General features: G+C 24.9%; 4 protein-coding genes and 1 pseudogene across 4 annotated transcripts; 3 read left to right on the top strand and 2 right to left on the bottom strand.

The window, feature by feature from the left end:
* Window positions 1-15,936: 15,936 nt before the first annotated feature.
* Window positions 15,937-19,275, top strand: LOC124924933 (flavonoid 3'-monooxygenase-like). Its single transcript, XM_047464915.1, has 4 exons — window positions 15,937-16,068; window positions 16,549-16,806; window positions 17,080-17,298; window positions 18,506-19,275. The coding sequence occupies exons 1-4, from the start codon at window positions 15,937-15,939 to the stop codon at window positions 19,163-19,165; spliced, it is 1,269 nt and encodes a 422-aa protein (XP_047320871.1). The 3' UTR covers window positions 19,166-19,275.
* Window positions 19,276-21,181: 1,906 nt separating this feature from the next.
* LOC124924932 (ankyrin repeat domain-containing protein EMB506, chloroplastic-like) lies at window positions 21,182-25,878 on the bottom strand. Its single transcript, XM_047464913.1, has 5 exons — window positions 25,686-25,878; window positions 25,307-25,398; window positions 25,059-25,232; window positions 24,855-24,970; window positions 21,182-21,380 (listed from the first exon to the last, which is right to left on the bottom strand). The coding sequence occupies exons 1-5, from the start codon at window positions 25,876-25,878 to the stop codon at window positions 21,182-21,184; spliced, it is 774 nt and encodes a 257-aa protein (XP_047320869.1).
* A 455-nt stretch (window positions 25,879-26,333) lies between these two features.
* On the top strand, window positions 26,334-36,371 carry LOC124924931 (annotated as a pseudogene).
* Window positions 36,372-63,578: 27,207 nt separating this feature from the next.
* On the bottom strand, window positions 63,579-65,237 carry LOC124924930. Its single transcript, XM_047464912.1, has 5 exons — window positions 65,202-65,237; window positions 64,702-64,803; window positions 64,459-64,650; window positions 64,071-64,376; window positions 63,579-63,749 (listed from the first exon to the last, which is right to left on the bottom strand). The coding sequence occupies exons 1-5, from the start codon at window positions 65,235-65,237 to the stop codon at window positions 63,579-63,581; spliced, it is 807 nt and encodes a 268-aa protein (XP_047320868.1).
* A 3,334-nt stretch (window positions 65,238-68,571) lies between these two features.
* On the top strand, window positions 68,572-70,871 carry LOC124924929 (probable inactive histone-lysine N-methyltransferase SUVR2). The gene is made up of 6 exons (XM_047464911.1): window positions 68,572-68,630; window positions 68,760-69,696; window positions 69,788-70,062; window positions 70,137-70,203; window positions 70,412-70,462; window positions 70,755-70,871. The coding sequence occupies exons 1-6, from the start codon at window positions 68,623-68,625 to the stop codon at window positions 70,869-70,871; spliced, it is 1,455 nt and encodes a 484-aa protein (XP_047320867.1). The 5' UTR covers window positions 68,572-68,622.
* The last annotated feature ends 1,218 nt before the right edge of the window (window positions 70,872-72,089 follow it).

Here is a 72,089-nt window from a genome sequence, read left to right as displayed (position 1 = left end):
ATATATATATATATATATATATATATATATATATATATATATATATATATATATATATATATATATATATATATATATATATATATATATATATATATATATATATATATATATATATATATATATATATATATATATATAGGTAGAGCATATAAGACCAGATCAGGGATCCAGATGGACTTTTTTATAATAAAATATTTGTATAGAATGAGTTATTGCATATATCATGAGTTTGACTATGACTAGCCACTTGGACTTTGAATTCTATTGAATTTTCAATTGTCATTGATGTTTACCCAACTCACTAGCTAAAATCTTTAATTCAATCATTTTACCTTCTTCTAGTTGAATTTTAAAACACACTCTTCAATTTAAAAATTCAAAATAAGAATAATGAATTAAGTTTAGTTTTCTAGATAATTATTATTTCCACCCAGACCAATATATCAACTTCATCAAATATCTCGTGTAAAAGCACACATTACCAGAGCTATTGTACATTAATTTCATTTGAATCGAATCACACCTTCGTGTCATCAAATATCTCGTGTAAAAGCGCGCATTACCAGAGCTATTGTACATTAATTTCATTTGAATCTAATCACACCTTCGTGTGGAGTGTTAGTTCGAAATTAGTTTTGGTCAAAAGACCAAGTCTTTTTGTACATCAGATCTTTTGTGAAGCGCGTTTCACAAGATAATGTTGTACAACAAATATAGTATAAAACACACTTTATTTTGATGATATAAACTAGGTACTAATATGTGAACAAAATTAATTTGGACTCATTTAAAAATAAATAATTTAAAGATGGATCATTATTATTTGATTTAGTAAAAATATAAACAAATTAATATATATATATATATATATTTTGTTGTAACCCTGGAAAATTCTTATCCCAAATAAGTTTAAAGTTCTATAAATTTCGGTTTGCGGTTTAATAATGTTTTTAAATAAAATATTATTTTAAAAAATTTATAAAGTTAGTCTTAACATTTTAAATTTAGTTATAATGATAATTAATTTAGGATTAATTTTCAAATAATCTTTTAAATTTGAAATAATCTAATTACAATTTAATTAAACAAATATTTATTTAAATTATTAAAATCAATTAATTAAACAAATATTTATTTGATAAAGAGTCGATTTTTTTAGTTTTTTTGTATTTTGTGTTGAATTTAAAATATAAAGTTTTATTAGCCTAGTTGGTTAAAAGGTTTACTTGTTGTAAGTTCGAAACCTACCCATAACATTTTTAATTTTATTTTTAATCATTTTAAGTTTATGAGCGAGTCAACCCACCATTCAACTAATTATCAATTTACTCTCACATATATATTTAAATTAACCGCAACTCTCGACCCGACAATCCAGACATTTTGAAAATTAAGCATCATCATATATAAATATATATATGTTAAATATAATAATTATAAGGGTACTTGAACAAACCAAGATTTATAATTTTTGTTTGAATTGCTTGCTAGCCAATAGCCATGATTTTATTTATTTAGGTTTTTTTTTTTTTTTATTTTTTTTATTTTTTTGTTTTTGTTGTTGTTGTTGTTGTTGTGTCATGTAACTTCTTTTATACATCTTTATTTTTTTTTCCCTTGGGTACATTCTTCATATTATCACGTTCAAATCTTCTAATTTAGAGAAATAATTTGTTTTTATAAAAAAAAAAAAACATATTTAAGATAAGATTATAAAAATCAAAGTTAGTCTAACAATTAAAATACCCACAAAAATTAGTATTTACTTAAGAAGAAAAATAATTTAATAGTTTGAACAAATTATTAAATATTAATGGCCTTAATATTTTTGGAAGCAAATTGATAACACAACATTTAATATTTTGTTAAAACTAGCGGTGGAGAGTAAAAACTTACCTTTTTTTTTCTTTCTAAATTACTGTAATATTGTAAATTTATAAGAATCCTTGTTTTAAAAAAATATGTAATACTGTAAAAATCTGTAAGGTATAGTATTAAACCGTATAAAAATATATAAATATATATATATATATATATATATATATATATATATATATATATATATAAATTGTTAAAAAAGATTAGTGTAATCTATATATATATAATGATGCTTAATTTTTAAAGTGTCCGGATTGCCGGGTCGAGAGCTGTGGTTAATTTGGATACTTGGGTCGGATTTTGGGTTTACCCGTTTTTAAATTTAAAACGGTTAAAAAGAAAATTAAAAATGCTAGAGGTATGTTTCGAACTTGCAACCTAACAAAAGCAAATACAACTCTTTAACCAACTAGGCTACAAAGACTTTATATTTTAAATTCAACACCAAATTTGATAAACGCGGGACGTTTTAACATTAATATAAGTTCAACTTTTTAACTAACTAATCTATATATATATAATGATGCTTAATTTTTAAAGTGTCCGGATTGCCGGGTCGAGAGCTGTGGTTAATTTGGATACTTGGGTCGGATTGTGGGTTTACCCGTTTTTAAATTTAAAACGGTTAAAAATAAAATTAAAAATGCTAGAGGTATGTCTCGAACTTGCAACCTAACAAAATAAGTACAACTCTTTAACCAACTAGGGTACAAAGACTTTATATATTAAATTCAAACACCAAATTTGATAAATGCGGAACATTTTAATATTAATATAAGTTCAACTTTTTAACTAACTAATATATAATAATGTTGAGTAAATGGATACTTGGGTCGGATTATGTGTTGACCCACCCATAAATTTAAAACGGTTACAAATAAAATTAAAAATGTTATCCGTAATTTTTTTCACGGTTTTTTATATAATTACTCGTGCAAATGCACGGGCTAAATGCTAGTATGATATAATAAATGGTAATTTATAACTAATCATACATCATTAAAAAAAACACCATTGTCTATCATGTCACAAAATATAACGAGATTAATCATTTGAGAATAATAATGAAAACATAAAAAAATGTTCACCAACGCAAATACATTTTTTTTATACTATATATAATTTTAAGAGCTATAAATATCCGAAAAAAAATTATACGCGCCACATACCGTTTATTAAACCGTATAAATATAAATATATATATATATATATATATATGAGATTATGCAAATAAACTAAATCTAATTTGATTAGTATTAGAATGAACAATTTCTTACCAATCAAACATTCATAGCTTATTTTTTTAATGTTTTGGATTGAATAGATGTTTACTTATTATACGAATTCATCTATTTTACCGCAAACACAACTTTAACCAATTTTATCGGATGAAAATCAAGTAATACAAAATTGATTCGATACAAATAAAAGGAGACATTAGAACATTAAGATAGATTCCACATCAGTAAAATAGAACATAATTTCTATATGTCTCCTAGCTCCTAGGTTGACTTAATTTGTTGACTCTCTCATGGATTTTCTTTTCTTGGGAGGCAGTAAACAGTCTAGGAGTGGGCGGCGGCTGGTGGTGGTGGTGGTAGGGTTGGTTGTCTGGTCGCAGGCGGCGCAGGTGAAGACGTCGGGCTCAGGTGTACGGAATTGGAGAGACCCGTTGGGAGATTCGCATTTGTTGATATTAAGGTTAAAACAACAATATTCACTTATGGGAGGACTTTTATTAACTTCTTCTTCTTCTTCGACCGGATTCTTCATCGATACTTTCGCAGCCATATCTCAATATTTATAACCCCATATCAATCGACAAATATTAAACCCTAATACAATATCATAAAACTATTTCCTTTTCCTTTCTTCTCTTTATTTTCTTCCTATTCGATCTGTTATTTTACCGTTAATCTATATATTACAAATTTTTTAATATTTTAATTTAATTTAAATGTATAATTAAGAAATTGAGAATATATATATGGAATAAGATCTTGTTTTGGGCGGCAGATTCAATTGTTCACATTTTACTTAAATATTTTGACAGTTTACCTGTGTCACTAATAATTGAGAGCTCTCGTGTATGAATGTTGATGAATTCTAAACATTGAATTCTCTTTCATCGTCAGTCATTTTCAACAATCATTCTCATAAAGAATGGATAACATTTAATCGAGAAATGGTCGAGCCTTTAAGACTTAGATGTTCTCGCTAGGATGAAACACATTTAGGTTCGTTAACCGTACTCTCAAAAAAAATGAGAAACCCTCCAATAAATTGGGGGAGAAATACTCTTAAAAAAATCACAAAATGGTAGGCATGGCATTTGTGTATAAAGATAGAAAATTTCACTTATAAGAGAACTTGTATAAAAACATTTACAAAAAAATGATGATGATACAACTAAAAGAGACAAAATGAGGTTACTGAAGCCCATGAGAAAAATAATTGAAGCCTTGAAAAATAATTGAAGATAACTAAATCAAAAAATTGAAGAAAATGAAGAGAAATCTCAACAATTAACAAAGTTTGGATAGAAAAAATAAAATATAATGATTTATTCTAAAAGAATCTTAAAAAATAAAAGAAAATCTGTCTTAAGTGAATATGGTACACTTTTGTAACTTTTACTTAAAACACTTAGATTTTTGTACATCACTACTAAATTTTTGAAGTCACAATTTTAATAATTTTAATGTTGAATAATTAGATTTTTGAACATCACACTTTTGTTAACTTTACCTTGGAACCGTTACATCTTTGACATTATACTTTTATTAACTTTTACGTGAACAATTAGATTTTTAAAAATCACATTTTTATTGAATTTCACTTGGAATAATTCAATTTTTGAATATCACTTAGATTTGTAGCCATCACGATTTTTTATTTAATTTTTTATGTTGAGAAACTAATTGATGGTAACTCTAGTTATGATTTAATTATATTGATTTTAATTATATCTTTATTAAATATGAAAAAAATGGTATTACAATTATTAATGAAAATACAACATTTGTGTATTATTATGATTAATGAAAACACACTCATTTTAAAAATGAAACAAATATTTATTTAAAGAAAACAAATATATATATATATATATATATAATGATTAAATCTAGATTGTGCACGTGATTAATATAGATCTTGGTGTGAGTTAAAAAAAAGGTACGACTAATTTGGGTTAAACTATTAATGTTAATCTATATGAATAAAAAATTGATATTTTTTTATTTTTTTCTCATTTATTTTATAATTAATAAATGAAATATATAATAACCTTATTAATGCAAGAATTAATAAATTTTATAAATAATAATTTAATTTAATTATACTAAAATAATAAATAATGTTTATTATATATTTAAAAAATACAAATATATATATATATATATATATATATTTAATAATATAAAATATATATAAAACTTAAATAAAATACATAATCAATCGTCACAATGTAATAATTAATAAATTTTAAAAATAAAAAATTAATTATATTAAAATAATAAGTGTTTATTATATATTTTAAAAATACAAATATATATATTTAAATAATTAATAATATAAAAATTGAACTTTTTTCTATAACTTATATTTATGAAAGAAGTGTTTAATTAACTAGGTAAAGAATTAAACTTTTTTTTATATTAACTTATTTTTTATTTTAATTTTAAATAAATAAAATTAATAAAATATTTTATTATTTTCTCTCATTTATTATAATTATATATATATATATATATATGATACCCTCCAACATTAATAAATTTGAAAATAAAAATTTAATTAAAATATATTAAAATAATACGTATTTATTAATATTTTAAAAACAAATACCATATATATATATATATATATATATATATATATATATATATATATATATTTGAATAGTTAAAGTCACATATATTTAAAACTAAATCAATATTAATAGTACAATAATAATTCATTTATATGTATAATTATATATTAAATTTTAAAAATATTTTATTCTAAATTTTTAAATAATTTATTAAAAATTAATTATATATTCTCTTTACATATCAATTATTTATATAATTATTATTTATTATTCAATTAAATAATTAAATATATATGTATAAAATTTTAAATTAAACCTAACCATCACAATTAAACTCAAGAATAGATTTCGAAATCTACAAAGAGAGGAGGTGATAGTAATGAATCCTTGAAATATAATATATAGTGAAATATGTAAATTAAATTTAAAGAAATGGTGGTTCAAATTTTATAACATAAATTATTGAAAGATAAAATATGAAGGAATATTTGAATTTGAATTATAGATGGATTGAGGAGAAAAGTTGAGGATGAAAGAATGGTGATTCAAATGTCATTATAAAATTCTTGAATGGTTTGAATTCCGTTAATAATGGACACCTTAAATGAATCTTTGAAATAGAATGTACGATGAAATATGTGAATTCGAATTAGAAGGGAAAATAGAATGTATGATGAAATATGTGAATTCGAATTAGAAGGGGATTGAAAGAATGGTGATTCAAATTCTATAATATAATAGAATTCTTAAAAGATAAAATATGAAGAAATATGTGGATTTGAATTATAAATGGACTTTGGGGGAAATTTGAGGATGAAAGAAGAGTGATTCAAATGTCATTCTAAAATTCTTTAAGTATAATATATGATGAAATAATTAACATTTCAAAGTGAGATATAGTAACTTTAAGTTTGTAACAAAAATAAAAGGTTGTGGTTTGCATCTAAAATAACAATAATAAAATAAATATATTAAAAATTTCAACATATATTACGACTAATATTTTGTAATTAAGAAGACTAAGTTGCACAATATATTGTAAATAAATTAGATACTAAAAATATTGGTATTGTACAACACATCTTTCAACCAATTATATTTCTATAAAATGAGTAACACTTGATTGAAACATAGTTGTAAAAAGTGTAAGCAATTTTTTATTTTATTTATTATTTTATATAACCTCAATACATTTTAGATATACAATTGCAAAGTTAGTTATAACAAATTAATATACAACTTATTATGCAATACTTTATTTTAAATGTTGAAAATTTAATTGTTATTATTTATTATTTATTTTTTTTGTTAAAATAATTTTATTTAAATGATAACAAATTGTATTGTAACATTTAATACGACATTAAAAATATTAAAATAACAGTGTTGTTGCTATAATTTTTGTTATTTGTTTGTGTTATGTAAAATTATGCCATATAAAAATTATTATATAAAAATTATTGTGTAACATATTATTCTATTTTTAAAATTTATATGTTATAATGCTTGTTGTTATTTATTTTATTATTTATTTTTAAAATTGCGCAACTTTGTAGCAAAACTTTATTCAATCATTAATATAATAAAAAAAATAAAATTTTTTATGTATTTTGACATAAATTTGTTTTGATAACTGAGTTAATTTTTGTTGAAAAAATCAAAATTATTATATATAAAATGTGAAAAAAAGTAATAATTAAATATCAATTACTCATGCAACATTATTTTATTATAACCAATAATATATATATATATATATATATATATATATATATATATATATATATATATATATATATATATAAATATATATATATATATATATATTGAAACTAATAATACAACCAATTAATTAATTTTTTTATCTATGGCTACTTAATTAATTAATATATAAAATCATTCTTATTATAATTCATTATAGAAAAAAATCACAAAATGGTAGACGTGACGTTTGTGTATAAAGAAAAAAAATTTCACTGACAAGAGTACTTATATAAAAACTTTAAAAAAAAATGATGATGATACAACTAAAAGAGGCAAAATGAGGCTACCGAAAGCCATTGAGAAAAAATAATTGAAAATAACTGAATCAAAATATTAGAGAAAATGAAGAGAAATCTCCACAAGTAACAAAGTTATGATAGAAAAAATGAAATATAATAATTTATTCTAGAGGAATCGAAGAAAATAAAAGGAAATCCGTTTAAGTAAATATGATGCACTTTTGTTAACTTTTACGTGGAACACTTAGAATTTTAGACATCACACTTTCATTCATTTTCAAGTCGAATAATTAATTCTTTGGATATAACACTTTTGTTAATTACGTGGAGATATCACACTTTCATTCACTTTCATGCGGAACAATTAAATTTTTAGACGTCACACTTTCGATAACTTTTACGTTGAACAATTAGATAGATTTTTGGACATCATACTTCCACGTTAACTTTAACGTGTAATAGCGAGATTTTTGGACATTATACATATGTTAACTTTTACCTGGAGCAATTAAATTTTTGGATATCACACTTTTATCAACTTTCACATGAAATAATTCAATTTTTTGATATCACACTTTTGTTAACTTGCATGTAAAACAATTGAAATTATTGGATATCACACTTTTGTTAACTTTCACTTAAAACCATTAGAATTTTTGGCCATCACAAGTTTTTAATTTTTTTATGTTGAGAAACTAATTTATGGTAACTTAAGTTACGATTTAATTTTATTGATTTTAATTCTATCTTTATTAAATATGCAAAAAAAAATTGTATTACAATTGTTAATGAAAATACAACATTTGTGTATCATTATTGTTAATAAAAACACACTTATTTTAAAGAGTAATGATAGGGGGAGCGAAAAAATTGTAACGAATGAGGTAGCCATGATGTGGCATTGTACATGTCACCTAATAAATAAGACGCGTATCAATTTCTCTTTTTCATTTTAAATTGTACATCTCACCAAACTGCATTTAATAATTTCCCTCTCTTAATTCTTTTTTTATTTAAATAAATTATTTAATATTTTCCTTATTTAATTTTAGAGAAATGATTAGGTGAGGGAATTTGGTGAGAGAATGACTTGGCATAATCTTATTCGCTGAAAAAACCAAATAATTTCTTTCTTTTCTCTCATTCCTCCCAGTGATGCCAAGTCATTCCCTTACCAAATTTCCTCTCTCTATCACTCCTTTTAATTTTATTATAAAATTATTATAAATATTCACTTAATTTGAAATTTTAAAAAAATAAATTTATAATTTTAACTCAAAATACAAATTTTTAATATTTATAATAAATAAAATTCAAATTACTAATCTTCAATATATATATATATATATATATATATATATATATATATATATATATATATATATATATATATATATATATATATATATATATATATATATATATGAGGAGTGATAGAGTGAGGGAATTTAATGAGGGAATTTGGTGAGGGAATGACGTGGCATCACCTTCATTGGTTGGAAAATGTAAAAGTGAGAGGAAAGAGAGTAAAGAGAGAAATTATTTGATTTTTTCAGCGAATAAGATTATGCCACGTCATTCTCTCACTATATATAAAGATTCGTTATATAAAAAATGAAAGTTATAATATTATTTACAAGATAAATTTTAATATATATCTTATAAGAAAATTAAATAAGAATAAAAAGAGACTTTTTAATTTTTAAGAGAAATAAGAATGATTTAAAGAAGAGAAATAATAATTTAATAAATTATGAATATATATATTTAATTTTTATTTTATATATATTTATATTTATAATTTCATATATATTTTTTAAAAAATATTTTCATTTATATATTTTATTAATTTTATTTATTCGTTCTCCTTATTATTATTTATATTAAAAATACATAAATAAATTAATTAACTATTCATCGCAAAAAATTAATAGATGAAATTTTTTTTTATTAAATTAAAAAAAATGATCATATTCATATTTAACTACTTATTCTTTTATATATATATGTTTATTATTTTTTTTACAGTCATTACTTTTATATATATATATATATTAATTAATTTAAATATAGAATTATAAATTAATAAATAAAAGGAGAAAAAAATATAAATGAAGAGAAGAGAGAAATTATTAATGAAGAGAGGAGAGATAAATAAAATATTAAAGAAGACTTAGTCATCAATCCTAATCACTTTGACAGTCATCCGCTACACTTTCGTTACAATATTTTCGCTCCCTCTATCGTTACTCTATTTTAAAAATGAAACAAATAATTATTTAAATAAAACAAATATAATATATATATATATATATATATATATATATATATATATATATATATATATATAATATTGCTTAAATCTAGTTTGTCGGATCAAGATAGGGGATTAATTTGGATTTTGGTGTGAGTTAAAATGGGAATGACTGTTATGGGTTAAACCGTTTATCGATTTGAAAAAAAACGGAATAATATATTTTTTTTCTTCTCTTATTTATTTTTATAATTAACAACAAATGAAATATATAATAACTTTAACAATGTAAGAATTAATAAATTATATATATAAAAATTTAATTATACTAAAATAATAAAATTTATTATATTTAAAAATACAAATATATATATATATATATATATATTATATAAATAATTAATAATATAAAAAGTTAAATATCTATAACTTAAATAAAATACATAATCAATAGTAACAATTTAATAATTAATAAATTTTAAAAATAAAAAAATAATTATATTAAATAATAAGTGTTTATTATATATTTTAAAAATACAAACTTACATATTTAAATAATTAATAATATAAAAAATTGAACTTTTTTCTATAACTTATATTAATGAAAAGAGAGTTTAATTAATTAGGTAAAGAATTAAACATTTTTTTATATTAATTTTTTATTTTAATTATAAATATAAATAAATAAAATTAATAAAATATTTATTATTTTCTCTCATTTAATTAATAAATGAAATATATAATAATTTTTAAAAAAGGTAAGAGTTAATAAATTTTAAAAATAAAATTTTAATTTAATTATATTAAAATAATAAATATTTATATATATTATAAAATTACAAATATATATATATATATATATTTATTTTAATAATAAATATAAATTATTTAATTAATTAATATTTCAAAATTTATTTTAAAATAATATTAAAATATCAACATTAATATTAAAATAATAAATAATTCATTATGTATATATATAATACCCTCCAAAATTAATAAATTTTAAAAATAAAATTTTAATTAAAATATATGAGAATAATAAGTATTATTAATATTGTAAAAAACAAATACCATATATATATTTGAATAGTTAAAGTCGTGATATATTTTAAACTAAATCAACATTAAGTACAATAATAATATATATATATATAATTATATATTAAATTAAAAAAATATTTATTCTTAATTTCTAAATAATTTATTAAAAGTTAATTATATATTCTCTACCTATCAATTACTATATAATTATTTTCATTAATTATTTATTATTCAATTAAATGATCAAATATATATATACATAAAATTTTAAATTAAACTCAATCAAAACCCATGGTTAACATTTCAAACTCAATACCAGGGTTCCAGTTTCACTAAAAGAAGATTGATGTTAGTAATAAATCTTTGAAATTATAGTGAAATATGTGAATTCAAATTTGATTGATTATAGAAATTATTGAATGATAAAATATGAAGGAATATGTGAATTTGAATTATAGATGAATTAAGAGGGAAATTTGAGGATGAAAGAATAATGATTTAAATGCCATTATAAAAGTCATTATAAAAGTTTTGATGGTTCGGATTTCGTTAAAGATGGACTCCTTAAATGAATCTTTGAAAGATTATAAAGGATGGAATGCGTGAATTCAAATTAAAGGGAAATGAAGAAATATTGATTCGAATTCTATAACGAATTCATGAAAGATAAAATATGAAGGAATATGTGAATTTGAATTATAGATAGAATGAGGTGTGAAATTTGAGAATGAAAAATTGGTGATTCAAATGCCATTATAAAAATTTTCAAACTAGATGGAAATTTTAGAGTTTAAATTATAAATATTAAAATAATAATGATGTTTAGTTGGGTGCATATTTTAGTTATGATCTCAACTTGATAATGATTATTTTTTCAAAGCGACAAAAATATGTCAACACCAACATCATCCTTGAATAGTTGTTGATCAGCTTTAATATGTATTTTAGTTATGCAATTAAAAACTAACAGTTCAGACACTTTTATTTTTTCTTATGAATTTTATTTAGACACACTTTTTTTTCTTATGAATTTTACTTAAACAATGTTGACGAATAATTTTAAGGATTTGAATTTTACTTTTAAAAAAATTAATTGTATTTAAATAAAATATATTTTAATTATTGAAATGTTGAATGGATGAATTTATAAAATGATATTTAATTGTGATTTGATTAAAAGTATAACTAAACAAAGCTTAATATTATAATTTTTTTAAAACTAAACCAAGCTAGTATTATAACATTTTTTTTTTATTCACAAGTTTTTTTTTAAGTATATTATTAAAAAGACATTTCTTTTAAAATATGAGGAGGGATATTGAGAAAATTCAGAGAAGGGTGGAAAAAATAAAAGATGCAAAGAAAATTAGTAACCTAACTTTCCTTGCTCAATAATTTCTTAAGTATGTAAAAAGAAAAAATAAGAAGAGAGGAAAGAGATAAATTATTTAAATATATCATTAACCCATATTGTTCATTTCTCATTATTTCCCAAATTTTTTCCCAGATTCTCTCATTTATATTTCATTTTATTCTAAGGGTTTTTAAAAAATTTATCCAAAATTAATTTTCCAATTAATTAATTTTAAATAATCAAATCACTCATTTCATTAACCAAAATACTAAAATACCTTCTATTTTAAATTATTATTTTTTTATTTTATTCATATATATCAATATTTTAAAGTTTTTTTTATCAAAAATAATCATCACTTTCTCAAAATTATCATTAATATCTCAAAATCATCATCCATTCTTACTTTTTTTCCTTTCCTAAATTTTTTCAAAACCACATTTCGAAACAAGGCCATAATTTTTAAATAAAGTACAAAACCAATACATTTCAGCACAAGTGTGGAGGGGGAATTTAAGCAAATGACCCTGCTAACAGGCCTAAATGCGTATGATGCGCGTGCATAATTTAAATAGCGCTTCATAGCGCTTCTGACCCTTTTTTTCAATGACTATTATACCCATGCGTCACGCATCCTCTAGTTGCGTGACGCATCCGAAACCCTATAAAATCATTTATTTATTTTTCATTTTTGATCAATTTTCTCTCTCATCTAGGTCTTCTCCGCCGTGAACCCTAATGGCGGAGAAGACTTTCACTTGGAGATGGCGTATTCATCGTCGATGAACAAATCGAAGAGGCACCGTAGACCATTCCACTATATTCAATGGCGTAGAGCAACGAAGAACTACTTCCAACGGCGAACTGCGGCTCCAACGGCGAACGACGATGGCCAAAAGATAAAATTTTCACTATATTTGTTGTATTCGTTTATATTTTGTGTTGATTTCGTTTACATATGATTGTTTGTGTTGATTTGTGAAGATTTTGTTTATAGAACGTCATCGATTCGTCCTGATTCGTTGAATGTAGGTTGGTTGGATGCGTCACGTAGCAACCTGCCTGCGCAGCAACGAACGGACCATAGAAAGAAAGCCGCAGTCAGCTATTTTTCACACATCTACAAAATCAATCCCTAAGTAATCTAAGTACCCTTCTTAAACGTTTCAAAACCTAGCTTTTCTTCTACTTAAATTGCAACTGCAAAAATCCCTCTTCAATCTTATTCGTTTGATCCGATTCCTTGCTCCTTTTCCAATCTCATTCCAGTACATTACAATCAGATTGTAATCCTCAAACAAGTAAGGTATCTTTTTTAGTTTCCCCTTCGATCTGGGCTGTCGTAGGAAGAATTGAGCCGCAGTAAACTAGAGTTTTCTTTGAGGTATGCACTTACTTTTCCCCTTTACTCGAATTGGTTGCTTAAGAAGACATAATTGACAAGATATTTGTTGGCCTGACATGACTTCTATAATGGCTTACAGGCTATTGGCTTGTTAATTGGGGTTGAAGATGTTTCACCGGACAAACAAGCTGATTTTCTTTCGGCATTGCTTAACCCCCTTTGCCAGCAGGTTAATAAAATATTAATTGTCCTTTTGTATAGGCCCGAGTTAATGTTACACACTTGTATCTAGTGCCTTTCTTTTTCTGCTATCTGTCAAATGATGTTGCTTGATAGGTGGAGGTGGTGCTGCAAAATGCCAAACTTCACGATTCTGAAGAATCTCCTGCAAAGATTGCTAACATTCAGCAAATCATCATGGCGATTAATGCCCTGAGCAAGGTGCACTTTTGTTCTTTCATCAAGTTTGAATATTTATAAAGCACATGCATGGTTTTCTACCATTTTGCAACTTCTATCTAAAATGGTGATTGTATTAAAAATGAGATGGGCATAACTGCTGATTGCTTAAATCATCTTAAAAGAAATGAGAGTTAGATGTTGTGGGTACACATGAATATGGATTTCCTGCAAATTTGTATTGCCTCTCCTTTGTACTACTCATTTTGGATTTAGTTATTACTTTAAGTTGTGGGTATTTCATTGGTTTTGTTTGGATGCAGTATAAGTCAAGACATGAAGGGGATTTGGTGGCGAAATGTTACTTTGCAAAGCATGAGCTTGTATGGGAAGTTCTTGATGGTGGTTTGAAGAATAAGATTGAAATTCAGTGGTCAAATATAATGTCATTAAAGAGTAATTACCCAGATGATGGACCTGGGACTTTGGATTTAGTGGTAATTAACTTGCTTCTTTTGATTGTTGTTGTTGGTTCGGTTTAGTGTTTGAATGACTCTTGAACTAATGTTGGTGAACTTTTGATTCTTTTGAAGTTTTCCACATTATGAGCCTTCTCATAGTTCATCAGGTAGAGTGCAACTAATTATAGTTTGTATAGTAATTATTTTGTTATCCTTTATTTCATCAATTGACAAATTCTGATCATAATGCAGTAATGGACAGCCATGCAATAGAAGAATATGACTCAACCTGCTCAAAAGATGTCGAGAATAGATTCACTTGGTGAGCTGCTGGCTAATCTCCCGAAAATTGCTTCTCTCCCACAGTTCTTGTTCAACATTCTAGAGGATTCAAAGATGAACCAAACTAGATAACCTTAAATCTGTTGTTGGGAAAGCTTGTTCTAGTAAATGAATGATTGTTAAGAGGATTCTGAAATCGACGTTAATAAGTTGTGTATAGATAATAGGTCCACTGTTTCTGCTTTAGTCTTTCCTTTAAATGTACAATGAATATGTATAGTTTCAATTGTAAAAATATTAAGGGTGGCAATTTAAGTTGGCAGGGTTAACGATTCTAACCTGACTCGATTTTACCTATTTCGAACCAAACTCGACTTGATTTTTTCATGGTTCGGTCCGCGAAAACTTCGAAAATTCAGTATAAATCATCAAATTTGAAATATTTATAAAGTCCCAAACATAGGGTAACCATTATTGAGTAATGCCTGATTTACCAACCAATGTAATTACATATTTACTTACCCATCTATGTGATAATATCATGAATTCTCTACAAAGAAAAAACAATTTATAAAAGACAGTATAAAGACACATATCATCTGATCTTTGTTGATCATAAAAGAGATTGATCAGATCCAGAAACTAGGGTTCTTTGTCGTCATTTTCCTGCACCAAACTGATTAACATGTCGGTCTGGCTCTGCAATCTCACGTTCTCTCTTTCTACATGTGACATTTTATTTCTCTTCTCCAACAACTGAACTTCCACGTGTTCAACACATTTTGCATCCTCTTCCAATTGCTCATTTAACCCATCAATCTCTCTATCCTGAGTTTTCAACAGACAATGGAGAATACAATTATTAGAGTTTTCGGAGATTCCTATGTATGATACTACAAAAAATTAATTGTTTTACACCTTTCTGTTCATTTCTTGAACAACTATTCTCCTCATGCTTTCTACAACATCAACATTCACAAGCTTGCGCACCTGCGTTACGCACCTGCGTTACGCACCCGCATTCACGAGACGTGCCCGTATTCCGTCGCAACTGTTTCATTTATCTAATCAATCTCTAATCTGTAAACCCTAACCAACAATGCGTTCAAAGAAAGAAATAAAAGGAAGGAGTAAGCATACCAGTAGCAGCGGACATACTTCCTTCGTTGGGATTCCGACGTCGGGGGTCGTGGTCTTTTTAGAGAGAAGGAGGAGAAGGGGAGAAAAGGAGGTGAAGAGAGAGAACAGGGAAAAAAGAAAAGGGAAGAACTGAAATTTTTTTAATTATATAGCAAGGGCATTGTGGACTTTTCACAATGCCCTAGGGTGCGTCACGCAACTGGAGGATGCGTGACGCAGTAGGGACATTTTCGTCAGAAAAAAAAGGAGGTCACCAGCGCTATTAAAATTAGTGGCCCGCACCGTACGCATTTAGGCCTGTTAGCAGGGTCATTTGCTCAAATTTCCCCCTGTACGTACCCAAGTAGCCTGGGACTTGATTTAGAATATTTTAATTTAATTACCACTTGCTATTTATTTTCATTAAAAAATAAATAATTGGTATTGATTTTGAAAAGGGTGACTTATTTTTGTCAAAATTATTTAAATATAGCCTAATATATTATTAGTGAGACATATAATTTCTTATAATAAATAATTTAAACTTATTAAATGAATAAAAAAATCAAAAATTGAATTTGTTTGACCGCAGGAAGAGATTGCCATACTAACAAAGGTTCTAACAAACGCGGCCGGTCATACCGAAGTGAATTTAGGGCAGCTGTTAACCGTTTGCACAACCAACGCCTTAGCTCGTCAAATGCTCGGAAAACGAGTCTTTAGCGACGGAAGCAGCGGCGTTGATCCAAAATCCGACGATTTCAAGGGAATGGTGGTGGAATTGATTGTTCTTGCCGGTGTTTTCAATATCGGGGATTTCGTTCCTGGTCTCCATTGGCTCAATCTACAAGTATATATAGTGGTGTCCTTGATTATGACTATTAGATTGTCCTAGACATAAAATTATTTTTACTTGTAATTGATTGAATTCTTAAATATAATAAATTAGAAAAAAAATTGTTTTTACCGAACGTTAACATATAGCTCGCCTATTAAGTTTACTATTTATTTTATGGATATAATTTATATACTCTAATTCATGTATTTGCTGGGCTTACTCTGATTAATTCTTTGAACGCAATCGTATGAATGTTTGATTAACAATTGTGAGCGTTAAACGCAGGGAATTGCGTTTAAGATGAAGAAATTGCATTCGCGTTTTGATGCGTTTTTAAGCGAGATCTTGGAGGAACACAAAACTCATCTTCATGTTGGCGCTGATAAAAACTCTATAGATTTGCTTAGTACTCTATTACTTCTATTACTACTCAAGGACAGTACCAACGCCGAGGCCGGCGATGGTGAAAAACTTACCGACACTGAAATCAAAGCCCTACTTTTGGTATCATTTAAAATTATTTATGTTTTTATTGGAAACACAAACCATTTTGATAAATGTAGAAAAATAGTTTATAAATTAAAATGAAAAGGTAAACCTAACCTAGGCATTGAAAAATTTAACATTTATATTTATATTTATATTTATATTTATATTTATATTTATATTTATATTTATATTTATATTTATATTTATATTTATATTTATATTTATATTTATATTTATATTTATATTTATATTTATATTTATATTTATATTTATATTTATATTTATATATATATATAAAAAAATAAAGTAAAAACTAGAATAGAAGTATAAAGTAAACAACACATAAATCAAAGTCTTGGGAAAAAATTGAAGTTTGTTTCTCATTATAATTTATATTTTTATTTAAAAATTTAACACGAAATGGGATAGGTCAAAGTGTTTTTTAGTGATAATTAAATTGATTATAGGTTTATTATAAACTTTTTTTTTTTAATTAAGTGTCTTTAACTATATGTAAACGAGCTAAACCAAGTCGAATAGTTTCAGGTTTAAGCTCGGCTCGTTTAACATATATTTGGGCTTGAACTTGCCAATATATATATATATATATATATATATATATATATTCAATTGGGCTCACATGTTGTTTGAATTTGACTTATTTAGAGCTCGTTTACAATATAGAAGAAAACTTCATTGGTTTCCTTATTAGATATTAATAAATATTAAATGAGTTTCTAAATGAATATGTTCCTGAGCTCATAAACAAGTCTTCAAACAAACATTTTTACGAGTTTTTAAATAAACATATTCGCGAGCTCATTATCGAGCTTTCTAAACGAATATGTTTGCGAGATGACAAGCCGAATATCTAAAAACTCTAACTTGGTTCGTTTAAAATTTCAAACTTTTAAAGGAGCTCAAGCTTGTCTCGTTAAAACTAATTAACGAGATCGATTAAGATTTTTACCAAGCCGAGATTCGAATTGCTCGCGATAAAATATTTTTCATTTACATCTATAATAATATGGAATACTAACCATAATTCAGTATAATATGTTTAGAATAAATACATAATAAAATTAACAATACTTATATTTATTAAATAATGTGATTTTAACACCCCATTAGAAAATGTTTATAACTTCTATTTTCAAATTGTGATTAACTATTGTTAAGTTGTGTGACTTATTCATGACTTACAAATATTAACACATAATTGATTGATTTATCGCAGGATCTATTTACAGCTGGAACCGATACATCGGCGAGCACAACCGAATGGGCAATAGCGGAGCTATTCCGCCATCCAAAAGTCATGGCCCAACTCCAACTAGAGATGGATACGGTTGTGGGCCGAAACAGGCTCGTAAGCGAAGCCGACCTTCCCCAACTCCCATACCTTCAAGCCGTGATCAAGGAAGTTTTCCGCATGCACCCGTCAACTCCACTTTCTCTGCTCCGAATGGCGGCAGAGGAATGTGAGATCGACGGGTACATCATTCTGAAGGGCTCAACTCTTTTGATGAATGTGTGGGACATATTGCGTGATCCAAAATCATGGGCCGACCCGTTGGAATTCAAGCCCGAAAGATTTTTGCTAGGAGGGGAGAAGCCGAATGCCGATATTCGTGGGAATGATTTCAAGGTTATACCGTTTGGTGCGGGTCGGAGGATATGTGCGGGTATGAGTCTCGGGTTAAGGATGGTTCAGATTTTGACTGCTAGTTTGGTTCATGCATTTGATTGGGGATTGCCTAATGGCTTATTGGCTGAGAAGCTTAATATGGATGAGGCTTATGGGCTGACTTTGCAAAGGGCATCTCCTTTAGTGGTGCATCCTAAGCCTAGGCTTGATGCCCATGTTTATGGGGCTTTTTAATTTGGAATATTATTGGTTTTATTAGGTATTCTATCTTGAAAACTGTCAACTATGTAATTTGAATAATTCACTTTCTCTATCTTATAATAATGTCATCATATTTTAAGCTTTATTGTTGTAACTATCTTTATATTACATTTTTAGGGTTTTAATTAAATGTTTGTTCAATTCTACATGGATGTATTGGTCATTTAGGCTTATGATTATAAATATTTGTCTAAGGATATAATAAATATGGAACATTAATTAATAGTATTTATATTGTAATTTTTTTCAATATTCAAACTATATAAACTTAGCAATAATCAAGTGCCTACAAGTATTCTAGCATATAGTGTCAATTTTGGACACCAATTGGGTTATTAACAAATTATAATCTTCAGGGTCAATGTTGCATGGTTTTATTTGATTACTTAAAGAACACTGTATTAAGTTGCGACAATTTTTCAAGTGAATGAAGACACATTTGAAGTGTGACGACTTGGTAATGTTGTTACCGGAATGGTCGAGAAATGTCATTTTTGAATTCAAATTTGTGTCATAACATGTTCAGAATATATATATATATATATATATATATATATATAAAAAAATAAAATACTTTTAGGACAACTACATCAAAATCAATACTCAAGCTACGACAAATGTCACAATTCCCTTGTGAAATTGGAAATATCTCGAACAACTGGTAGAACATCTCACCAAAGTTGTTGAAGGAGCACACAAGTTCTTCTGCTACCAAATACATATGTTCCGTCTGTTCCCCCTCACATAGGAGGGGGAAAATTAGTAAATCATGTTGGTTTGTTTTTTTTGTTTTTTTATAAATAAACAAAACTGTGAGTGAAGAACACAGGTAACAGATGAATCAGTAGCAGAGGATCCCTCCCCGTTGAGGAGTACTTTGATTCTTACTAAGACTTCTGAGTTTTCTTCTGTCCAAATTTAATTAACAATGACCTCAAATACAACTCCTAAAGATTAGGAGTGAACATGTCACTTTTAGACTTTATAACCACAACCTTTTATGCTTTACCAATCTTTTAGAAAGCTAACCAATCCAAACAATATAGTGAGCATCTCCAAATCTTAGTAACTTATGGACAACTAAGTAAATGATCAATCATCTCTTTCAATCCAACACAATGTATATCTAGAATATATTAGTAATCTTGTATTATATAAAATACAATGTTACAAAGAAATGAAATAAAGTAAAATGTACAAGAACAAAATCACCGATTGAGAAGTTAATTCAATGAATGTACTTAATATATTTTCCTTAAAACAGTTTCATTGTCTCCCATTGTGCTGGAGCTGTCTCTCATGATACACCGAATTTAGTAGTGATTCAACACTGTAATCACTACGCAGCAAACTAGAAAAATACCTGAATTAATCACCGGGTTTGAATGAAAATACAACAAGTCAAGAACTCGAAAAACACTCGAATGAGTGAAGAACTTGAAGAACATTCGATTGAGTTAAAAAATCGAAAAACACTCAAAAACAAAGAAAAAACTTTTTGAGTTCTAGAGAGATAATTATTAAATCAATGAGATAAGAAATATACAAAGAGTTCTAAAGGGAGATCTATATAGCTGAAAATTAAACCATCACAATAAATTCATTTATCAATCCAACGACTCATAATTCATCCAACAATTGTATTCTAGAATATTAGCATTTAATCTTCTCCATTAACATTAAATTTTATAAAAAAAATCACATTTTAAATTTGTTATGAGTTTATATTTATTTGGATTAAATTAAATTACATTTAATTTATTTATTCAAATTCTAATTTTCATTTAATTAATAAAATTAGTTTAAAATTTCAACCGAATATTCATAAACTTTATGGTCTCGAATATTCATGAACTTCATGGTCTCGTCCCTCTTCAAAAGCCTCCCACAATTTCTAAGCCATGATATGAATATATATGCTTGACCTAGCTCAGAAGACCAAATAATATGGTGTCAATTAACAATCTATGCACGAATTCTAGTGATGTCTCAAATCTTACGAGAACAAAATTCACCCCTCCTTAACTTTCCAATATCGAAAGTCTCGCCTTTTGCCACAAAGAACAAGAGAGCGAACATATTGGAGGAATCGTCTACCCTCTTCGACTCTCCGTAGAACCTTGATTCATTGTCCATCATAAATATCTCAAATGTTGACTCTCTTGCACTTTCATCTAATTCTGATACACTGAAATTGTGATATAAGGTGGATAGAGTGACGCTTGAACCATGACAGGAAATTAATATCCCAATCATATCAATAGTGAATCCTTCTTTTTGGAAATAACGAAAATAATTCTTAGAATTGAGAATCCTATATTATTCTACGCACTTCTTGAGACCAATTTCATCTTCTTTCGGCTAACATATGTCCAACAATTTTACTTTCTTTCCATCCCGACAATGTTGCCCCAAATGAAACAACTCATTATTTGATCCAAATCTTTCGATACCTTTTTTTAATACGATCGTCATTCGTCGTTAGAAACTCTCTAAATAATACGAATTCAATAAACACCGATTGGTTAATAACCAATCAGTATATGATAGAATCTCAAGCGCCTAACTTAATACCAATTTTTTGCCTTTCAAACTAAACAATAATAACCTATAAAATTTACATTATGATGTACAATTTATATTATATATAATCTATAGTTGATAAATTCCAATAACATCTTAACAATATAGTGTTTTAAAACACGCATACTTCATTACTCAAGTTTAATTGATTAACTTTTTAGGAATATTGAACTCCACGAGACTCTACATATTAGTGATACTTAATCATTTTAAATTAGTAAAATTTTAATGTGTTAAATTTTCAATAAGACTATTTGTATAACCTTTGTTTACTTATTTCTCAACATTTATTATGTTAAAGAGAATAATGATTATTTGTATCAGTTTAATGTATAAGCATTGCAAATTAAGTATTCATGTCTTTTTGAGGGGTTTGTTGCAACTAATTCAATTGAATATCTATATATATAATAAATCTTAATTTAAAATTAATATATAATAAATCTTAATTTAAAATTGTCAAGGTGTATCTCTCTCCACCATCATCCACATCATTATCATCGTTATGTAATTTTTTCTCATAATTTCTCTTTCTTAATATACTTATCTCTCCTAATATATATATTTTTCTCTTAATTTCTCTTTCTTAATATACTTTTTTTTACACTAAAATACAAGAATTTATAAATTTTATGAATACAATTTTAATTATATTATATTAAAATTATAAAAAATTATTATATATTGTTAGGATCTAGATCGCCGATAGTGGACCGGGGTCCGGCTAAAAGATAATCTCTGACAACACTCAACGATTGACGCTAATCCGGTTAAGAATTAACATCTGGTTTCAATACTACACAAGCTGTCACAAACCCTTAAACTGAGTTCAAGTGCGGAAGTGGTTTGTTTCAGATTGAAGTAACACACACACATGATGAATAAAGATGGGATTTGGAGAATATTGGTTTGAAGATTAGTATGGCGGTTAAAATTATATAAGTCGGTTAGGATATGAAGCCGCCAGAAAATAAAGCACGAGACAAGTTTTATGGATGTTCGGAGATAAAACTCCTACGTCACCCCTTCTTCTCAAACAACGAGAAAGATATTCACTAAGGAATACTCAAACACAATACACGATCGAGTCTTATTTACTGTTCGATAATTACTCGTACAATTCTCACATGAATTGTAATACACTTCACAAATACACATTTAAGCTTTCAATCTTTAAGAGAGATAAGGGCTTTTGATCACTTGGTAACTTCGTAACTTGCTCTCTCTTAATTCTGTGTGTCATTTCTTGCTTCTTCAGCTTCTCCTTTTATAGGTGAAATGTGCAAACGGTCACATTTCTTCAATGGATACCTTTAGGATAATCCTTGAATCTAATTGGTTGAGTAGAGGATCAACATAACATTAAATGCGGTTTAGACTTCCAAGGCATGGAGCAGACCGGCTTGATTTGTCTTTGCTTGATTATAGCAACTGTCGGTTGAACAGTTGCCTGCACTTGGGAAGTTGTTTCTTTGACTTATACCAAAATGGTAACTTTTCTTCAGACAATCTTCTGCAGCTTGCAGCATATCATCAGACTTGTATTAATATGGTAATGTTACAGTCTGAGGCTTTGATGTCATCTTCTGCATATACTCAAAGTATTTGTTTGCACTAATTTGTCCACTATTCTCAATTTGATATCATTAAATTCTTTCTCTAAATAGTCTTCTCGTTGGATTTGGATTGAATACTTCATTTCAAATGATCATGTTACCGGTTGTTCAGTTCAACCAGATAGCTTCAGGGTTTGCTTCTTCTAACTGGCTTAATTTCTTGACCGGTTGTAATTTTTGACCGTTCCTACACAATAAGTTTGTTTTGTTAAGTTCTTATTAACCGGTCAATTTTATCTAACATATATTTTAAAATTATAAACACATATATATTTAAATATATAATATTATAAAAAGTTATATTCAACCTTAACCATATTATATATATATATATATATATATATATATATATATATATATATATATATATATATATATATATATATATATATATATATATAAATATAATAACTTTTTTTCGTCGTGTCAATATAAATATAAATGTAAGAATTAATAATTTTTATAAATACAATTTTCATTATATGGTATTAAAATAATATATATTTAAAAAATATAAATACATATATTTAAATAATTAATAATATAAAAAGTTATATTTAACTTTAACCATAAAAAATTAATAAATTTTAAAAATAAAAATTAATTTTAATTATATTAATTATTAATTTATTGAATAAATAAGGATTACTTTTATATTTAAAATTATGTTATTTTAGTTTTACAACAAATTATTCAATTAAACTAATTATAATAGCTCAAACGTGTTAAGAGTAAGGTTAAGACATCAATTACTTATTTTATTAGAAATGTCATAAATATTTTAAATTTTAAAAAAATATATGTGAAAAATTATTTTTAATTTATGTCATATTTATCTTTATATTTTATAGCTACAACCGTGCAACTAATGATATCTTAACTAATTTTCTAAATAACACAAGTTCAAAATAAAAATAATTATGAAAACTCAAATAATATATAATTAAACAATAAAAACAAAAAAACAAATATGTCTTCTGACCAAATAGATAAACAAATAAACTGAACTATCAAAAAAAATCAAATAAATTAAGAATTTTCTCACAAATTAGATAATCAGAACTATATCCAATATATAAACTAGAAAAACACACTAAAATAATTTATAAAAATAATCTAGAATAATAAAATCATATTAGTTTTCATGGATTCCCTTAAGTATTCTCCGAGTTCTTGAGTTAGGTCTAGCAAATTGATATGGAGCCTGAAAAAGAAATATCTAATATATAAATATTTGAAATAAAAAAACAAATAAAAAAATGTTTTAAAAACTAACCTTTCCTTTATTGTTACGTGTTGTAGTGGAAGCACCAAATTCTAATAATAATTTTACAATTTTCAATTTTCCACATACTGCTGCTTCATATAAAGGCTATATTGAAAAGATAAAAAAAATTATAATATACTTTTAAAATAAATAAAAATAAAAATATTTTGTATTAAAAATTACCGTTTGACCATACATATCAATTGCTTGTATCATTTTGCTTATACCAGCTGAATTATCGATCTCTTTAGCAAAATCTAACAATAGTTTAACAATATTTATATTTTCACAACCTGCTGCTTTATGCATAAGCTATTCAAAACAAATAATATTTTGAAAGTTATAAACATTTATTTAATTTAAAAAACATATTGTTAATTTAGAAGATAAATTCAATTACCGTTGAACCAACATTATCAACTGAGAATAACATTCTCTTTTTAATATCTCCATCACTGATATTATTGAATATAAATTCAACAATATTAAATGAACCATTATTACAAGCAGTATGAAGAGGAATGGCTCCATTTTTATTTTTAGCCTCCATATTAGCACCCCTTCCAACTAGTATCTATATTATAAATGAATATACTACTTTCAGTATTCATATTAATATATTGAATATGTTTAATTATTAAAAATTACCTCAAAAGATTTTCTACTGCAACAAAGACATGCATAGTGAAGAGCAGTTTCTCCATCTATTGAATATTCGTCTATATCTCCAGTAAAATTATCTATATAACATCAAATTAAGATAATAATAATAAAATTTATTTAAATTTATTATAAAATTATTTTTTAATAAACTTTATATATATATATATATATTAATATTAATATTAATATTAATGAACTCTTACCAAAAACTAACAAGTATTCAATTCAATCAAGAAAAGTATTCAAAAATTCCTAAAATTGTAAAAAATATTTATTCAATTAAAATTTTACAGGATAGAATTTTCACACTTGAAATCCAAAAAATTAAACAATAAAAACATATAAAAAATAAATTACAGCATACCTATGGCAATTTGAAGTTCATTAACATCTCGGTTCTTCATGGCTAGAGCCATATCTTTGAAATGGGGAGCAATATTATTTTCATTAATAGTAATTAACATTAATCTTATGTCTTCTTCGTCCAAATCTTCGTCGCTGCTATTGACATCATCTTCACCACTGAAATCATCTTCGCTGTAGAAAACGTCATGCATAATATTATTAACTAATTGGATCATATGTTTTTTACTATTGGGTATAAGCACCATTATTCTCTCTTAAAATTATAAAAGTAGAATATAAACAATGAAAAAAAATAATGTCTATTTGTTTGGTATTTATAAAGTTATAAAAAATTTATATATATAAAATATTTATATATATATTTTTATATATATATATATTTATTCTTTATAATTATATATATAATATTTCTTATATAATAAAAAATATATATTTCTCACCATATTTAAAATATTTTTAAAAAATATTTTTTCTCCTTTTTTATTTCTAAATATATAATATTTCTAAATGTAAATTTTTATATAAATATTTTCTCTTTTCATAATTATATATTTACAAAATTCCATATAATAAAAATAAATAAATATATATTTCTTTCTCAATCTTTTTATTTGTTTATATATATACATATTTTATAATAAAAAAAATGGTGTTGATTTAGCAGAAATAATAACAGTAATATAAATTGGTGTATATTAACAAATTTTATAACTTCAGCTTCACAGTAATATAAATTTTTATATATTTATAAATATTATCTCTTTATAATTATAACATATATAATATTTGATATATTATAAAATAAAATATTTCACCATAATTAGAAAAAAAAATAAAAAATATATTATCTTCCAATATATAATATAAATCTATTTATATATATATATATATATATATATATATATATATATATATATATATATATATATATATATATATATATATATATATATACCACCATAATTAATAATATATATATATATATTTATATATATATAAGTCCATATATAATCAAAATATATCTTTTATATACCTGTTGTATTTTTTATTTCTTAATTATGGAACTTTAATAAACTATTTTATATTATTATCTAATAAATCACATAGAATACAGAAGTTTAAAAAAATATAATATCTTCTCTAATTATTTTTACAATATATAATATGAATTTATATATATATTATCTCTCATTATATATAATAAAAAAATATATCTGTCACCATAATTAAAAAAATAAAAATATATTTTATATTTTCAATTATTTCTCAATATATGATATTTATATAACATAAATTTATATATATATATATATATATATATATATATCACCAAAATTCAAAATGAAATTAAAAAATATATTTCTCCCTCATTTATTAATAATTATAATAACAATTCTAAATTCTTTAAATTTATCATTATCTCTCTTGTATCATCAATTTCATCCAATTTTCAATAAATTATGTAGAACAGAAAATTTTAAAAAATATAATATCTTCTAATTATTTTTACTAAAGGTTTAACATACCCTATTAAGTTTACTATTTTTGTATGGATATAATTTCTACACTCTAGTTCATGTACTTGATGGACTTACTCTGATTAATACTTTAAACGCAATTGTGTGATTGATGATTAACCATAATGAGCGTTAAACACAGAAAATTGCGTCTTAGATGAAGAAATTGTACTCGCGTTTTGATGCATTTTTAAGCGAGATCTTGGAGGAACATAAGGCTCATCTTCATGGTATTGGTGCTGATAAGAACTCTACAGATTTTCTTAGCACTCTATTACTACTCAAGTACAGTATCGACGCCGACGCCGACGCCGACGCCGACGCCATGGTCAAAAGTGTTTTTTAGTGATAATTAAATTGATTATAGGGTTATTATAAAAAAATTTAATTCGGTGTGTCTAATTATATGTAAACGAACTAAACCAAGCCGAATAGTTTCAAGTTTAAGCTCGGCTCGTTTAACATATATTCGGGCTTCGGGCTTGAACTTGCTTTGTATATATATTTAATTGGGCACGTGATTGTTTAAATTTAACTTGTTTAGAGCTCATTTACAATATAGGAAAGGCTTCACTAATTAGGTGTTAGAATTTTTATTTATTTATTAGATATTAATAAATATTAAATGAATAAGAGGTGAATAATAACCTTAAGTTTCTTGGTTCGAGCACGTTAGGCAGCAAGTTTTGCGTCTGGTTAAGTGTGTTTTTAGGCAACATACTTAATTCGTTGTCCCATTTTTATTTCCAAAAAAATATTAAATGAGTTTCTAAATGAATATGTTCTCGAGCTCATAAACAAGTCTAAAAGAACATTTTCAAAAAATTTTAAATGAATATGTTCGCGAGCCCATTAACGAACTTCTAAATTAACATGTCTGCGAGTTGACAAGCCGGATATTTAAAAGCTTTAGCTAGGTTCGTTTAAATTTTTAAACTTTTAAATGAGCTCAAACTCGTTTCGTTAAGACTAACAAACGAAATCGAACAAGTTTTTATTGAGCCGAGATTTGAATAGCTCGCTGTAAAATCTTTTCATTTACATTTCTGATGATATGGAATACTAACCATAACTCGGTAGAATATGTATATTTATTAAATAATGTGATTTTAACACCTCCATTAGAAAGAGTTTCTAGCTTATATATTCAAATGTAGTTCTTAGAATAAAATCTTAGTGATTTAAGTATTGTTAAGTTGTGCAGACTTATTATAAATGGCTTAAAAATATCAACACATAATTGATTAATTTATTGCAGGATCTATTCACAGCTGGAACCATACATTGGCGAGCACAACCGAATGGGCAATAGCGGAGCTAATCCGCGCCCAGGCCGTTAAAATCTCGAGTTTACTCTTAAAATCTTACGATTTTACGATTTCACATTAGGTTAACGAGTCTGATTTTAAGTAAACTTTTAAATAGGTAAACTCTTACGATTTTAAATATACGATAACAAGATTTTACGATTTTGTGAGTTTATAAATAATTCTGATTTTACGATTCTTTACGATTTACTTTAAAAAACAAATTTATATTTAAAAATTTTAAAATAAAATTATTATTTATTTAAGTTAATTAATTAATATAACTAATTTTGTAATTGTAATTTTTATAGTATTATTTATATATTATTATTTAATTAATTTTATATTAAATATATAATTTCTTAAAATTGGCTAATACTTAATTATATATAAAAAAATAATAATATATAACTATTATTTTTTCAAATTAAACTTTTACGATTTCATGTAAACTCTAGATTTTACGAGTTTAACTAACGATTCTATTTAAACTCTTACGATTCTATTTAAACTCTTGATTTTGACAACCTTGAATCCGCTATCCAAAAGTCATGGCCCAACTCCAACTAGATATGGATACGGTTGTGGGCCGAAACAGGCTCGTAAGAGAAGCCGGCCTTCCCCAATTTCCATACCTTCAAGCTGTGATCAAGGAAGTTTTCCGCACTAGTAAAAAATGTGTTTTTAACGGCGAAATTTTACGGCAGTATTTAAAACCGTAGTTAATACCTTATTTTTAATTGTGGTATATAAAACCGTCTTTAAAAGTCTTACATTTAACTACGGTATATAAAATCGCCTTTAAAAGTCTTACATTTAACTGTGGTATATAAAAACCGTAGTTAAAAGTCTTATCTTTAACTGCGGTTTTTTATACCGTAGTTAAAGTCTTATCTCTAACTATGGTTTTTTTTTGTTTTTTATACCTCAGTTAAAAGTTTTACTTTTAACTGCGGTATATAGATCCACATTTAAAAGTCTTATATTATTATAAATCATAAAAAAAAAATATTAATAAATTTTAATTTTTATTATTTTAAAAATTGATTGAGATAAGTTTTAAAAGGAAATATTAGATAAGTTAATTAAAATATATATACTTGTAAAATATTATTTGGTCAAACATTAATTCAATAAAAGAGCGAAATAATAAAATATTATATTGAAACTTCATATTTATATATAGTTTTAGCAAATTGCTTTTCCCACCCCCTCCCATATTCCCACCCCCCACTTCACTCTTTAATTAATTTAAAAATGACTTATTTATCCCTACCACCTTTATATATTTATATTTCTTATTTTATTTATTTTACTTATTTTATTTTATTTTATTTACTTATTAAGTTTTTTTATTAAATATAATTAATTAATTTTTAATATTTTTTAACTTTATTTATTTAATTAAAAATACAAAATATTATTATTTTTATATTATAATTATTTAAAATATATTAAATATTGAAATGTGTATTAATTTCATAAAATATAAATATTTAATATTTTATTATATTAATTATATATATATATATACACTAAAATACTTATAAAAATTATTTATTAAATAATAATTAATAATTAGTCTAATTATAATATTTTAATTAATAATATTATATATTAATAATTAATCAAACATAATATTTTTAATTTTTATTAATAATATTATATATTAATAATTATTTTTAATTTTAATTAATAATATTATATATTAATAATTAGTCAAACATAATATTAATAATTATTAATATTTTTATAAATAAAATTATCTATTAAATAATAATTAATAATTAATCTAATCATAATATTTTACTTGATATTATATTTTAATAATTAGTCAAACATTATAAAAAAATTGATTTTTATAAGTATTTAAAAAATATATATATAATTAATATAATAAAATATTAAATATTTATATTTTATTAAATTAGTAAACATTTAAATATTTAATATTTTTTAAATAATTATAATATAAAATTAATAATATTTTGTATTTTTAATTAAATAAATAAAGTTAAAAAAATACTAAAAATTAATTAATTAATTAATTATATTTAATAAAAAAAACTTAATAATTAAATAAAATAAAATAAGTAAAATAAATAAAATAAGAAATGTAAATATATAAAGGTGGTAAGGATAAATAAGTAATTTTAGAGTTAATTAAGGAGAGACGGAGGGGGTGGGAATATGGGAGGGGGTGGGAAAAGCACCTCCCATAGTTTTATATCGTACCCACTTGATTTAATTTATAAATAATTTTAAAAATAATATTAAATCTTATTAATATTTTTCTCTATCATAATTAATGACTAATTAAATAATAGACTAATTTATCACTAATTAAATAAAATATTTATTATTTTTTAACCTTTATTATATTTTTTAAGTCAAATAAATTTTAAAAATATAGAAAACTATTTTTTTTTATTTACATTATTAAAATATGCTTATTGAAGATTTGATATTGTCAAGACTATTTTTTTTTATTAATTAATGGAGATAAATTGTTATTAAATATTTATTTAAAATTTTTGTTGTATTATTTTTTAAACTTATATTCTAATTATATTCATAAAATAATATATATATATATATATATATATATATATATATATATATATATATTAACAAATATTAAGACTTTTTAAAAATATATTTGTAATGTAGTTACAAGTATATACTAGTATATTTATTAATTAAAATGAAATGTTGAAAATATATATATATATATATATATATATATATATATATATATATATATATATATATATATATATATATATATATATATTATATACGATGAAAAAGAGAATGATTTAAAGTTGAAAAATGAAAGAGTGTGAGGAAAATAAAAAAGAAAAGAGAGAAAGTTATTTAGTTTTTTCAACCGATTAACACGTCATTCCCTCTTTAAGTTCCCTCCTAATCATCTTTCATATATATATATAATTTTTGTATAAAAGTAAGTTAAAAATAAATATTAATTGTTATTAAATATTTATTTAAAATTTTTGTTGTATTATTTTTTAAACTTATATTCTAATTATATTCATAAAATAATATATATATATATATATATATTCATATTAACAAATATTAAGACTTTTTAAAAATATATTTGTAATGTAGTTACAAGTATATACTAGTATATTTATTAATTAAAATGAAATGTTGAAAATATATATATATATATATATATATATATATATATATATATATATATATATATATATATATATATATATATATATATATATATATATATTATATACGATGAAAAAGAGAATGATTTAAAGTTGAAAAATGAAAGAGTGTGAGGAAAATAAAAAAGAAAAGAGAGAAAGTTATTTAGTTTTTTCAACCAATTAACACGTCATTCCATCCTTAAGTTCCCTCCCAATCATCTTTCATATGTATATATAATTTTTGTATAAAAGTAAGTTAAAAATAAATATTAATTTAATTTTAAAAATCTAAATAAGATTATTTCTATCCATTATCTTAGAAATTTAATTAAAATATAAATTTAAATAAGTGACTGAGTCAATAATTAAATATTATTATAAATTAAAATATTAACCTATTATATCGGTTAAATTTAAATTAAATTAAATTTCATAATTTTATATACATTTAGTTTATAAATAATACTAAAAATAATATTAAATCTTATTAATATTTTTTTCTTTCACTAATTTAATAAACTAATTCATCACTAATTATTTTATAAAATAAAATTCAAAATAATTAAAAAATCTAGTTTATAAGTTTATATTTATATATAACAAATGTCTTGTACAAATAATTTGTTATGTGAATCACAATTATATAACAATTATATAAAGATTTTAAATATTTTTTATTTAAGATTAGTTAATGTAATTATCACAATTAATGGTAAATAATTTAATTACATTTACAAATATTATATCTAAATTTCATAATATATATATATATATATATATATATATATATATATATATATATATATATATATATATTATTCATTTTAATTGAAGATAAACATTTTATCATTTTAATCAAAATTTATATTTAAATTATGTCTTTTATAAAATAATATATAAATATATATTAAGATAAACTATTTATCTTTTTTGCATAAACCTTTATATAATTTGGTATTCACTATTATATTTTTAAGTGAAATAAATTCTAAAAATATGAATAATTAGTCATTTTTATCTCATTTAGATTCTTAAAATATGTTTAATGGAGATTTGATATTGTCAAGATTTTTTTTATTGATTAATGGAGATAAATTGTTATCAATTATTTACTTAGCATTTTGTTGTATTATTATTTTTAACTTATATTTTAATTAAATTCTTGAAATAATATAATAAATATATATATATATATATACTAATTAACATTATTATTATGACTTTAAACCGTAATGAAATTAGTTATAACCAATATATATATATATATATATTGATTGAATCAATAATTATATATTATTATAAATATTAAACTATTATATCGATAAAAAAAATTAGTTTCATAATTTTATATTAGTTTATAAATAATACTAAAAGTAATATTAAATCTTATTAATATTTAATTACTAATTAAATAATAAATTAAATAATAGCCTAATTCATCTCAAATTAATTCATAAAATTAAATTTTAATTAATAACAAAAGTCTAATTTATAAATTTATATTTATAAAAACTTGGTAATTTGTACCGTTGATCACAATTACATAAATCTTTTTAATTTCTTTTATTTAAGATTAATTTTATATTAAATAATTTAATCATATTTACAAATAATATATCTAAATTTCAAATGATATAATATATATATATATATATATATATATATATATATATATATAATATTCATATATTTTAATTGAAGATAAACTCTCTATCATTTTAGTCAAAATATATATATCTAAATTACTTTTATAAAATTATATATATATATATATATATATATATATATATATATATATATATATATATATATATATATATATATATATATATATATATATATATATATATAAATTCTTTATCATTTTTTTTTAAACTTTTATAATTTGATATATATATATTATGATAAACTCTTTATTAAATAAATTCTAAAAATATGAAAGAATAGTCATTTTTATCTAATTTACATTCCTAAAATACTTTAACGAAGATTTGATCATTTCAATGACTATTTTTTTTTATTGATTAATAGAGATAAATTGTCATCAATTATTTATTTAGTATTTTTGTTATATTTATTTTTAAATTTAGTTTAAACTCAAAAGTATTTGAAATTGTAATTTTTTTAATTATTAATAATATATTTTTTATTTTAATTTATAATTTATAAATTATAAAATACAATAAAAATATTTTTGATTTTTAATTAATGAAAATTAAAAAATAAATAAAAACTAATTAAGAAAGTGTGTGAAAGTTTTTTTTTTTTATTTCTAATTTATGTTTAGATAAATATTTAGGATGGTTAATAATCTGGTAATCATAAGTAATAATAAAAGCGACGAAAAATAAAAATATAAATTTTTACGAGAATATAAATATTTTTTATAAAAAATTATTGTATATAAAATTTATAATTATATATCAGTTTTAATAAATATTAGTGTTTATTTTTTATAAAATTTGTACTTTATAAAATAAAATAAATTTGTAATTTTTAAATATGAATAAAAAAATATAAGAATTTAATTAAAAAAATGAAATGCATATAATATCTTTGAATTATATAATATATAAATTTATAAATATAATTGAGAATTATTGTATTTAATATTATGTAATTTTTAATTATATAAAATAATAAAAATATTAAGGAATTAAGGGTTATTTATTCTACTTCACCCAGTACTCCATTTTCTTCTCCACGATTTCATCTTCCTCTTTTTGTGGAGCTTCAACCTACTCACTATCTAAATTCCCTATTCTCTTTTTGCTGCATTATCTACATTCTCTATTATCTTTCTAGCGATTCACCTTACTACATTTGAAGAAGATTTCTGATCGGTAAGTATAGTACTTTTGATCTGTAAGTACAGTACTTTTGTTTCATCGTCCTCCATCTTGTAGATAATGATTATTTGTAAGTTTGTAAAGATGCATATATTAAGTTGTGTTATGGTGTATTAATAGAAGCATGAAAGAAATTTGGTCATTGAATATAATTAACTTTATTTATGAATTTTAGGTTATCAAAATGATATAAATTTGAAAAAACTAATGAATGTTCTAAATTCATTTCCTTATTTTTCTCCATGATTTTATTTAAGTGATCTCTTTTGGAAGTCCAATATAAGACAAAGACAAATAGATGGAACAATAAAATTTCTTTGAGGGAAATTTGCGACCGCATTATCATGTTAGTATGAATTCTCTCTTCCAATTAATTTACCATAGGTAATTTATATCAATTTATTTAATATAGGAAATATTTTACTTAGTTCTCTCTTGTTAAAAGAGAGTAAAAAAGTATAATTTGTTACTAATTGATAAATTTGTATTTGAATCTTTTATAGGTCGGGAGAAGGAAGAGAAGTTAGGGAAAATGAAGAAAAGGAAGAGAATGAGAAGTTAGGGAAAATGAAGAAAAGGAAGAGAAGTTAGGGAGAAGAAAGAAAAGGAAGAAAAGTTGTTTCAAATTTTAAAATTTGATCATTTTTATTGATATAATAATGTTTATTTTGTATGACTTTATTGATATAATAATGTTTATTTTGTATGACTTTAAATACTATATAATTATATTTTGATGTAATTATATTTGGATATAATTATATTTTTAGATAATATTATAATATAAAAATGGAGTGTTAATTATATAATATTATTTTGAATAATTTTTATTGTTGTCAATGGACTATTAACTACACTTATAACTATCAGTTATTTTTTAAAACCGTAATTAAAGATTATGAACACTATTAATTGTGGTTTTAAACAAAAGTTAAAAACTATTACTTAAAGGAAAAATATCGCATTTATATATAGCCAACTAAATATTAACTACGGTTTTTGTACCGCCTTTATAGCCACTATTAACTGCGGTTTTTAAACCGCAGTTAGAAACTATTACTTGCGGTGAAAATCCCGCCTTTATAAGTAAACAATTTACTACGGTTTTAGGAACAGCAGTTAGAAACTATTAACTACGGTGTTATAAACCGTAATTAAAGACTATTAACTGCAGTTTTATAAACCGCAGTTAAAGGTTAGTATCTGCGGTAAATTTACCGCCCTAAATTGTCAAAATCTCTTTAACGGCGGAACTATTAACGGCGGTTGACTACGGTAATTTTACCGCCGTAATTGTCTTTTAGCAGCGGTAAATTATGTAATAACGGCGGTAAAAACCGCCCTTAAATGTTACTTTTTTACTAGTGCCGCATGCACCCGTCAACTCCACTTTCTCTACCCCGAATGGCGGCAGAGAAATGTGAGATCGATGGGTACATCATTCCGAAGGGCTCAACTCTTTTGATGATGAATGTGTGGGCCATATCGCGTGATCCAAAATCATGGGCCGACCAGTTGGAATTCAAGCCCGAAAGATTTTTGCCCGGAGGGGAGAAGCCGAATACCGATATTCGTGGGAATGATTTCGAGGTTATACCGTTTGGTGCGGGTATGAGTCTCGGGTTAAGGATGGTTCAGATTTTGACTGTTAGTTTGGTTCATGCATTTGATTGGGGATTGCCTAATGGCTTATTGGCTGAGAAGCTTAATATGGATGAGGCTTATGGGCTGACTTTGCAAAGGGCATCTTAATGCTCATAATGGTGATGCATCCTAAGCCTAGGCTTGATGCCCATGTTTATGGGGCTTTTAAATTTGGATGATAGTGAATGAAGTAAGGTAGAAATATTATTTCACTGATATACAAATGCTCATAATGAAGTAAGTTTCAGTTTAATAAAACAACATTCTTCCGTTTAATATTAGTTATAATAATATTTAATTTAATATTAGTTATAATAATATTTAATTATTACATCTAATTCTATTAATTTTATATTCATACACAAAATTCCGATGATAATGGTGGTTAAATATGTAATGAGATTATCGGTTTGTTAAAGTGAGACTGTAAAATGTTAGAATGAAGTCATAAAAAGTATGTGAGAGTAAAATAATGATAGTTGACCGAAATGAGAAGATGTCAATATTAATAAAATGGTTGGTGCAAAATACTCAAAATTAAGTCATAAGATTAGAGTTCAAAATTTAATTTTGGTGACATAAAAATTGTTATTATTAATTTTAAGGGCGAAAGTGAGTATTACATCAATTATATATGATAGTGGTGGTATTGAAAAATATAATAGTGATAGCCAAAAATGTATTTGTTGTTTTTGTTTTAGAGATGATATCTATATATATCTAATGACGTTTAATTTTGAAATGATGGAGATGTACATCACACTCTTTCTTAAATGATTTACATGATAGATAATTTTATGAGTTAGATATATATTTCTCTCTCTTCATTTATCTTTATTAATTAATTTTTTTATTTCCCTTACCATATATATATTTTCTCACTAATAATATAAAATATATATTTTTTCATCAATTCTCTTAACTAAGTTTCATAATTATCTATGTCAATTACTCTTTTATATATATATATATATATATATATATATATATATATATATATATATATATATATATATATATATATATATATATATATATATATATATATATATATATATATTAATATTTTTTATTAATTAAATTTAGCATTAATATTAATTATAAAAAATTGTAAAAATAATAAGAGTTTCAGTTATTATATTATATTTATTATAAAATTATTTTTTATATTAATTCAAGTTTAGCATTAAATATTAAATATGAAAATATATAAAAATAAAAAATTTCAATTATTATATTATAATTAATGAAAATATGTAAAAATAAAAATTCCAATTATCATATCATAATTAATATAAATATGTAAAAATAAAAAATTTTAGTTATCATATTATAATTATCTATTAATTGAATTTATCAATAAATATTGATTATATCAACTAGCAATAAATATTGATTATATCAACGTATATAACTACAATTAAACCAATATATTCCTCCATCCAAATATTTTATTCCTATAAATAATCTTAGATCAATGAGGTTCAATTGAAAAGAGAAGAGTGATATCTTCATATTTTATTTTGTGGATTTCCTTTTGTCGTGTGCTATCTCTATTCACAATCTTCTCAATTTTTCTATCAATATCATGCTTTCAATAATTGAATTTGCATTATATTATGTTTCAACAATCCATTTTTACTGATTTGTATTTTTTTTCCAGGAATTTGATCATTTTAGGCAGCTGCAAAAACATCCTTCGACTCCTTTTGTAGCTTCTAATTCTACAATCATTCACAAAATTCAGGTAATTTATCTTTCCTAATTTATTTATCTTACTTATTTTCTCTCTCATAATATAAGATCATCTCTTCATTATAGGTCACTCAACTGCATTTTAAGTTTTCCTACAAAATCTTTCTCCTCCAAACCCAAATATGTAGGGATATTTTTCACACACTCAAAAGGTTTTCAAAACTTTCATGTAAGTCATTTTAGTTTGTTTTTAATTAATTTATATAACTTATTTATATTTTAATTTGTTTACCTATTTTATTTATTTATAATTTAATTTATTTATATAATTTATTTATATGTTTAATTCATGATAATTTTATAGGTTTGTTTTGTTGTATATTTTTTGTTTGTGAGATGTAATTTGTGTTTATGTAATAATGTTTAATTTATTTTATGCAGTTGTATAAATAATTGATGAGAATTTTAAAAGAATTAATAAGTTGTTGTAAAGTTATGGGTTCAATTTGTAATTTTAGATAAATATATAGATAATAATGAAAAAATTAAAATTTATTATAAAAATGAATATTCTGAGAATATTCTTTTGAGTTTGAGTTTTTGGGTTGGAGATAAATTACTGAGTTGTTTACTGCATTTTAAGTATGAGATTAGGTATTTGGGTTAGAGATGTATAAATTTCCTTCATAATATATATATTTCTTTTTCTTAATCTAATTATTAAGTATTTTTTTCTACTTACTGTATAAATGTTTATATATTTCACACTAATAATATAAAACTTTTTTTTATTAATATTTAAAGATATATAATATTACATCACATATTTATATATATATATATATATATATATATATATATATATATATATATATATATATATATAATAACAATATATATAATAATGTTAAATAGATGAATATGAAGGTTTATACACAAATTATTAACTCTATAAATTATTCACTTTCTAAATTAATTTCTTTATATATCTCTTTCTTAATCTAATTATTAAATTTTTTTTTTCTTACTTTCACTATATAAATATTTATATTTTTTCATACTAATAATATAAAATATTTTTTATATTAAAATATATAATATTACATAACATATTTATTTTTATATATAATAATAATATATATAATAATGGATATCTAATGACTTAATTTTGAAATATTGGAGGTGTACATTTTCTATGAGTTAAATATATATATTTCTCTCTTTTCATTTATTTTTATTAATTAATTTTTTATTTCCCTTACCATATATATATTTTCTCACTAATAATATAAAATATATATTTTTTCATCAATTCTATTAACTAAGTTTCATAATTATCTAGGTCCGTTACTCTTTTATATATATATATATATATATATTAATATTTTTTATTAATTGAATTTAACATTAATATTAATTATAAAAAATTGTAAAAATAATAAGAGTTTGAGTTCCATTACTCTTTTATATATATATATATATATATATATATATATATATATATATATATATATATATATATATATATATATATATATATATATATATATATATATTAATATTTTTTATTAATTAAATTTAGCATTAAATATTAAATATGAAAATATATAAAAAAAAAAAATTTCAATTATTATATTATAATTAATGAAAATATGTAAAAATAAAAATTCAAGTTATCATATCATAATTAATGAAAATATGTAAAAATAAAAAAATTCAGTTATCATATTATAATTATCTATCAATTGAATTTAACAATAAATATTGATTATATAAACTAGCAATAAATATTGATTATATAAACTAGCAATAAATATTGATTATATGAACGTATATAACTACAATTAAACCAACATATTACTCCATCCAAATATTTTATTCTTATAAATAATCTTAAATCAATGAGGTTCAATTGAAGAGAAAAGAGTGATATCTTCATATACAGAGCATTTTATTTCGTGGATCTCCTTTTGTCGTGTGCTATCTCTAATCATAATTTTCTCAATTTCTTTATCAATATCATACTTTCAATAATTGAATTTGCATTATGTTATGTTTCAACCATCCATTTTCACTGATTTGTATTTTTTTTTTCTAGGAATTTGATCATTTGAGGCAGCTGCAAAAACATCTTTGGTCTCCTTTTGTTTTGTTTTTGTAGCTTCTAACTCTACAATCATTCACAAAATTCAGGTGATTTCTCTTTCCTAATTTATTTATCTTACTTATTTTCTCTCTTATAATATAAGATCATCTCCAACTCACCAGCAAACAACTCCATTATAGGTCACTCAACTGCATTTTAAGTTTTCCTACAAAATCTTTCTCCTCCAAACCCAAATAATGCAGGGACATTTTTCACATACTCAAAAGGTTTTCAAAACTTTCATGCAAGTCATTTTAGTTTGTTTTTAATTAATTTATATAACTTATTTATATTTTAATTTGTTTACATATTTTATTTATTTATATTTTAATTTATTTATATAATTTATTTATATGTTTAATTCATGATAATTTTAATAAGGTTTGTTTTGTTGTATATTTTTTGTTTGTGAGATGTAATTTGTGTTTATGTAATAATGTTTAATTTATTTTATGCAGTTATATAAATAATTGAATGAGAATTTTAAAAGAATTAATAAGTTGTTGTAAAGTTATGAGTTCAATTTGTAATTTTAGATAAATATATAGATAATATTGAAAAAATTAAAATTTATTATAAAAATGAATATTTTGAGAATATTCTTTTTAGTTTTTGGGTTGGAGATAAATTACTGAGATGTTTATTGCATTTTAAGTATGAGAATAAGTATTTGAGTTATAAATTTCTTTCATAATATATATATTTCTTTTTCTTAATCTAACTTACTGTATAATTTTTTATATATTTCACACTAATAATATAAAATATTATTTTTATTAATATTTTTACATAAAGATATATAATATTACATCACATATTTATGTATATATATATAATAACAATATATATAATAATATTTAATAAATGAATATGAAGGTTTATACACAAATTATTAACTCTATAAATTACTCTACTTTCTAAATTAATTTCTTTATATATTTTATATCTGTTTCTTAATCTAATTATTAAATATTTTTTTTCTTACTAATGATAGGGAACGTGGGGCCGCGAATGTCCGCGAAAATAGAATATTCCTTTAAACACCGAATATTCTTTCTCCTTTTATTAATTATTTTTTTTCTACTTCTACAGATTAATTTATCCTATTATCACGATTAATTATTTCACTAATTTTTTTTATATTTATTATCTCTCATTTAACTGGTAAAATAATGACAACTTGTATTTATTAATTAATTTCTTTTTTCACTAAATTCTAAACTCTAAACCCTAAATTTTAAACCCTAAATCCTAAACCCTAAATAATATTATTGTTTAGTTGAATTATGAATTTATCTCTTTTATTTTTTTATATTTTTATGACTTTTTAATTTCTTTATTTATCAAATATTTTTTATTTATTCTTTATGCCCTTTTTTTTCTCATTATTTTTTTAATGACTTATTAATATTTTTTTTAGTTTTATTATTAATAAATGTTTATCTAATATTTCTATTCGCACGTTAATTATTTTCTCTCCATTGGTGGTGACTAATTATTAATAAATTAATTTTTTTCACTCATTTCTTTTATAAATTCATAATTCAACTAAACTAACTCAGGGTTTAAGATTTAGAGTTTACCGTTTAGGGTTTAAATAAATTAATTAGTGAGATAAATTAATTAATTATTTAGAGAAAAAAAAGATAAATTAATTAATTCGTAGAAGAGGTAGAGAGAAATTAATTAATATAAAGAGAGAGAATATTCCATTTTTAGATAGAATATTCTATTTTCGCCGACATTCGCGGCCCAGCGTTCCCTATCATTACTCTTTCACTATATAAATATTTATATTTTTTCATACTAATAATATAAAATATTTTTTATATTAAAATATATAATATTACATAACATATTTATTTTTATATATAATAAAAATATATATAATAATGGATGAATATGAAAGTTTATACACAAATTTATTATGATTTTTATCTCATTTCATAATTTCTCTCTATTAATTAAGTCTATGTAATTACTTTACTTTCTAAATTAATTTCTTTATTTTATATTCAAGAATTTTTTCATTTCATAATTTATCTTTCTAATTAATTTCTAATATTACTCTTTTTTCTAATTTAATTTTTTTTCACTTTCATAATATATTAAAATTTAAAATTATATATATATATATATATATATATATATATATATATATATATATATATATATATATTAGGTAAGTTATGACTATTTATTTTAAATAGGTGGTTATATATAAATAAATATTTTAAATAACAATATTAAATATTTCTCTCAACTAAAATCTATATATATTAATTTCGTACTTAATTTATTTTTTTTATCTCTAATCTTTATATATATATATATATGATAATTTTAATAAGATTTGTTTTGTTATATTTTTTTGTTTGTGAGATGTAATTTGTGTTTATGTAATAATGTTTAATTTATTTTATGCAGTTGTATAAATAATTGAATGAAAATTTAAAAGTAATTAATAAGTTGTTATAGAGTTATGAGTTCAATTTATAATTTTAGATAAATATACAGATAATATTGAAAAAATTAAAATTTATTATAAAAATAAATATTCTGCGAATATTCTTTTGATTTTGAGTTTGAGTTTTTAGGTTGAGATAAATTACTGAGATGTTTACTTCATTTTAAGTATGAAAATAAATATCTTTCATAATATATATATTTTTCTTTCTTAATTTAATTATTAAGTATTTTTTTTCTACTTACTATATAAATTTTTATATTTTTTCACACTAATAATATAAAATATTTTTTTATTAATATTTTTTACATAAAGATATATAATATTTCATAACATATTTATTTTTATATATATAATAACAATATATATAATAATGTTTAATAGATGAATATGAAGGTTTATACACAAATTATTTTTATCTCAATTCATAATTTCTCTCTCTTAATTAACTCTATAAATTACTCTACTTTTTAAATTAATTTTTTTTTATATATTTTGACTCTTTTTCTTAATCTAATTATTAAGTATTTTTTTTCTTACTCTTACTATATAGATATTTATATTTTTTCACACTAATAATATAAAATATTTTTTATATTAAAATATATAATATTACATAACATATTTATTTATATATATATATATAATAACAATATATAATAATGTTTAATAGATGAATACGAAGGTTTATACACAAATTCATTATGATTTCTATCTAATTCATTATTTTATATTCAAGAATTTTTTCATTTCATAATTTATCTTTCTAATTAATTCATAATATTACTCTTTTTTCTAATTAAATTTTTTTTCACTTTCTAATTATCATAATATATAAAAATTTAAAATTATATATATATATATTAGGTAAGTTAAGACTATTTATTTTAAATAGGTGGTTATATATAAATAAATATTTTAAATAACAATATTAAATATTTCTCTCAACTAAAATCTATATATATTAATTTCGTACCTATTTTTTTTTTATCTCTAATCTTTATATATATATATATATATATATATATATATATATATATATATATTTATTTATTTATTGCTTAAGAGAATTTTTTTTAATTTAGTTGTTCAAGAAATCATTTATTTGTGAACAATATTATTTTTTTATATCACAGTTTTTATTATTTGATAATTTTCTGCCTTTTTCTTAAATGTTACGGTGATCACTCTACTAAAGCGTGGTTTGATCTCCAAAATGACCGAGTGTGATATAAACTTTTTAATAAAGTTCTATCTCTAAAATATTCTTATTTTTATCTTGACTCTGGTATATCTACACTATCTCACTTTATTAAAAATACAAAGGTCTAGAGAGAATTTGATTGAACCAACTTATTTTTTCTTTAAATAATACTATTATTTTAATTTGAATTGTTTTAAGAGAATTTTCTTAATTTGGTTGTTCAAGAAACTATTTATTTGGGACAATATTTTTTTTTATATCACAACTTTTATTATTTAGTATTTTTCTGCATTTTTTTTAATGTTATTAATACCGATAATCACTCTACTACATTACTACAATGGTTTCATCTCCATAATAACCGAGTGTGATTTAAACTTTCAAACAAAGTTCTATCTCTAAAATATTTTTTTTCTGACTCTTGTATATCAATATTATCTCACTTTATAAAAAATACAAAGGTCCAACTTATTTTTTCTTTAAATAATACTATTTTTTTAGTTTGAATTTTTGTAAGAAAATTTTTTTAATTTGGTTGTTCAAGAAATTATTTATTTGTGGACAAATTTTTTTATTACAGTTATTTATTATTTGATAATTTTTCTGCATTTTTCTTGAATGTTATCAATACTGGTATTTACCCTACTACCACGTAGTTTCATCTTCACAGTGACTTGACTGAGTGTGATCTATCTCTAAAATATTTTTTTTGTCTCGACTCTTGTAAATCTACCCTTTCTAACTTTATGAAAAATACAAAGATCTCAATAATTCTTTTACTAAATTTATTGAAACTCATTGCAAAAAATTGATGCAGTCAACTTTAACCACTAAAAATAATTAATATACATATGATCGAAACATATTTTATATTATATAAAAATATATCTTACTTTTATGTTAATATTATTATTAGAATTAAGTTATATATATTAGTAGTGATATATTTTTTATTGAACAAAATATATTAATACTCACTTAATCTTTGATTATAAATATAGAATTTGTATCATTTGGTTAATCTTCTTTTTTACAAGATACTATTTAAGAGATTTTTTTTTTATAATTTAGTGAAGGAGTTTTATTAATCTAAATTTTTCATGACCTACTTTCAAATTTTTTGGACTAGGTTGGTCTTAGAAAAAAGAGATTTTTTGAAAATTGGTTATAAATACTTATTTAAATGTTGAACTATAATATCAAACTATATCAATGATAGATAAAATGTGTTATATACTATTATATCATTCATCCCGTATGAGTTTATCTCCTCTCTTATCTTCGAGTAAATTACTTCGTTTCTTTTGTGATGAAAAATTTTCTAACAAAAATTAGCCTTCTATAAAAAAAAGATTCTAATTTTTTAATTACATTTAGAAATATATAAAAATAAAAAATATATTTAATAAAATATTTTAGAAGTCTAATAACAATCCTCTTTTTTTCAAACATCATTCAAAAGATAAATTAAGTTTGAAGCCAATATAATTTATTTATATTTATTCATTTTTTAAGTTAAAACTGGGTATTGACTATTGAATTATGTTAGTTTTTTTTTAATAAAATGGATTCTAATTTCGTTTTTTATGAAGTTCGTAAAATGAATAGTAATGTTATCTACATTTGATTATGAATTTGTTTTTATTATTGTATAACAATAATTCATAAAATAAAAATCAACGAAATTATATAAAAATTCAAAGGATTCGCATAGCACTTTGACACAAGAAATTAAGACGAAAAAAAAAATGTAACTAAAAATTAGAGTCAATAATCTCATCTTTAAGAGTTAAGAACCATCCAGTAAATCTACAAATGTCTATAAATTAAATTAGAGTTGAGAGATTTAATCTAATATAAGAAAAATAATAATATATACTTTATTTACCCTACATACAAAAAAAAAAAGATTAATTATTTTTTTAGAGTGAGATTTAATTTTTTATGTTTTTGTTAATAATACATTTTTATATAGGTATAATAATTTTTATAATTAAAATTACAAATTTATAAAATATTTTTTATTTAAAAAATTTATATAATATAAAAAAATGATATGAAATGATATAACCTTTATTTATATAATAATAATAATAATAATAATGTAATTTTAAATTTTATCTTTCTTCTTCAATCAAATTTTCTCAATTTTTATTTTAAGTTTAAATAACTTAAATAAAAATAAATTATTTTTAAAATTATAGTTATAAACTCATAATATTATTTATTTATTTAATTATATATATATTAAATTTAAATGTTATTATCTCATATAAAATAATATTTAATATAAAAAAATCAAAAAATTTATATGATTTAAAAAAAATGACATAAGATAATATAACTTTTATTATCTAAATTAAGTTTAAATATTTTCAAACATTTATTATATAATAATAATAATAATAATAATGTAATTTTAAATTTGATGTACCAAATTTGTATTTTTTTTTATTTTTATCAAAATTTCTTAAATATTATTTTAAGTTTAATTTATTTTTTTACTCACTTTTTGTTTTCTATCTTATAATTTAATTATATTTTTTGATTGATTATGTATATAAATATATAAATATATAAATATATGAATTATATTTTTTCTTTTATTATTTTTCTTGAATTTGGAATTGAATAATAAATAGGTAGATAATGAATCTAAAATAAATATCATATCATTAAAAGTTAATTAGAAAATTACATTAATTTTGAAATTTTTATAACTTTATTTTATTTTTCTAAAAATATTTAGATTAAGCTTTCAAAAGAACTTATTTTTTTTCAAATAGTTTGATAATGTAGTTTGTATTTTGTAAGCAAAACTTATTAGTTAATTTTTATTGTTTTATTTTTTTATATAAAAAATGACCTAAAGATCATTTTTTTTATAACTATGATATTTTTTATATTATAATCTTTGATTTAAGATATTTAAAAATATATTTTTATTTTTTTATAATAAAAACAATGCAAATATTTTCACATTTTATAGTTCGACAAATTATTCTAAGGATAAGAAGTAATTGTGAAGCTAAATTTTAGCACCTAAAAGTTGAGTAATATAATATAATGGTGTTATTTAAATTTTATATTAATTTTTTTTTATTAATTCTAAAATTTGTTTGATAAATATATTTATTTATTATAATATGTGAAATTGATCCAGATAATGAGGTGGACAGATTAAATATAAAAAAGCGGATAAGCAAGAGAGAAAAGACCAGGAAAAGCTCGGATATATATTCTTATGAATTATAGTAGGAACTGGACCAATCTATCTTGAAAGGCTCCCATGTCCCGCTAACCTTCTAAAATGTAAGGTCATAAAAATAGCTCATAGATAGTAAAAGTTGGGTCTCACATAATCGGAGCGACTCCATGTGCTCTCCTCTCCTTTAATTCTGTAATTGTTATTTGTTTATTTTATTTATAAGATTTTTTTATTATATTGTTAAAATTTTTTGATTATTTATTAATGATTAATTTCAGTTAACTTTTTTGTTAAACATTTTTTATATCTATAATTTGTCATATTTAAAGGTATTATATGAGTCTTCTCTTAAAAGTTTAAAATAAGATCTATTTATCTTTTAAAGTACTTAATATTATAAAAATGAGAAAAAATATTTAAAATATAATTTATTAGTATAAAAATATGTCATTTTTTTTAAACTCACTCTAATATTCATGAATGGTGGTGTGATTTATATAATATTATAATTTTAACGTTATAATGTAATTAATTTACCCTTATCTTTTATCTTATTCTAAATTGTAATCAAGAATATTTATCTTTAAAAAATTGTTTATCAAGTGTAAAATGACCCCTACGTAGGGAAATAACTCTAGTAGTTTTTAATTCTATTTAAAATTTGTGTGCATATTAAATTCAAGACCGAGAAAGATTGAGAACTCAAGTAATTTTTTTGGGGTGACATTTTTTAATTGTTAATTCAATATGGGTTGAGTACTTTATTTTAAAATTTTAGTTATATAAATTATATATTTATATACAAAATAATTGTATAAATCAACACTATTAAGTGTTTTAATTGTTATAGTATTAAAAATAAACAATAAATACCAATGTTCGAATCTCGGTGTAAATTTGAAACAATATAAATTTTAATATGGAGTAATGTTGGTTAAATATGTGAATGAGATTGTTCGAAATAAGGTCACGAGATTAATAATGAGAGATCGTTTAAAGAATAAAAGACATGTTAGTGATTAAATATGTTGATGGACAAAAATAAGATGGTAAAAGATAACGTGATTGAAATGATTATGTGCAAAATGGTAGAAATTGACCAAAGTGAGATGAAGCCACTAATATGAAAGATGTTTTAGTGATACTTCCCTCTCACATTGATGTTACAAAATTAGTAATTCAAAAATATAATTATTGGTTGAAAAAAATGGTTAATATTAAGTTCAGTAGTTTAATACCTTCAAAATTAGTAGTCTAAAATTGTGAATTTGAAACAAAATGTTTGAAATCTTGAGCTGGAATTTGACCATTCAACCTAAAAATAATTAAAATAGGTTAATTAAGGATATAGATAATAAATAATTTAATAATTACTAATTAGATAATATGATAAATATTTAAAATTGAAGGGAAAAAAATTGTGTGACTAAAATGAAAATTAATAAATATGAAGATTGGAGTAGAAAAAATAATATATATATATATTATTTGATAATAAATGAATAATAATATTCTTGGGGAAATTTGAGCAAATGACCCTGCTAACAGGCCTAAATGCGTATGGTGCGCGTGCATAATTTAAATAGCGCTCCTGACCCTCTTTTTTTTAATGACTATTATACTCATGCGTCACGCATCCTCCAGTTGCGTGACGCATCCGAAACCCTATAAAATCATTTATTTGTTTTTTTCATTTTTGATCAATTTTCTCTCTCATCTAGGTCTTCTCCTCCGTGAACCCTATTGGCGGAGAAGACATTCACTTGGAGATGGCGTATTCATCGTCGATGAACAAATCGAAGAGGCACCGTGGACCATTCCACTATATTCAATGGCGTAGAGCGGCGAAGAACTACTTCCAACGGCGAACTGCGGCTCCAATGGCGAACGACGACGGCCAAAAGATAAAATTTTCACTATATTTGTTGTATTCGTTTATATTTTGTGTTGATTTCGTTTACATATGATTGTTTGTGTTGATTTATGAAGATTTTGTTTATAGAACGTCATCGATTCGTCTTGATTCGTTGAATGTAGGTTGGTTGGATGCGTCACGCAAGATGCGTCACGTAGCAACCTGCCTGCGCAGCAACGGACCATAGAAAGAAAGCCGCAGTCAGCTATTTTTCACACATCTACAAAATCAATCCCTAAGTAATCTAAGTACCCTTCTTAAACGTTTCAAAACCTAGCTTTTCTTCTACTTCAATTGCAACTGCAAAAATCCCTCTTCAATCTTATTCGTTTGATCCGATTCCTTGCTCCTTTTCCAATCTCATTCCAGTACATTACAATCAGATTGTAATCCTCAAACAAGTAAGGTATCTTATTTAGTTTCCCCTTCGATCTGGGCTGTCGTAGGAAGAATTGAGCCGCAGTAAACTGGAGTTTTCTTTGAGGTATGCACTTACTTTTCCCCTTTACTCGAATTGGTTGCTTAAGAAGACATAATTGACAAGATATTTGTTGGCCTGACATGACTTCTATAATGGCTTACAGGCTATTGGCTTGTTAATTGGGGTTGAAGATGTTTCACCGGACAAACAAGCTGATTTTCTTTCGGCATTGCTTAATCCCCTTTGCTAGCAGGTTAATAAAATATTAATTGTCCTTTTGTATAGGCCCGAGTTAATGTTACACACTTGTATCTAGTGCCTTTCTTTTTCTGATATCTGTCAAATGATGTTGCTTGATAGGTGGAGGTGTTGCTGCAAAATGCCAAACTTCACGATTCTGAAGAATCTCCTGCAAAGATTGCTAACATTCAACAAATCATCATGGCGATTAATGCCCTGAGCAAGGTGCACTTTTGTTCTTTCATCAAGTCTGAATATTTATAAAGCACATGCATGATTTTCTACCATTTTGCAACTTCTATCTAAGATGGTGATTGTATTAAAAATGTTGTGGGTACACATGAATATGGATTTCCTGCAAATTTGTATTGCCTCTCCTTTGTACTACTCATTTTGGATTTAGTTATTACTTTAAGTTGTGGGTATTTCATTGATTTTGTTTGGATACAGTATAAGTCAAGACATGAAGGGGATTTGGTGGCGAAATGTTACTTTGCAAAGCATAAACTTGTATGGGAAGTTCTTGATGGTGGTTTGAAGAATAAGATTGAAATTCAGTGGTAAGATATAATGTCATTAAAGAGTAATTACCCAGATGATGGACCTGGGACTTTGGATTTAGTGGTAATTAACTTGCTTCTTTTGATTGTTGTTGTTGGTTCGGTTTAGTGTTTGAATGACTCTTGAACTAATGTTGGTGAACTTTTGATTCTTTTGAAATTTTCCACATTATGAGCCTTCTCATAGTTCATCAGGTAGAGTGCAACTAATTATAGTTTGTATAGTAATTATTTTGTTGTCCTTTATTTCATCAATTGACAAATTCTGATCATAATGCAGTAATGGACAGCCATGCAATAGAAGAATATGACTCAACCTGCTCAAAAGATGTCGAGAATAGATTCACTTGGTGAGCTGCTGGCTAATCTCCCGAAAATTGCTTCTCTCCCACAGTTCTTGTTCAACATTCTAGAGGATTCCAAGATGAACCAAACTAGATAACCTTAAATCTGTTGTTGGGAAAGCTTGTTCTAGTAAATGAATGATTGTTAAGTGGATTCTGAAATCGACGTTAATAAGTTGTGTATAGATAATAGGTCTACTGTTTCTGCTTTAGTCTTTCCTTTAAATGTACAATGAATATGTATAGTTTCAATTGTAAAAATATTAAGGGTGGCAATTTAAGTTGGCAGGGTTAACGATTCTAACCCGACTCGATTTTACCTATTTCGAACCAAACTCGACTTGATTTTTTCATGGTTCGGTCCGCGAAAACTTCGAAAATTCAGTATAAATCATCAAATTTCAAATATTTATAAAGTTCCCAAACATAGGGTAACCATTATTGAGTAATGCCTGATTTACAAACCAATGTAATTACATATTTACTTACCCATCTATGTGATAATATCATGAATTCTCTACAAAGAAAAAACAATTTATAAAAGACAGTATAAAGACACATATCATCTGATCTTTGTTGATCATAAAAGAGATCGATCAGATCCAGAAACTAGGGTTCTTCGTCGTCATTTTCCTGCACCAAACTGATTAACATGTTGATCTGGCTCTGCAATCTCACGTTCTCTCTTTCTACATGAGACATTTTATTTCTCTTCTCCAACAACTGAACTTCTACGTGTTCAACACATTTTGCATCCTCTTCCAATTGCTCATTTAACCCATCAATCTCTCTATCCTAAGTTTTCAACAGACAATGGAGAATACAATTATTAGAGTTTTCGGAGATTCCTATGTATGATAATACAAAGAATTAACTATTTTACACCTTTCTGTTCATTTCTTGAACAACTATTCTCCTCATGCTTTCTACAACATCAACATTCACAAGCTTGCGCACCTGCGTTACACACCCGTATTCCGTCGCAACTGTGTCATTTATCTAATCAATCTCTAATCCCTAAACCCTAACAAACAATGCGTTCAAAGAAAGAAATAAAAGGAAGGAGTAACCATACTAGTAACAGCGGACATCCTTCCTTCGTTGGGATTCCGACGTCTTCGTTGGGATTCCGACGTCGGGGGTCGTGGTCTTTTTAGAGAGAAGGAGGAGAAGGGGAGAAGAGGAGGTGAAGAGAGAGAACAGGGAAAAAAGAAATGGGAAGAACTGAATTTTTTTTAATTATATAGCAAGGGCATTGTGGACTTTTCACAATACCCTAGGGTGCGTCACGCAACTGGAGGATGCGTGACGCAGTAGGGGCATTTTCGTCAGAAAAAAAAGAAAGTCACCAGCACTATTAAAATTAGTGGCCCGCACCGTACGCATTTAGGCCTGTTAGCAGGGTCATTTGCTCAAATTTCCCGTGTGGAGTATAGAAAACCAACAAATTTGCACAAGTGTGCAGTATAGGGCGACATGTCTGAGTATTTTTAATTTAATAAAAAATAATTTAATCAACATTTATATATTTTTTTAATTAGAAAATATATTAATAGATTATTTAATAAATATTTTAATTAGAGAAAAAATATTTATAATAGATATAAAATAATATATTTGTAATAACTAAATTTTCTATTATTATTAAAAAAATATTTTTTAAATATATGTATTAATATTTTTAAAATTATAAATTAATATATAAGTATAATAATTATGAATATATATATATATATAATTTATTTTAAATTACATATATTTATATATTTGAATCAAATTAATATTGTAAAATTATTATTAAGAGATTTAATATAAAATTAATTAATTAAAAAAATTAATGAACATTAATGAATGAAAAAAAAATTAAAAGTTAAAGTAATTAATTGAAAGATATTAATAAGATATTTATCTTTAAGTAGCGTAAAAATAAAATTTAAAATAATTTTTGAATATTTTCTATTTTAATATAAATAAATTAGTTGGAGATAAATAATTTTTTAATATATTTTTCCATTTTAATATAAATAAATTAGGTGATAAATAATTTAAAATATATATTTCTATTTTAATATAAATAAATTAGCGAATAAGTAATTTTGAATATATATATTTCTATTTTAATATATATAAATTAACGGGGTAAATATCTTTTGAATACATTTTTTTCTATTTTAGATAAATAATTTTTGAATATATTTTTTTATTTTAATACAAATAAATTAATTGGATAAATAATTTTGAATATATTTTTCTGTTTTAATACAAAAAGATTAGCAGATAAATAATTTTGAATATATTTTTCTATTTTAATACAAATAAATTAACGGATAAATAATTTTTTGAATAAAATTTTCTATTTTAATACAATTAAATTAGCTGGATAAATATTTTTGAATATATTTTCTATTTTAATATAAATAAATTAGCTGTATAAATAATTTTTGAATATATATATTTTTTTATTTTAATATAAAGAAATTGTATAAATAATTTTTGAATATATATATTTTTTTATTTTAATATAAATAAATTAGCGGGAATAAATAAATTTTGAATATATTTTTCAATTTTAATACAAATAAATTAATATATAATATTTCAATATAATTTTCTATTTTAATATAAATAAATTAGCGGGATAAATAAGTTTTGAAAATATTTTTCTATTTTAATACAAATAAATTAATAAATATTTTTTTAATATATTTTCTATTTTAATACAAATAAATTAGGGGATAAATAATTTTAGAATATAATTTTCTATTTTAATATAAATTAATTTAGCATGATAAATAAGTTTTGAAATTTTTTTTCTTTTTTAATACAAATAAATTAGCGGGATAAATAATTTTTAAATATATTTTCTATTTTTATACAAATAGATTAGCGGGATAAATAATTTTAAAATATAATTTTCTATTTTAATATAAATAATTTAGCGGGATAAATAATTTGTAAATCAAACAAGACATTATAACTTCTACAACAACTAGTATTTAAGAAAAACTAAGGCATTTGAATCTTCACTCTCTATCCTCTCTGTGTCTTTTACGAAAGTTTCTCGTCTTTCTCCTCCGATTGGTACGCTTTGTTCTTCAATTTTTTTTTGGTATTCTCTAAATTGCCATGTTTTTTTCATTTGTTTACTCATCAGTTTCAATTTGCATTTTAGACTAGTCACGTTGATTTGATTAACTGCGTGCTGTCTCAAAAAAAGTTCATACGAAATGAATCTCTAGTCACTTGAACTTTTTTCAGATTTCACTCCGCGTCTGGGTTTGTTGTTATTTCATTTTGTTGTTACCCTCACTCACATACATCAATTATAATGACCCACGTGATTTTTTTGCAGAAAAAAATAGTTCTAAGAAAAGGTAATGGCACCAAACTCAAAGACTGCAAGAGCACTTGGGGCAATGAAGGATCTGGGTATCCCTGAGGATAAAACAAAACCAGTATTAAAAAGACTCTTACAAATCTATAAAAGAAAATGGGAGTTTATTGAGCAAGAAAACTATAGAGCCCTGGCTGATTGTATATTTGATGAAGAGCAGGTCACTCCTGAAACTAATGATGTATATTTATGTTTCTCATGTTTTGTTAAGATATTAATCTCCATAAGTTACTGAAAACTTGTGCCTTTATTTTATTTATGGTTAACATGTTATTATTTTAAACGTGAAGGAATCTGATGAGACTGGCCAAAGACCATTGAAGAAACTATGCACACAACATTCAGACAATTCTAAAGTTTCGGCCAATGAAAATCGTATATATTGGACAAGAAGCAGAGAAAAACAAGCGTCCAATACATTTCAGAAAGGTGCGTCTAACAGAAGTAAACTAGTTTTCATAAGGGTAACATCACCTGACCTGATTAAGTTTGTACTATAGCAGGCTACAGGAGCAATAGCAATGGCAATGACAAGGGAAAGGGAAATGTAGTTCTTACTGATGAAGATGAAGTTGGACTGACAGAAAATGAAGAAGTCACTGATGGCACGGTCCAAATGATTCTTCCAGGTCCTTTTAATGATATCTCATTATTTAGACTGCTCACACTTATTTGCCCTTTCCGGACATTAAAACTGTGCTTATGTAGTTATAATTTATTGATATTTTTTTTTTATGAAGATGGAGACATTTCAAACCTATGTCCCCCAATGTCCGAGAGTATCGAAGATGCCCAAGTTCTCGAAAAGCTTGATAAAATTTCAATCAACGAAAAACTAACGGCAGACCTTGTATTTTGTAAAGAACTGGATCCAATGTAAAATTCCCTCAAAATATCTATTTTTTAAAATTTTGTAATACCGAGTAATGTATGTTCTTAATATGTTTTTTTTAGGGAAAAACTTTACGTCGGCCCAAATTCCAGTTTATCACGTCAAGCTCTTAAAACACTACAAGAAAATGTCGAAGTTGACAGTGAAGTAGTTGATGTTTGGACCAATATTTTAAACATCAATTTTATAAGACAGTCAAGACATGAAACACGAAAATTTTGTTTCACAACAATGTCCTATGTACGTAGGCTCTATTATTTTATGTTTTATGCTCAATGTTCATTTGATTGATATTTAGAATTTATTTGTAGGTGATGCAACAATATGATCTTAGTTTATTTAATAGCATACTCGATGCAGAAATGACTGAGTCTAACATATCAAGAGAATTTCTCGATTCTACTGACCTTGTAAGTAAAATTTTCAAATAACGAATTTAGTTTATGTTTTATGCACTGATAATCAATAACTCTGTTTTTTCAGATATTTCTTCCGATAATCCGGAACGAACATTTTTATATTATTTGTATAAATATGATTAAACGGAAAATAGAAATAATTGACCACAGGCCACTTCCACGTGGTATTAAGTATATGGATAAGTATATTAATATAAGTCAGCATATAGATCTATTTATTAGATTTTTAGATGAAGTAGGTTCTCCCTTAGCTGTTCTAGTTAAGAAGTTCAAAATAAAAGTCGTGAAAATGTCGTGGCAAGATGCTTCAAACAACACATGTTGTGGAGTTTATTGTATGAGGCATCTGGAAACATATACAGGTGATGCCACAAAATGGGAATGTGACATTACTCTCGAAAATGTAAGTGTTAAACATTGTTCATTGTCACTTCTTTATTGATATTCTTATATGTTCTTATTGTTGTTTTGAAGGCATCAGAAGCACTAAGCACTCTACGAATAAAATACATTGATAGGATTCTAAACTTGGAGCTGAACAGTAATAGAAAAAATATGTTTAAATTATTTAAAGATTTGTACCATGATTATTCATGATTATATATCAACAAAATATGATGTTGTTATATTTTAGTCTTGTTATTTATTAAATTATTAATTGTATATATTTTTATTATTAATATAAAAGACATAGATAGAGTTATAATGTCTTATTTGATTTAAAAATTATTTGTCCCGTTAAATAATATATATTAAAATAGAAAAATATATTCAAGAATTATTTATCACGCTAATTTAATTCTATTAAAATAGAAAAATATATCAAAATTTATTTATCCCTCCAATTTATTTGTATTAAAATAGAAAAATATATTCAAAATTATTTATCCAGCTAATTTATTTGAATTAAAACAGAAAAATATATTTATCCCGCTAATTTATTTACATTAAAATAGAAAGATATATTCAAAATTTATTTATCCCGCTAATTTATTTATATTAAAATACAAAAATATTTAAAAATTATTTATTCCGCTAATTTGTATTAAAATAGAAAATTATAATCAAATCTTTTTTATCCCGCTAATTTATTTCTATTAAAATAGAAAAATATATTCAAAATTTATTTATCCCCGCTAATTTATTTATATTAAAATATAAAATTATATTAAAAAATTATTCATACAGCTAATTTATTTATATTAAAATAGAAAAATATATTCAAAAATATTTATCCAGCTAATTTAATTGTATTAAAATAGAAAATGTATTCAAAAATTATTTATTTCGCTAATTTATTTGTATTAAAATAGAAAAATATATTAAAAATTATTTATCCCTCTAATTTATTTGTATTTAAATAGAATAACATATTCAAAAATTATTTATCCAGCTAATTTATTTGTATTAAAATAGAAAAATATATTTAAAAATTATTTATCCAGCTAATCATTTGTATTAATATATATATATATATATATATATATATATATATATATATATATATATATATATATATATATATATATATATATATATATATCCAGCTAATTTATTTATTTTTAAAATATATTTAAAATATATTTTTATTTATATTAAAATAGAAATATCAATTTAAAATTATTTATCCGCTAATTTATTTATATTAAAATAGAAAAATATATTACAAAAACTTATTTATCACCAACTAATTTATTTATATTAGAATAGAAAAATATATTCAAAAACTATTTATCCCTCTAATTTATTTATATTAAAATAGAAAATTATATTCAAAAGTTATTTATCCAGCTAAATTATTAAAATATAAAATATTCAAAAATTATTTTAAATTTTATTTTCACGCTCTTAAAAGATAAATATCTTATTAATATCTTTAATTTAATTACTTAACTTTTAATTTATTTTTTCATTCTATTCATTAATGTCCATTAATTTTTTTAATTAATTAATTTTATATTATAGTTCTTAATAATTATTTTACAATATTAATTTGATTCAAATATATAAATATATATAATTTAAAATAATTATTTTATATTTTTTAGATTATTAGATTTATATATTAATTTATAATTTTAAAAATATTAATACATATATTTAAAAAATATTGTTTTTAATAATTATAGATAATTTAGTTATTACAAATATAATATTTTATCTCTATTATAAATATTTTTTCCTCTAATTAAAATATCTTTGATTTAATTACTTTAACTTTTAAATTGTTATTCATTAATATCCATTAATTTTTTATTTTTTATTTTTTATTTTTTTGGGGGGAAACGACTTAGCGTCATTTCATTAAAAATTCCCAAAAACGGGAAAAAAACCACGAGTTTAAGAGATCATTCTAGACAGGCCTAGAATGATTTTGAAGTCGTAACATTCTAAATAAAAGCTAAAAACGTAAATGAATTATCTGTTTACAATGCTTTCAATTCTAGTGAGTTTAAAAAATGGTAAATTCCAGTTCCTGCAGATATTCCAGTTCTGCTCCGTGCTTGGAATTCCTCTCCACGTTCCCGCGAGGGCGCTGCAATCCGATACAATATCTTTCCATAACTCGTCAATGCTCCTGCGGGTTCTGTCATATACCCTTGCATTCCGTTCTTGCCAAATGTTATACACCACTGCTCCAAAGCCGCACTTGAACACGCTTGTTGCAAATCTATTTCCCTTGGCTTTGAGTAGTGCCATTTCTTTGATTTCATTCCATTCGCTCGGGAAACTGATCAGCTCCAGGCTTTTATAGAATCTGTCCCAAAGCTCCAAAGCAATACAACAGTTCCCGAATAGGTGATCTATGGTTTCTTCATTTCCTATGCATAGAAGACAGTTCGCGTCCGGGATGCTCATATAGTTACTGATACGATCACGTGTGCTGAGTCTTTCCCAGAAGGCGGGCCATAGGATGAACTGGTGTCGAGGGATAATCTTCGTTGACCATACAAGAGGAGCCCATTCTACTTTCTGCGCTTTTTCCCGGATTACCTCCCATATTTTCTTCAATACCAGCTTCCCATTGTCCTCAGCTTTCCATTCATGAATATCCGGTCTGTCGTGTAGTTGTATGTTACTTATATGATCAAGTATCCTCTTTCCTTCTGGAATTCTTCTCAAGAACAAGTTCCAATTCTCGTATTTGATGTCTCTGATTTTCGCTTTTGCGCAGTCCCTTCTAATACGAGTATTTTGAAACTGCTCTTTGTCGATGATAGGCTGGTTTTCAAACCAAGGGTCGTGCCAGAATAGAGTGTCTTTCCCGTCCCCTAGTTGGATGTCATAAAGATCTGCAATATCGCTTCTTAGTTTAAGAATCTTTTTTAGAGACCAGCTCATACCTTCGTAAATTTTGCAGGTCCAGATGCTGGTTTCGTGTTTCATAAATCTCGTATGCACCCATTTGATCCATAGTGACTCCTGATTGCGCTCCAAAGCCCACAGATGCTTGAAGGTTAGAGCATTGTTCCACTCGATACAGTTCTTCAATTCGATGCCTCCCTCGTCCTTCGGTTTGCAGAGAGCCGTCCATTTGACTTTCTTTCCTCCTCTTCCACTATTACCCCAGATAAAGTTTCTCATCAGTGTGTCGAGTTCCTTCATTACCTTCTTCGGAATGACCATTTGCTGAGCCCAATAGCCAACTTTGCCCATAACCACGGTTTTGATAAGTTCGATCCTCCCTACATAAGAAAGTTTTTTCGCTGCCCAGCCAGATATCGTGTTTTTTACCTTTTCAATCAGCGGCTTGCAGTGTGAGATCTCGATTTGCCTTCCTTGATGCCCATGATGTTGAAGATGTCCTGCTTTGTTTTGTCCTTCACGCCTCCATAAAATGCCACACTTTTTCTTTCATTAATAGTTAAACTTGTTACCTCAGAAAAGAACGTTAGTGCAGCCCTAATAGTTTTAATGGAATCAACGTCCGCGTGCACTAGAATGAACAAATCGTCAGCAAAGCATAAATGTGTTACCTCCTCTACCTCACAGAATGGGTGAAAGATGTATGGACGATTCTTTCGGAACATCGCGAAGATGCTCTCAAAGATCGCCATGATAGCTACGAAAAGGTAAGAAGAGAGGGGGTCCCCTTGCCTTACCCCATTTTCACCCTTGAAATAGCCTCTATGGACTCCATTGACGCTAACAACAAAACATGATGATGAAACGCATTGCATAATCCAATCGATAAAAATCATAGGAAAAGCAGAAACAACCAGAAAGTCTCGAATGGCTTCCCATCTAACAGAGTCAAAAGCTTTCTTGATATCTATTTTGAAAGTCACTCTCGGGGATATTTTCTTTTTCCCGTAGCCTTTTAATAGGCTCTGCATGAGAAGAATATTATGAGAGATTGTCCTACCGGGGATGAATGCAGATTGATTAAGATTTATTATTTTTCCTATAATATTTTTAAAACGTTTAGAAATGATTTTTGAAAATATTTTATAAATCACATTGCAGCAGGAAATTGGTCTGAAATCTTCTACTTTCTTAGGTACCGCAGTTTTGGGGATCAAGGTTAGGACCGCTGTATTCCATTGTTTTAACATCTTCCTGTTTTTGAAAAACTTCAGAACCCCATCAGTAACATCTTTACCCACAACCGACCAATTATCTTTGAAGAACTGTGCATTAAACCCATCAGGACCCGGGCTTTTATTCCCATCAATACTAAACAGAGCTTCTTTAACCTCAACCTTCGTGACCACCCTTATCAATATCCATTAATTTTATATTATATCTCTTAATAATTATTTTACAATATTAATTTGATTCAAATATATAAATATAATTAAAATAAATTATATATATATTAATATAAAAGATTAAATTATTTAATGAAAACACTTAACAAATATTAATATATAATAAAACTAATATATCAGAATGTATAAATGTTTTGGTTAATAATTTTATTAAGTTATTGCTAAGAATATATTTGAAAAGATTATGAATTATTAAAAAAATTATTCAAATAAATTAAAGTAGGATAAAACCTAATAATTGGACTTTTATTCTACTTAATTTATTAATAGATTCCTTAAATAAATTAGGATGCCTATAGCTAAAAAGAAAGTTAACTATAACAATTATATGGGCACTTGAACAACCCAAGATTTATATTTTTTTCTTGGAATTGCTTGTTAGCCATTATTTTATTTATTTAGTTTTATTTTTGTGTATCTTTTGGCATGTTACTTCTTTTATACGTCTTTAATTTGGTTGGCGTTAGTATTTTTGGAAGTAAATTGATAGAACAACATTTAATATTTTGTTAAAACAAGCGGTGGAGAGTAAAAACTTACTTTTTTTTCCTTAGATTACAATAATATTGTAAATTTGTAAGAATCCTCATTTAAAAAAATATGTAATACTGTTAAGGATCTGTTTGGTTTAGTATAAAACTATATATATATTTAAAAAAAATATATCAATGTAATATGATATAAACAAGGGTCATTTAAAAATAATCATAAAACATGTCTACAATGTCACAAAACATAACGAGTTTAACAATTTGGGGAACAACAATTAAAACATAAAAAATGTTCACCAATGTAAATACATATTTTTTATGAACTATATAAAATTTTAAGAGGTATAAATAACCGAAACAAAAATTTATACGCACCATTTACCGTTTATTGATACTATAAAATTTGGCGCATAAGTTCATCTTATATACATATATATCATTAAAGAGATTATACAAATAAAATAAACATTTGAAGATTAGTATTATAATGAACAATGTCTAACTAATCAAACATATTCATAGCTTATTTTTAATGTTTTAGATTGATTAGATGCTTACTTATTATATTATATGAATTCATCTATTTTTCCACAAACACAACTTTAACCAAATTTATCGGGTGAAAATCAAGTAAAGTCGTCAAGTAATACAAATTTGATTCAATAAAAATAAAAGAGACATTAGAACATTAAGATAGATTCCACAATAGAAAGGTCTTTCTATGTCTCCTAGATCCTAGCTAGGTAATTGACTTAATTTGTTGGCAGCTCTCTCATGGATTTCCTTTTCTTGGGCGGCAGTAAACAGTCTAAGAGTGGGCGGCGGCTGGTGGTGGTGGTGGTAGGGTTGGTTGTCTGGTCGCAGGCGGCGCAGGTGAAGACGTCGGGCTCAGGTGTACGGAATTGGAGAGATCCGTTGGGAGATTCGCATTTGTTGATATTAAGGTTAAAACAACAATATTCACTTATGGGAGGACTTTTATTAACTTCTTCTTCTTCTTCGACCGGATTCTTCATCGAATACTTTCGCAGCCATATCTCAATATTTTTTTATTCTGACAGATGACCCTTATTTATAACCCCATATCAATAGACAGATATTAAACCCTAATACATTATCATAAAACTATTTCCTTTTCCTTTCTTCTCTTTATTTTCTTCCTATTCTGTTATTTTACCGTTAATCTATATATTACACATTTTTTAACATTTTAATTTAATTTAAATGTATAAGAAATTGAGAAAATATATATATATATATATATATATATATATATATATATATATATATATATATATATATATATATATATATATATATAATAAGATATTGTTTTAGGTGACAAATTCAATTTTCACATTTTACTTGAAAACTTTGATGGTTTCCTGTGTCACTAATAATTGAGAACTCTCATGATGTATGTTGCTGAATTCTAAACATTGAATTCTCCTTCATCATCAATCATTTTCAACAATCATTCTTATAAAGAATGGAGAACATTTAATCGAGAGGGTGATACACATTTAGGCTAGTTAACACTCTCACCAAAAATGAGAAACCCTCCAATTAATTGGGGGAGAAATACTCTGAAAAAATCACAAAATGGTAGTGTTCTGATCTAACATGACATTTGTGTATAAAGAAAGAAAAATTCACTTATAAGAGATCTTGTATAAAAACTTTTAAGAAAAATGACGATGATACAACTAAAAGAGGTGAAATGAGGCTACCATTGAAAAACAAATAATTGAAGATAACTAAGTCAAAATATTTGAGTAAATGAAGAGAAATCTCCACAACTAACAAAGTTATGATAGAAAAATAAAATATAATGATTTATTCTAGAAGAATCGAAGAAAATAAAAGAAAATCTAGTCTTAAGTGCATATGGTGCACTTATGTTAAGTTCTACGTGGCCACGATCACACTTTGTTAACTTTTACGTGGAACAATTAAATTTTGGATATCACACTTTCGTTAACTTTCACGTTGAACAATTAGATTTCTAGACGTCACACTTTCGATAATTTTCACGTTGAACCATTAGATTTTTGGACATCACACTTTTGTTAACTTTAACGTAGAGAAGTTATATTTTTGGATTTTTAGATATAATACTTTTGTTAACTTTGACAGGAGTTGTTAAGTCTCTAACCAAATTTAATGATAATATGCTTCTAGCATTCCAATTATAAGGAAGGGTTAGAGATAATTAATTTGTGATTAATTTCATTCCATCTCTTAAATTGAAGACATAAAACATTATGTAAGAAGAGGAAAATGGTCATATAATATATTTGTTAATGATCTACATACATTTTGTATTTCTCATTAGCTATTCATAATACTACTGAGAATATTTTTTCTTCAAATTAATAATGAAAGTGTTTATGATCACAATGATAAGTTGTATTAATTAATTGGATTAAATTATGTGTTTTGGTTACTTGAGTTTCTATCACATTTTTATTTAGTAACTGGTCGGAGTAGTTCAAGAATAATACAAATGTTTTTTTTTTTTGTATTTGAATTGTTAGAGATTTAATGAAAAGTTATTGTTTTGAAGGCAAAATAAAAATCATTCACTAAGATTATCTTTACACATTTTGGATTGGGGTGTAAATTTTCAAAATTTTCAACTAGATATGTATGCGCTTATACTCCAAAATTTTCTTTCAAAATTTCTTATATCATTTACTATGTATATTAGAATTACGGAACTTGAATATAATGTAAAAAATAAATAGGGATTTGAACTTAATGTAAGAAAAAAATTCAAAATAAAAATAAGGTTAGAGATAATTGAATTCAGAACAAAAAAATATATTAAAACTGCTACTAGGATATTATATATTTTTATCTTAATTAAAAACTACTACTAGGATATTATACATTTTGAATTTTTTTGACTAGGCTTAAACCCAACATAGTTCCAATATAAATTCATTTTTAAACTTATCTTATTATAGAATCCACTCTCAAGTCCATAATGGAAGAACACATTTTTCCATACTCAATCTTCATGAACTAAATTATTCTCATACTAGACCATTTGGTTGGATATTTGTGTTACATTCAAAATGTTCAACATATTAAATCAAAATCCAATTTCATTGGAAAGAATGTGTATGTGCTCATTGGATTCCTACAAATTAAAAGGGATAATTAATTTATAAAATTGAAATTGCGAGAAACACATCATACATACCTCAATATCCTCAATCTTCTTCTCCACAATTAATCCCATAATTGAATTTCTCATCAAGCACATCAGCTTCCTCCACAATCCCATCATTGTTCTTCTCCACAATCCTATCATTGGATTTCTCATCAAGCACATCAACTTCCTCCACAATCCCATCATTATTCTTCTCCTCCACTAGCCCATCCTATAAAAAAAATGATTAGACCATTTGCGAGAAACACACTATATGCTCGAAATACACCATTTGCGAGAAACACACCAACTACGAGAAACACACCATACATACCTCAATATCATCAATCTTTTTCTCCACAATCTTAGCATATTAGATCTTGTCTTCTTTAGACAATTCCATTTTCTTGACAATCTTGCCTTGCAGGGCAGTGTGAAGATAAGAGGCAGTGTTATTCCTGCTGAATTTATACTATATTATCCTTGGGCAGACAGGCTCTTACGCTTGAAACATCGTATTCCTTGCAAGTTTTGGGACAAACATTTGGATAACCTCATAGATCCACACTTGTAAAGCTAATGCAAACCCATTTACGGTATAAGAAATATCGACATTCTTGTCTTTATTCTTCTTCCCCAAGGCTTTCTTCTTATCCAGATATAGCAACCTGTAGTGACCAAGGTTCTTGTTCAAACCCTTTATAGTTTCTCTAAAGGACAACTTTTCCCATGGAAAATTGAGGAAAGTGTCGATGTCCTCGACCATGCTGAGGAGTGTGATATTTATTATCCTATTTGGGTCAAGGGCGATGAGATATTGGCAAACCAGGTATACTAACCCCAATTTCCATGCATCTCCCTTATCAGAGCAGGACACAAATTTTGAATGAAGGTCTGCTAGCTGTTCTAACAAGTTGATTACTTTTAAAATATTTAACAACCAAAGGTGAACATTCTTCAACTTGATTGAAAATGGTTTCGTCCGTAGGGAATCTCCCAAAATTTAGGCCTATGACCAATGCAAACTCCTTCATCCCGAAGTATAGCTTCTCTCCATTCACGAGGAACTTCATCTCCATAGAATTTGAGCTGCACTTCCTCAAGAGCATTTGGTGTATTATCGTTCCTGAGAACTATAGTAACGTGGATCATTTGAATAAAAATATGAATTGGGTTTTCTCTACCATTTTCGTTAGATTCATTGAAGTAAACTTGGTGGCAATTCTTTCGATATTGGTTTTCCATGAGACCCTCCCAGCAAACTCAGGATTTATGGTGGACTCCATCTACAAAACAAGGAACAACATTGGAGTAAGCAAATCCAGAAAATTATAAGTACCTAAACTAGAACATAACAGCTCAAACAACATCAAAGAATACACAAAAATTTTATATGTTTGCATTCTTTGTTTCACTTTAATTAGGCATTTGTTAAGAATTCTTAACAAGTTACTTAAAAATTATAATTACCTTAACAAGAACATAACAAATGTCATTTCTCGTTTGTTAATAACACTGATATACAAGAAATGGTACAATGGTTGTGAAAATTATAACCATTTCTCATGAAAGAATAAACGAGAAATGCATGCATGCAAAATAAGAACACTGATATAATACTCGTGAGTGAAGAACACTAGATAAACAACAACAACATATACACACCTAAACGAATATAAGATACATGAACCTTAAAAGTTAAGGATACATCAATATCCATCAATATAAACAACAGAATATATGATCGAAGAGAACATTACAGATTAAACAAAAACCTAAACCCTAAACTCTAAACTCACATGAATATATGATCGAAGAGACGGATGGACGACGAATGATGATGTTGAACGAAGTTGGAATGGAAAGTCGATAGTTGTAAAGACAAAGTTTTGGAAGTCGGAGTGGGAGAGAGTCGATAGATATTCGTAAATGGGGTTTTGTTTAAATTAGGGCAAAAAAAATTATATATACGATGAAAGACGAGAAATACCACTCACGCATTTTCATCTAAAACGCGTGAGTTCATAAACGCGTTTTAGATGAAACACGTGAGTGGCATTTCTCGACTTTCCATTTACGAGAAATGACACTCACGCGTTTCATCTAAAACGCGTTTATGAACTCACGCGTTTTAGATGAAAATGCGTGAATGACATTTCTCGTAATTGAGCGGTAAATCAGGCGCGCGAGACGTATTACAGACTTTTCGCATGACAAAAGGGCCCGTTTTACAAACACTATCAAGCGGGGTCCATTTTTGTATTTAGGCCCTTTAATATTAAAATAATATTGTAGAGAAAATATTTTGTTATTAAAATAAATAAATATTAAAAGTCATTAGAAAGATAAATTAAATTTATGACGTGGGGTGAAGTAAAATAAATAATATATTTATTATAAATTTTGTAATGATTATTTCTAATAATTTAGAATTCGAAAAGTTATTTTAAACTTTAACATCCTTAACTCGACCATCATATAACCACAAGTATTGAGTATATCCGGTAATCATTGCCATCCAACACACAAGTGATAATGAAAGATCACATGAATATTTTTAATTTAATAACATTTAAATATTTTTTAATTAAAAAATATATTAATAGATTATTTAATAAATATTTTAATTAGAGAAAGAATATTTATAATAGTGATAAAAAAAAATAAAAAAAAATAAATATAATATATGCATAAAATAAATATCTTTTAAATATATGTATTAATATTTTTAAAATTATAAATTAATATATATTTTTATAATATATAAATATAATAATCATGAAAAAATATATAATTTATTTTAATATATATATATATATATATATTTATTTGAATCAAATTAATATTGTAAGAATAATTATTAAGAGATATAATATAAATATAATTAATTAAAAAATTTAATGTATTAATGAATATAATGAAAGAGTAAATAAAATTTAAAGTAATTAAATAAAAGATATTTATTTTCAAGGACTGTAAAAACAAATTAATTTTTTTTTAAATATTTTTGTATTTTAATATAAATAATTTAACGGGGATAAATAATTTTTGAATATATTTTTCTATTTTAATATAAATAGATCAGCGGTATAAATAATTTTTGAATATATTTTTCTATTTTAGTATAAATAAATTAGTGGATAAATAATTTTTAATTTATTTTTATATTTTAATATAAATAAATTATCGGGATAAAATGATACAAATATATTAGAAAATTATTTTATAATTAAAATGTAATTGCATATTGTTTTTATGTTTATTAATTAATATATATTTATTTAAAAATATATAATAAAATTCAAATAAGGCATTATAATTCCTACAACAACTGAAAAAAAGGGATTTGAATCTTCCTTCTCTAAATATAAATAAGACTATCACTTCACTTTCTACGAAAATTTCTGGTCTTTCTCCCCCAAACGGTACGCTCTGTTCTTAAATTTGTTTTTGTAATCATTCATTGTCTTACATTGTATTCTCGAAATCGCCTTGTTTTTTTCCATCTGTTTACTGATCGGTTTTAATTTGCATGTTAGACTAGAGTAGTGACGTTGATTTGATTAACTGCATGTTGTCTCAAAAAAGTTCATACGAAAATGAAATAGTTTGTAAGAACTAATGAATCTCTAGTACTCACTTGAACTATCGTCTATCCATCACCAACTTTTTTCAGATTTTACTCAGGTGTGTCCAGCATCTGGGTTTGTTGGTTTTTGTGTTTATTTTGTCGTTATTTGATTTTTCACCATGTTTAGGGTTTATAGTTTTACTTCAGATCACCTTGTCTTTTGATCCTTGTGTATATACGTTTTTTGTTGGTCTCTTCTGTTGTAACATTGTTAGAGAGTTGATGAAAATAATTAATTTTCTTGAACTTTGTGTTGGATATAATGATTTTGTATCATTTTAGTCTCAATGGATTTAGTTACCTTGCAGGTAAATTGACAATACAGGTTTCTTTTCTCAAGGATTAAGGGAATTGCAGATATATTTTGTTAGTCTGTTTTGGATCTTGTTGATTTGCAGATAGATAGATATATACTCATTTTCTTCCGATTAGACCTTAACATTAATCTCGGTTATTATCTTGATTTTGAGGAAGATATTGCCACTGTTTTCTAATGTCAGTTACCTGTGCATTTAGATCTTACATGATATGCTTTGATGGGTCCTTAAGATTAGGAGTCAATTTAGTAGTGCAGTTCAAATATCACCCAAGTATTTTGAACATCATGAAATAATCCCATCTCAAATAACACAATGAATATTACATTTTGTCACCTATTAATCGTTTATGCTCTTGCATGTCATCATTTGAAGTGATTTAAGTCAGGATTTTTAGTGCACCCTCACATAAATCAATAATGACTCACATTATTTTTCTGCAGAAAAAAAAGAGTCTTAGAAAAATAATGGCACCAATTAATCCAAGGACTGCAAAAGCACTTAGTGCAATGAGGGATCTGGGTATCCCCGAGGAAAAAGCAAAACCAGTATTACAGAAACTTTTGAAAATTTATAAAAGAAATTGGGAATTTATTGAGGCAGAAAACTACAGAGCCCTCGCCGATGTTATATTTGACGATGATGAAGCACAGGTCACTCCTGGAAATAATGATGTATGTTTATCTTTCTCATCTTTTGTTAAGATCTTTATCTGCATAAGTTATTGAAAGATTGAGCCTTTTTCTCTTGTATATTTTTTATGGTTAACATGTTATTATTTTGAAGGTGAAGGAATCTGAAGCCGATGAGACTGAAAGACCCTCGAAAAGATTATGTATAGAGTATACAGATAACACTAGCCTCTCAGCGGGTGAAAACCATCATTGGACAAGAAGCAGAGGAAAACAAGTGTTAAAAATACAGGAACCACCGTTCAAGGCATTTCAAAAAGGTGCGTCTAACAGAAGTAAGCTAGTTTTCAGTAACATGATCTAATTAAGTTTGTACTACAGCAGGCTACAGGAGCAATGTCAAGGGCAAGAGAAAGGGCAAGGCAACTCTTACAGATGAAACTGGGCTGGCAGAAGATGAAGAAATCACTGATGGCACGGTCCAAATGATTCTTCCAGTTTCTGTGATTCATCCAGGTGCATTTAATGAGATCTCATTCGTTAGACTGCTCATACTTATTTGCCCTTTGGGGACATTGAAACCGTGCTCAGGGATGCAGTTATAATGTATTGATTTTTTTATTTCTAATCTCAGAAGCTTCATCACGTAAGGAAAATACAGTTAGAAGAGGGGCAGCTTGTCCAGAATCAGTCATTATTGATGCAGTTAAAATTCATGAAGATGGAAAGCAAAATGAGAAGGCTGCAAATCTTGTGGATGACCCTTGTACTGATGTAGAAATAGCTGCCTCATCCTCTGGAGAAGTGAAAATTTATTTGAGTTGTAATTCTGCTATTAGAAGATCTGATTTCCATATGCCTAGTTTTGATGCTGTTCTGAAAATGGTGGAGGATAAACTCCTCACATCCTACAATATCGTGGACCAAAGTTTCTCTCTGAAGAATGTTATGAGAGATATGTGCAACTGTTTTCTTGAACAAGGAACAAAATCGGAAAATTATGTTGTAGAAGCTTTTGGTTTATCAAAGCATACCGGCAACATAGCTGCGAATGAAGAAAATGTCTCTGAAAGTTACAAATCCATCCATCAAAAAGATAATCTGAGCTCCCATCACGACTATGATGTTGCCAAAGGGCATGAAAGAGCAGTAATTACACTGGTGAATGAGGTGAATGATGAATGCCTGCCATTGTTTAGTTATATTCCCCAGAACATGGTCTTTAAACGTGCAAATGTGGGCTTCTCACTGTCCCGACTTGGTGATGATAAGAGTGGTGCATCATGTTCAGGAAATTGTCTATCAGCGTCGGTACCTTGTGCCTGTGGCCCCGGTGGTCATTGTGCATACACCATAGATGGTCTTGTTAAAGAAGACTTTTTAAATGAGTGTATCTCTATGAATCGTGATCCACAAAAGAACTGTCCACAATGCTACTGTAAGGAGTGCCCACTTGAAAGATTTAAAAATGAGAAAATCTTGGAACCTTGTAAAGGTCACTCGATAAGGGAATTCATAAAAGAATGCTGGAGGAAATGCGGTTGTAGCAAAAAATGTGGAAATCAGGTTGTGCAGCGTGGCATAACGATCAACTTGCAGGTTAGAATAATATACATTAAGGGCATCCATACATAATAAATAATATGACTTTGATTTCCCTCTCATTATTGTTTGCATCCTTTCTTTATAGGTTTTTATGACCCCGGAAGGCAGAGGATGGGGCCTTCGAACATTGCAGGACCTTCCAAAGGGGGCTTTTGTATGTGAATATGTGGGCGAAATCTTGACAAATGAGGAGTTTTATAAGCGAGCGTCAGCCAGAGCAAATAGTGAAGAAGCACATGCATACCATGTTTTGCTTGATGCAGATTGGTCATGTGCAGAGAAACGTATCTTAAAAGATGAAAAAGCTCTATGCTTGGATTCTAGTCGTTATGGGAACATTTCAAGGTTTATCAATCATAGGTAAGTTCCATATGAACTGTGACTATTATCATGTTATGTACGCTGCCTATTTATTTCATGTTATATTGTGTTAGATGTTTCGATCCCAGTCTGGTTGGGATACCAGTGGAAGTGGAGACACCCAATCATACTTATTATCATGTATGGTATCTTCTTCTTCCTTTATTCACATCAATATATATCACTTATGTGGAGACTCGTAGTTCTTGGGTAGAGCACAAGAATTCATGTTCTCATGGTCACGAGAGTTTGAGTCTTCAAACCGGGACCATTTACAAAAATAAAAAATATACATATCACTTATCTGATTTCCTCAATTTATTAATGCCCGGTTACTCTTTTCCCGCAGCTTGCTTTCTTCACGACAAGAGAAGTGAAAGCATTCGAGGAATTGACCCGGGTAAGTTGTTATTAATAATTGTCACTACCATAGACTGCTGTACTGTTATAGGTAATTAAAATAAAGTCTAATAAGTAACATATCTTCTAAATTGGTAACATATCTCTTAATTTGTAGATATTTGGAAGATTTTTAATCTTTGACCCGATATGTATTTTAAATCCATATATCTTGATTTTCAATGAATTCCCGATTAGACACCTTCCTTGTGAGATTATTTGAATTTAATTTTTGAATATTTTCATATTGAATTTGACATTGAAACCTTACATGCAAGTGCAATTTTGTGCAGGATTATGGGATTGATTTTGATGATCACGAAGATCCAACAGTCAAGGCCTTTAAGTGCGAATGCGGCAGCAAGTACTGTCGAAATATTAGACGCAAGAGAAGTAAGTTGTTCCCTTAGTATTGTTTCTGTAATCCCAACATTGATAGAAGAAGTTGCATTAATTTGATTGTTATAGACATGACATTACTTTTTTTTTATATATATTTTTTTACATTCTGGAATAGGATCTAAATCAGAACAATGAAGATGAAGCATTTTGGTCATTGAACTGCAAGTCGTCTTGCCGCGATTGATGATGATTTGGAGCATTGTTTTTTATGTTAATATACACAGAATTGCGGCGGAAAACACAGAATTTATTTTGTTTGTGGAAGAAGTACCATTCTTACAAATACAGTTTTAAGTTATTAATTTCTAATTATACATGTTCTTGATGATATTTCTAGTCTCTGCTTTTAGGTCTTGTGAATATGTGTCTCTGCTCTGTTGATGACAGTGATTATGTGGATCTTAATAACTTTGGATATTGCATTTGGCTACTATATAGGATCACTCTCCATCTTCTAATCACTCTGAAAGAAAGGTCACTAAAATTGATATTTTATATACTTCAAAATAAATTCATTACAAATTTACTTAAATTTCTCTTTATATTTATTATTTCATTTTCTGATATATATTACTATGTGGTGAATTTTTTAAGAACAAAACAATATAAGTATAATATTCCAATTAGTCCTCTTTTTTATATTGCAATCTATTATGATCTCTAAACCTAACATCTTTATTTTATCTTCTCATTAGATAATTTCTTTAGTTTCTATTTTTTAAATCAGATTTTATTTTATCCAGCTTCTCCAATTAAGAATATCACATGTACCATAAGATTAAGGAATTTAGAACACCAAACAAGCATTACACAAATCAACATTTCTTTTAAGTTCGACTTCTTATAGAGCAATCTACATTACGGTGTAAGATATATATATATATATATATATATATATATATATATATATATATATATATATATTAATAATCGAAACTCACATATAATCTTTTATGTTCCACTTCAGATGAATCTACATTATTGTGTAAGACTCAAACACACTCATAATAATAATAATAATATATATATATATATATATATATATATATATTATTATATATTTCAATAAAATAATGTCAAATTATTCTTTAATTTCATAATCTTTTCAATTTTTAATAAAATATTTATTTAGTTTTCCATAATAGCTACTACCTTACAAATTAATTTAAGAATACATTCTCTTCTAGTCTAACGGTAACAAGAGTCAAGAATTTATGGCTGCAAGT

Source organism: Impatiens glandulifera, chromosome 2 (genome assembly GCF_907164915.1).
Source record: "Impatiens glandulifera chromosome 2, dImpGla2.1, whole genome shotgun sequence".
NCBI classification, from domain to species: domain Eukaryota; kingdom Viridiplantae; phylum Streptophyta; class Magnoliopsida; order Ericales; family Balsaminaceae; genus Impatiens; species Impatiens glandulifera.
The sequence above is the reverse complement of the archived record's forward strand: the minus strand, read 5'-3'. Positions and strand labels throughout refer to the sequence as shown.

Coding starts and splice junctions, on each gene's coding strand:
- LOC124924932 (XM_047464913.1), bottom strand. CDS start 25,878: ATGCATGACGTTTTCTACAGCGAAGATGATTTCAGTGGTGAAGATGAT. Junction 25,399..25,685: donor TGAACTTCAAATTGCCATAG/GTATGCTGTAAT, acceptor GATGTTATATAG/ATAATTTTACTGGAGATATA. Junction 21,381..24,854: donor ATGATACAAGCAATTGATAT/GTATGGTCAAAC, acceptor TCACAATTTCAG/TGTATCAGAATTAGATGAAA.
- LOC124924929 (XM_047464911.1), top strand. Junction 69,697..69,787: donor GCATAACGATCAACTTGCAG/GTTAGAATAATA, acceptor CTTTCTTTATAG/GTTTTTATGACCCCGGAAGG. Junction 70,204..70,411: donor CCAATCATACTTATTATCAT/GTATGGTATCTT, acceptor CTTTTCCCGCAG/CTTGCTTTCTTCACGACAAG.
- LOC124924933 (XM_047464915.1), top strand. CDS start 15,937: ATGCGTTCAAAGAAAGAAATAAAAGGAAGGAGTAAGCATACCAGTAGC. Junction 16,069..16,548: donor GGAGAAGGGGAGAAAAGGAG/GTGAAGAGAGAG, acceptor GTTTGACCGCAG/GAAGAGATTGCCATACTAAC. Junction 16,807..17,079: donor TCCATTGGCTCAATCTACAA/GTATATATAGTG, acceptor CGTTAAACGCAG/GGAATTGCGTTTAAGATGAA.
- LOC124924930 (XM_047464912.1), bottom strand. CDS start 65,237: ATGGATATTGATGTATCCTTAACTTTTAAGGTTCAT. Junction 64,804..65,201: donor CCTTAACTTTTAAGGTTCAT/GTATCTTATATT, acceptor CTTGTTTTGTAG/ATGGAGTCCACCATAAATCC. Junction 64,651..64,701: donor CAATGAATCTAACGAAAATG/GTAGAGAAAACC, acceptor ACGTTACTATAG/TTCTCAGGAACGATAATACA.